This window comes from Atractosteus spatula, chromosome 22 (genome assembly GCF_055471065.1).
Source record: "Atractosteus spatula isolate fAtrSpa1 chromosome 22, fAtrSpa1.hap1, whole genome shotgun sequence".
In the NCBI taxonomy this organism is placed as follows: domain Eukaryota; kingdom Metazoa; phylum Chordata; class Actinopteri; order Semionotiformes; family Lepisosteidae; genus Atractosteus; species Atractosteus spatula.
The window spans coordinates 17125457-17195957 of NC_142727.1; the positions used below are offsets into that span (position 1 = coordinate 17125457).

At 41.6% G+C, this 70501-nt stretch overlaps 6 protein-coding genes across 6 annotated transcripts in view; 3 read left to right on the plus strand and 3 right to left on the minus strand.

Annotated features, from left to right (window-relative positions):
• The first annotated feature begins 23756 nt into the window (after nt 1-23756).
• Nucleotides 23757-33926, plus strand: LOC148816899 (uncharacterized). The gene is made up of 4 exons (XM_088939354.1): nt 23757-23937; nt 30480-30536; nt 31548-31871; nt 32266-33926. The coding sequence occupies exons 2-4, from the start codon at nt 30500-30502 to the stop codon at nt 32376-32378; spliced, it is 474 nt and encodes a 157-aa protein (XP_088795480.1). The 5' UTR covers nt 23757-23937; nt 30480-30499; the 3' UTR covers nt 32379-33926.
• Nucleotides 33927-34435: 509 nt separating this feature from the next.
• Nucleotides 34436-37183, plus strand: LOC148816900 (uncharacterized). The gene is made up of 2 exons (XM_088939352.1): nt 34436-34538; nt 35227-37183. Exon 2 carries the CDS (start codon nt 35234-35236, stop codon nt 35855-35857), a length of 624 nt encoding a protein of 207 aa, XP_088795478.1. The 5' UTR covers nt 34436-34538; nt 35227-35233; the 3' UTR covers nt 35858-37183.
• Nucleotides 37184-37189: 6 nt separating this feature from the next.
• LOC148816901 (uncharacterized) lies at nt 37190-49944 on the minus strand. The gene is made up of 3 exons (XM_088939356.1): nt 49622-49944; nt 48562-49024; nt 37190-37805 (listed from the first exon to the last, which is right to left on the minus strand). Exons 2-3 carry the CDS (start codon nt 48997-48999, stop codon nt 37338-37340), a joined length of 906 nt encoding a protein of 301 aa, XP_088795482.1. The 5' UTR covers nt 49000-49024; nt 49622-49944; the 3' UTR covers nt 37190-37337.
• On the minus strand, nt 45078-47414 carry LOC148816902 (uncharacterized). Its single transcript, XM_088939353.1, has 2 exons — nt 47354-47414; nt 45078-45678 (listed from the first exon to the last, which is right to left on the minus strand). The coding sequence occupies exon 2, from the start codon at nt 45667-45669 to the stop codon at nt 45175-45177; it is 495 nt and encodes a 164-aa protein (XP_088795479.1). The 5' UTR covers nt 45670-45678; nt 47354-47414; the 3' UTR covers nt 45078-45174.
• A 3981-nt stretch (nt 49945-53925) lies between the features above and the next one.
• Nucleotides 53926-61371, plus strand: bud13 (BUD13 homolog). The gene is made up of 11 exons (XM_088940102.1): nt 53926-54076; nt 54822-54912; nt 55062-55146; nt 55300-55357; nt 55716-56215; nt 57372-57634; nt 58221-58329; nt 59100-59238; nt 59605-59795; nt 60194-60275; nt 60430-61371. The coding sequence occupies exons 1-11, from the start codon at nt 53943-53945 to the stop codon at nt 60521-60523; spliced, it is 1746 nt and encodes a 581-aa protein (XP_088796228.1). The 5' UTR covers nt 53926-53942; the 3' UTR covers nt 60524-61371.
• Nucleotides 61372-64700: 3329 nt separating this feature from the next.
• Nucleotides 64701-70501, minus strand: part of LOC148816904 (uncharacterized) — an 8162-nt gene continuing 2361 nt past the window's right edge. Inside the window, exons 5-10 of the mRNA XM_088939302.1 lie at nt 69803-69931; nt 68657-68888; nt 67031-67172; nt 66314-66502; nt 65622-65764; nt 64701-64797 (exon numbers count right to left, since the gene is read on the minus strand). Coding sequence (XP_088795428.1) covers nt 64701-64797; nt 65622-65764; nt 66314-66502; nt 67031-67172; nt 68657-68888; nt 69803-69931 — 932 coding nt within the window. The remainder of the gene's footprint in view (nt 64798-65621; nt 65765-66313; nt 66503-67030; nt 67173-68656; nt 68889-69802; nt 69932-70501) is intronic.

Below are 70501 nucleotides of genomic sequence, written 5' to 3' on the forward strand. Positions count from 1 at the left end.
CACGTTAGAAATAATGGCCACTCTTAAGGAGAGTCACAGGCTGCTTCAGAGGGAATATCCTCCCATTTCCAACATGTTCAGAATCATTTTAAACTTGGAAAAACTAGCTGATAAGGTTCCTTGTCTTTTCAGTTATTTTCAGTCCCAGCAGTCATGGGTAATGAAAAAAGAGCATCTGACAATCAGAAACCTACACACTTTTCAAGAAAGACATATTTCCCTCAACATGATAGGGAACTGTACTCATCTGTGCATATACAGTGCCATTATTATACTTGAATCTCTGTATTAGTATAATACACGATAAATAGATTTCTCCAACATAGCTTGAGTAGAATAGATACAGTAGGTAAATGTCAGACAAAAATTACCCTGTAAAAACCCCAGCAGGTTATGTTTAGACTATTAGGATAACTATTTCACTTTGTTAAATAATTTATAGACTGAATGAATAAACAAGGTAAGTTCTTTGTCAAAGTTCTTTGTCATTTTACTAGATATGTGACATTTTTAAAGTAGAGAGTAATCAGAAATCACTTTAAATTATCATAAGCCCCACCATATGAAGCATGGGGGTATAAATATCATAACATAATATTACACAGAATAACGATGTGTTCTCTATTTCATGCTCAGTGTTTTATCACACTCGGTGCAGCTTGCGTTGCAGAGCTCTTCCTTTTCCTCTGGTCTAGTGTTTACGTAATTACCTCCTTAATGCCTGAGAAAAGGATCCCAGGATAAAGACTTCACTGCCTTCTTGGGATTAGTGTTTTTTAAAAATGTAAAGTCTTGCTTAGACACGGCGTCTTGTTTATCTGCTGCACTTGGGGCACGTCTGAGCCGATGACTCTCTCCTAATCCCACTTTCTCATTGACCCCCTGCCGCCCCGGTGACGCGGCCCGGTGCGCACGGGGGCCGCTGTCTGCAGCCAGGCCTTGTTCACCTCTTGTACCGGGGGGATTAGCTGTCTTTGCTGTCAGGCTCTACAGCAGCGTTCCAGCCAAGCGAGTCGGCGCGAATCCTCTCTGGGTTGTTATTGGGGAGATTCTGAGTCAAAACAGCACTTTACGTGTCTGGTTCTTTGGTCCATGGAAGATCGTGACTATTGCTTTAAAGCCTGCTTCTTGTTGGTTTCACTCACCAACGGAAAGAAAGAAATCAGGCCCCCCACTTGTCATTGATCCTACTACAAAACTGCTGACTCTTCACTCCTGATCGTATACTTCATACAGAACAATGGGTCACATCAGGAGCGGACTGTGACTTGGAGTTCCTGAACAGTGCCGCACCGCTGTCAGAGAAGCCACGGACGACAGGGCTGGAATTAATCGAGCGGGCTTCTCTCTTGTGTCCTGGGCACCGGCGGTGAACTGGCATCAGCAACTCCCAGCAGGATGTCTGACCACCCGTGTTCTCCCCATGCGGTACAGGAGTCTTCACTGTGAGTTGGCAGTTCCATTCTGGGCAACTGGAAAAGAAAACATTTCAGATGCTTCCGATCAACGAAAAGCAGACATGTTGGCAGAGAAGACAGATGCAGGACATTCGACTCACGGCTGGAAGGAATTTAATTGTGTAGAAGCCAAAGGTTTGGATGAAGGTTTCCTCTGAGTTTCTCTCACCAACTTTATCGAAGCAGGTGATAGGCAAGGAGGTCACTTAAAGAGTCAATATTACAGAGGTCTTTCAGCAAGACTCACAACCCCCACAAATACACAAGCGCTCATCTGTCATGGATGCACCAGGGACAAAAAGCAAAACAGTGAAAGGCACCCCATTTCATTTTTAAATTAAATTACTTGCTTATAGAAGAGTAAAAGATTGGCAGCTTTATTCTCTATTGCTTGTTTTTGTATCCATTCACTCCTAGTCCTGTGATCATTGTTCATAACTTAAGAATTCCTATCATCCCATACCTAATAAAACTAAGACATATAAGCTAAACCCTTTCTAATTTAATAAAAATTATGGTGTTGTGTTGAGGTGGTGTTGAGAATGCTTCAATTATAAACCTTCCTTACGTACTAAAGAAAGGAAGATTAATTACATTTGTTAGCTAACTTCAACATCCTTGTTTTCTTTCTTGCATTAATCTGATCCTCTGAGTTATAGGGGTTGTAATGAATCCCAGAGAATCCACAAACTGATTATAATCTATGCAACAGCTCTAATTAAACGAAAAAGGACGAAAGCATCTGTTAAACTGTGAAGCAGTTTTAAATGTGCCTGTACGCCTTGCATTCTCCTGTGAACCTGGCATGAGACAAAAGCACTGGGCACTATAACCTGGGCACGCAGAGAGAGTGTTAACAAGATGAACAGGCGTTTCCTCTCTGCATTTAGCCACCCACTGTGTAATTTGCAGTCTTGCTCCATTTAGCTATTGTCTTACCATAAAGAACTACAACAAGGTATAACCATTCAGTCCACCTCCTACCTGCAATTTGTCAAACAAGCAAAACAGGTGTCTAAACTATATCAGTACAAAACTAAAGAGGAATGTTGGAGCTAGAACAATAATAACTCCTCACACTTACATGGCGCTTTTCTGGACTCAAAGCTCTTTATAGGTAATGGGGATCCCCTCCACCCCCGCCAGTGTGTACCCCCACCTGGATGATGCTCCAGTACTCTCCCCACACACCAGCTCTCAGTGGGGAGGAGAACAGAGTGATGAAGCCAGTTCAGAGATGTGGATTATCAGAAGGCCATGACTGATACAGGACTGTCCAGGATGTCCACCCCTACTCTTTTCGAGAAATGCCCTGGGATTTCTATTCACCACAGAGAATCAGGACCTCGGTTTTATGTCTCATCCGAAGGACTGTTTTTACAGTATGGTGTCCCCGTCAATGTACTTGGGGCATTAGGACCCACACAGACCACAGTGTGAGCGCCCCCTGCTGGTCCCACTAACACCTCTTCCAGCAGCAGCCTCAGCTCTCCCAGGAGTCTCCCCTCCAGGTACTGGCCAGGCTCTCACTGCTGGGCTCCGGTGAGCTGCAGGGGGATTGAGCAGCTGGCAGAAGGTTGGTTTGCATTGCTAACACAGGCTGGTGCTGTTCTTAAATTCATCACTATGAAGGGTTTCTTGCAACATCAGGGAACAAATGCTGACAAATGCCTTAGGCCATGTGCTGCAGAAGTTTATAACCTTTAATTAAAAACAGCTTCATACTTCATATTTTACCTCACGTCCACCGCATGAAAATCCAGACTCAAAATGAAATGGCGTGAGAGCGTTTTTTGTGCAATCCTGTTATCCTTCAAGTTTCGTCAATGACCTTGAAATTTAAAAAAGAAAAAAATTTAAGAAACTCTGAATGATTAATAGATCCCTGTTCTTGGAGAAGAAACAAGACTCCAAGGTCAAACTATTTAATTTTCACCTATAGCAAACTCCTGTTTCTTTAAATTTAGTCTTGGCATATGATTAAAGCATGGAAACAACATAAATGACCTTTACTTCCTTTTTGATCAGATTAATGACAGAGCATTGTCGTGGCCTACAAAGACATTAAGGAGCAGTGCTCCTATCCTATACTGTTTATCTCAAGACCAATTGTGCTGTGCCAACCACAAACAAAGTCATGAGAATGGCTTTTCTAGAAACACTCTAAAAATAACACAGTATTATTTAATGCTAGCTGTTTCCTCTCTAGTCATTTCAATGCAGTGTATAGAAATGACATTTTACAGGAGAATCAAAGTCTCTCGACTTTAATCTAATTTCTTAAAAGCTTGCAGGAGACTACAAAGCTGATAAGAAAGAATGATTTTTTCTAAGTCTTTAGTCCGATAAGAAATGTAAGAGCTCCCTCAAGTGCTTAAAAAGGAAAGGATCATGAATAAATTGTTCAGGTGGGCAGCTGTGTCAGCATGCATAGGCTGAAAAGCAACAAGTACAGGTTTATTCCAGCTGAAAAGAGAAGAAACACGTTGCGTTTCCACACCTGAAGGAGGTTCAACAGCTGAAACATTGTGTTTCTTTCCTTCTCTTTTCAGCTGGAATAAACCTGTACTTGTTCCTCATGAATAAATAGTTCTGTTTTTGTCTCCTTTTAAGCATTGTAAAGCCATAAGATCATTCTTAACTGACTGGTGTGGGATTTAAATAATAATGACATACCAGAAGGTTATCTGGCTTCCAGGAAAACTGGCCTTGTGTGAGTGTGTGTGTTTGTGTCTGTGTGGCCCTGTGATGGACCAGCGTCCTGTCCGGGGTGTACCCTGCCTTGTACCTGTTGCTTGCCAGGTTAGACTCCAGCATCTCCTGCAGCCTTGTGTTGGATAAAGCAGATTTGAAAATGAAATGATGGATGGAACTAGTGTTAAAATAAATGGATACTTTACTGTTACTGTAGTTGATTGTTATTTCAGTCTTGCATTTTGAGAAATGTACAATATGACGTGGGAGATTTCCTCACTTATACTGTATTTGGAAAGCTGACTAAGGATAATAGCAACTGAAACTGAAATGATGCACATGGCTAACACTTGCTTTCCTGCTCAGATTGTCAGAATCTACAGTACAAGAGGTAATGGCTGAACTGATCTACTCTTTGTGAATAATGAAGACAGAATAATTGAAAACAGGTGTCCTAGAACCACCTAGGAAATGGGGTAACAAAATAGATTATGTCACATGTAATATGTACAGAGTGTACTTTGATACCGCACAGTGCCCAAAACAAATATTTATAATTTCAGAAAAACAGACAATAAGTAGACAGGTTTGAGAGAAGCCAGATGGCATAAATAAAGAATTAGTAGAAAAAACATTTGATATAAGTGCATTACATTATTTTCTAACATACATAAAAAATTAATGTAGATTTATGTACATTATATTCATTATATTCTGCTTAAAGCACAGAAGGATGTTTCCCCACAGTAAATCAGAGGCTGGGAAGCAGAGGCCCAAATGACGATTTATGAAAGAGTAATGAAATGAAGGCATATTATATCTTTATTTAAAAAAGAATAACAACCACTAGCAAGAACAGGCAAAGAGCATAATATAGAAGCCAAGAGAGAGACAAATATTAGAGTGGAAGCTAATGTTTCTTCAGTATTATAACAATACAATAATAGTAAAAAATGAAGTATAGTGTTTCAGAGATAATAAAAGGAAATATTTAGATGATGAAAGTGGAATTGTTAATATGTTGAATTAATAATTCACCCACAAAGTTGCATATTAAATAGTATTAGTATGGAAGAGACAGGAGTGTTTACAGGTATTGGAAGCACTTAAGAGTGAAACATCTCCAGAGCCTGAGGGTTTTCTACCTATTACGCATATTGAAACTAAAGATGTTATTCAAAGACAAAACCCTTTCAACATTAATCTCTCAATAGTCACTCAGGACAGGATTAATGCCTATCGACTGGAATATTGCTGATGTAATATTGCTGTTGTAGTTCAGAATCATAAAAATGGTGTTAAGATCGACTCAAGTAATTATAGACCTATACGTCTTATTTAGATAAAACGTAAGCTTATGAAAATGACAGTAATTACTGTATTTATTAATAATAATTAATAATAATTAAAATTATCTGTACAGGAGTAGGATTGTAGGGCCTAAGATTGACCAGGATAAGGATTTTGGAAAGTTTTGAATAGTTTGTTCAAACTTGTTAGATGTTTTGAACAAGCAACACCCGTAAAGGATATAAACAGATCTTATGGTATATTTAGCCCAGATTTTTAAATATGGAATTCCCAAACCTTTTCTCAACACTCTGTCTAACACCTGGATACCTTGAAGTCTGACCTGTAAAATGTGGCACCTTCGCACAAAGGTGTTGTTTCATTGACGGGGTTAGACAAAGTGTATATATTTTACATATTTTACAGAAGACATCTGAAATGTCTGGTAATCAGAAAGCTCAGTGGCTGTACGATAATCTATAAAATAGGTATAGGTTACCCCTGCAGTGCTGAATGGTGGGTCTTTGTATGTGTATGAAAATGTCTTTGAAGCAACCTTTAATCCAGTAGTGAATGGCAAACAACTGAATGAGGTTAAACACACTTTGAAAGGCAATATAACAAAATCACACCGAAAAGTAGTCTTGTAGGAGCCCTTTTCTTTTCAGGGGATTAGTGCTTTCTCTTTCAGAGGGTTTGTTTGAAATGCACATTACAGACACCGAAAATGTTACCTTCTTATGCCGGTTTTGTGACTGCAGTGTGTTTAAAGCACCTGTATTCTCACTCTCTTCCCTGCAAGTCCTTTTGGAACACGCAGACAAGCTTATTAAGCAACATGAAAGAATGTGTGCACCCTGCACGGGCAGCATGCTGTGCATCGACACCACTGTATCGTGTGTTGTGTGCACATCCCTGTCAGAAGGAACTCCGACAGAGCTCGCGATGGATGTCTCAGTGCTCAGTGTCTGCTGTACATGGTGAAATACAGCTCACAAATATTGTACCAGCCACAGCAGGAATTCAAGACATTCAGCACTGCAAAGCAAGTGTGTCATAAAATTACTGTACTAATAAATGTGTCAATCTTCCATTAATAAGGGAGCAGTTTCATCTCTTTTCCAGCATATCACAGCTCATTGAAGTATTCTGACACCCATCTGCAATGTATATGTGCACCTTTTTTTAGTTATGTAACAACCTTAAGCTTCATGACATTAAATTGTCAGTATTTTTGGAACATCAATAAATTCAAACACATTTTGATAATGGGGTAGGATTTGCATTTCCACAGCTTACTTGAGGCAATCAGAGACGATTTTAAATTTTTATTTCAAGTCACGCAACATTTCTTCGTTTGTTTAGCTGGATCTGAGGCATCATCTCGCTTGTGGTGATATTTTTTCATTTATTTGGTTTATTGCAAATTGCTATTTTTATACGAGACAAGTTTGTTCTGTAGAAGGTAATAAAAGCAGCTGGACAAGCAAGAAATAAGACAGGCTGAGGCTTTATAACGACTTGTGGATGATTTAATCCCTTTTCTTAAAAAAAAAAGTGTCATTTTAATGTCTGCTGTATCTTCCCATGAAAACATCAGGTTAGTTAGTCAGGCTTCAGTGACAAGACTTGGGGCCGATAGCAGCAAGGGCTCACAATAATACGCAAAGGTGTTTCTCAGAACCGCTGAAGGGCTCTTCCCCACCAATGAGGTAAACATGTTTAGGAGAATTTGCTTGTCTGAGATAAATTTAATAAAGCTCTTGTTTAGTTTGGAAATTTACATAATTTTGCATAATCGTGGCATACATTTTGCATACATTTCCTTTTTTGGAATTTATTATTATTTATTAACCATCACTTGTTTTGTAGTTGTAGCTGTTGGCAGCAGCGAAGGATCCCGTTATCAGTTCTTTAAGATTAGCCACAGAGAGACTGGAAAAAAGCCCCCCTCACTCCACCGTGTGAATGTGCACAGAGATTACCACGTTTATTCGAAGCTTTTGCATTCTTGCACCTTATCATCAGGTTCCTGTTACACTTGAAAAATCCAGCCTTGTTTTTACTTTGGTTTTACAGTGAGTTTTGGTCAATTGGTGAATTTCAACTGTAGCTTTTACAGCTATTTTAAGATCTTTATTACTTTTCTTAGGGGACATAGGGATCGTGTATATTGTCCCTCCCTGAGCAATGTCTGCCTTCATCTGTTCTTTCTGCATCACTTTAGAAAAATGTGAGGCAGAAGGATTTTGCTTTTTTTTTGTGCTGTACTTTTCTGTCACCCCGAAATAAGTAGAGGCAGGGCTCTTGTGCCACAGGGGACAGGTTCCACTGCCATGCATTAACATATTAAATCTGCTCCACCACCTGGAGGCATCTGAAACCACAGATTAAGAAGTATTTACCTCCTGATTTCAAAGCCACAAATCAAGTCTAGCAAAGACTGCAGCAGGGAGTATCAGCTTCTCCATCCCAGCCAAGTGTCATTCAGTCGCTGCACTATGAGGTTCTGCACAAATGCAATGTCTTCAGATAAGGATGATATGTTGGATAATAAAAAGTGCATAGAAATTTGGTAATTTGCCTATAATAATTCTGTACAGCACAGCTATGTGTCTTTATCATGCTCATGTCATGGTTTTACGTCACCTTGGTGCTCCATGTTTTTTCATCATGCCTTTCCATACTTCACTGTATTTACTGTGCTTTATCTTGCTTTTAGTGTATTTTATTGGATTTCAGTGTATAAGGGTGTGTGACAGGCCAGTGTTTAGGAAATCACAGCTGAAGGGAACTAATTGTTCAATAAGGAGCTACAGCTGTGGGCGGTCCTATATATTGTATATGGTCTGTCTGACTTCCCTATAGAGACTGCTGTTCTCTAAGACTGCAGGTTGACTGCATTCACTCTCTTGAGAACCTGTAGAAAAGGTAAACAGCTTTAGTTAAAGCAGCGATGCGTGTTGGTGGAGAGCTTGAACTAGCATGTGTTTACAGTGTGTGATGTAGACTGGCTGCATTTGATGCACTGGTGACTGCAGGCATGCTGTAGGGTGGATGGCATAGGATGAGTGTGAGAGAAAGTGAGGGCAGCTACAGAGGTGTATTTGTGAGTGTGCATGTCTGCCAGAGCTGAGGAAGTGGGTCTGAACCTGACTCTGTGTCAGAAGAGTCGTAGAGGGATGCTTGTCTGTTCCTGGCTCTCTGGCAATGATGTCTGGCATGTCTCCACTGCAGGATCAGAGAAGGTCCTTGGCTGGGGTGAATACACACCAGACTATGAGCTTATGTGAAGTTGTGTGTGAAAAAAGATCATATACAGACAGTTCCATCACAAGCTCACCTAGAGGGATGGAGCCGTTCTGTTGCAGCGGGTTACCTTTTTGTTTTACACAAGGTGTTTTATACCTACCAGTCAGCCAGCGTTTCGTCTGCCGCACCACAGTAAGAGCAAAACGAAGAGGAGGCATGTATTGGTTTGTCTTCCCTGGTTTGTAAAAAGAACAAAAAAGCCAGTTCTCTAGGCACCAGAACTGAGCAACAGCTGACACAAGTTCAGTCATTTGGCCTGCTGCCTTTGTGCACACTCTGCTTGGGAGCGTATGGGCACTTTCACACTTTACGTTTGATCGTGGCTGCAGGTGGCTGCTCACCGAGAGGCCTGGAGTGAAGCAGCTTTGATATTCAATGTGTCTGCCTTTGTGATTCCCACTGCAGAGGTGTGATACAAACAAAGAGTCACTAAGCACGGCCATCAGGAAGAGCAGGCGTAGGTGGGAGCCAGCAGTTCGTTTCTCTTTTGCTCTTAATTTTCCATTGTTGCTGTGTCGAGAGCTTGAACCTTTTCATGTCTCTCACATGCTGGAGTTCGTGAAGCTGCAGCTCAAAGCTACGTTTGCCTTCTGCTTGAAAAAGGAGTGTCTTGGCACTGCAGGGGCCATGTAAAGGAAAGCCCCTTCTGATGTGTCTTTTTACACTGCAGCAGGGTACACAGTACTCATAGCAAAGCTTTCTTTAATATCCCAAGCACATATGGTTAAACACGCATGTTTCCAGTATGTATATACTGTACAATACAGGGTCTTGCACAAGTATTCACCCCCTTCCCATAATGACCCATGTTGCTGAATTGACATTACTTGGGGAAAAAAACATTCTACACCTTTCAGTTTTTTGTTTTTCTTTATTTTGTTTTTATTCACCTCTTTTTTTCTTAATCTCCTTCGCTTATAAAATCGTTTGAGCGCTAAGTAATTGATGATTGTTTATGAAAGTGACAAATAATAAAAATGTACAAAAAGTATGTACTGTAGACATTGTTGGAATAGCCGCCAAATCCGTGATCTATTATAATATTCTGAGGCCTTTTTCCACAGCTCCCTGCACTTTCTGGTTTGATAAGAAGTGGACAATGTACTTGAATATTGCTTTCTTTCAAGAGCAGATTGAAATGCTGAAAAGCAGCTACAGTAACGGGCATGTACTGCGCACTGTTCTGTACCCTTAGTCTCTATTGCCAGGCTCCTCCACACTGTGGTGGACAACCTGAGTTGCAGTTGTTTATGTTTGCCAGAGATCAGCCATTCAGTTCCATTCACACCAGGGGTTACACAAAGGGGTTAAAGGAAGGGACTGGGTTGCTTTAGGGGGGAACACAGGAGTTGCTCACGAGGGAACTTCAGGTTCAACTGTGAAAGTACCTTTTCATGTGAAATGTGAAATAGTGTGCATTCTGGACTGGATTGTGTGGGTTTCTAGAAGAAACTGCCCGGCCAGGATTTGTCAAAGCACAATTTCTCGATCCTTCAAGAAATGACTGGGCAAGATCTTTGATTCAGATTCTATCACGTAGATAACCAAGATGAAATGAACACACTCCTCTCATTTATATCTTTCTTGTTGTTTGTTATATTATGAAAATAGGGCCCTGGTGGTATGCCATCAGCACAGGATGAGATTCATTCCTAATTACTTGCTTTATTTTCTGCCTTTGTTTCTCAGTTTGAGAAATCTTCCTCACAGTAAGGGTTGCTTTGTACTGCGCAGTCATCGATGAGATTTGGGGTTTTAAAGACATGAAAAGAAACTCCTGTTTAAAATTCAAGCAGAATCAGGGTTGGCTGATAGTTGTCTTTTGAGGATCACTCTCAAGCAAGGGGTTCATTTATCTTTGTCAGCGATGTCCTTTCAGTACCCGTGCTGTGGTCCAGATGAAAGAACATCTCTCATAAATCCAGTTTTGACAGGAACAATCAGCCTGCCAACAAAATGTTTTAAAAACAATCAAACAGTTTAAGCTCTTTGATTGTTTCACCAAGGCAATAAACCTCACCTTTCTGACAATCTACAAGCAGATCACATAAATGGAATGTAACTTAAATTACTTTAATAGAAAGCAATTTCAATTAACTTCCTGGCCTAACAGGCAAGTCTGCTATGGCCTTATAAAAACACCAAGCAGAGTGATCATTAATCAGAGCATGTACAGTCATTGGAGTTGCTCTTGGGTTTATGAGAAGAAAAGGCTCCTTATGAAAATGATGTGAAATTTCTCGACTGTCCTAGCTCACCAGGGGATGATTAAAACAATTTATAATGCTATACATAGGCATCTCTGCTGTTCCTGCTGCCTCTGTAAAACTCAACAGCTCTTCTTTAAAGTTTCAATTCTGACACCCAGTGGCCAAAGATAAGACTTGCATTTCAGAGAGAAAACATTAACCTGCCTGAGTTTGTAATGATGCACAGTTGAAATATCTATCCACTGTATATATATATTTATGAGGAATTCAGTCCTATCTTCTTAAAGTGAAAGAAACTATTTGAAAAATGTTATTAATTCATGTAGTACTTAAAAGAAACTGCAACGTTTCGGCCGTGGAGCCGTTTAGGAGATCTTCTAAACTGCTTTTCATCCCTGAGGATCTGAAATCACTTCACACACAGGAGGGGACCAATTCAACCAATTCATCTTCCACCTGGGGATGTGCAGCAGCCACTGTGCACTGACTGCAGATCAAATGCAGTGGATTGTGCTAAACCAAAGAAGAATTACGAATCATGAATATGGAGGCCTTCTGTGCTCAAAGTTGTTTCCACTTCTATATTACATCGTCTAGTAAATTTGTATGAAATCACTAATTAATATGTTGTGTAGAAATAGGATGCAAGATAGTTTTGTTGTTGTTTCTTTGGTGTATTGGTTATTGTACATGGTTGACTGTACATTGCGTCATTGAAAATTGTGGATTTTAGTTATCGAGGATCACTGCAGGAATGACAGGCTTGAAAGATAGAGCAAATGTTTGATTGCAGGGCATACAGCACCTGTACATAGACAAATGCCAACAAGTGTCCGTCTCGTTAAGATGTCACCGGTCATGTCTGTACAGATCATCTTTCCTGCAGAAAGGTTTCCAGTGGCTGAGAAAGCTGAAGCCTTCTTCTGCGCACCCTGTTCTCAGCAGTGTGTTGTTTACAGATTTCAACATTTCAACATTTCCAGGTGTTCACCTCTTACAGTGCAGACAGTGTTCCTGAGAAAACCACCCATTTGTTTTTTAATGACTTTTTCATGTAATGAAAGTTGCAGGTGACAAAAAGATCAAATCAATTTACAGGGTCCAGAATTGCTGAAGCAAACAAACAACATGCCTTTAGGATAACAGAAAAATATTTTACATAATGTGGCAGAAATCACTCACATCACTCAAGCTGTTGTGCTAGTGTAGTTGTTGCTGTAGGAATATTAACTCAAAGTTAGATAGAAAGAGAATCTAGATGTGACCTGAGTGTGAAATTTGGCAGTAGTGCGCTAAAGACTTTCTTCAGAATGGTTTTGAACAAGCTTGTTTGTAGTGTGAAGCAGTTCTTAGGGGTTTATCCTTTCAGCTAAAATGTTGTGGGTTTAACTCCCAGGTACTGTAGGTACTTCTGATATAGTCTGGAAATCTGAAGCAATTGAAAGTGCTTCAGTGAAGTGCATGCTCCTGTAAATTGTTACATATGTGTCCTCCTTTGGACAAGAGAACGAGCCATCTAAATTAATCATTGTTCACTTTTGAAACAAGTAAAGGTTTATTCCATGCTGAAAAGAGAAGAAAAGAAACAACGTTTCAGCTGTGGAGTCTTGCTTGGGTGTGAAGAAGGCTCCACAGCCGAAACGTTGTGTTTCTTTTCTTCTCTTTTCAGCTGGAATAAACCTTTACTTGTTCCCACGCATGCTGACGCAGCTCCCTACTCGAACTACATTGTTCACTTATGTCTAGTGTATTGCATTGTGATTGTGATTGAAGAAGAATGATTAGGCTTTATTACCAGATCTCTTAAATTTCATGTTTATAATCATGTTAAACTGGTGGGTGGGCAAGTGAATATGGAAGTAAGAAAACCCACTCAATGTAATATGCAAGCAGATTTAGTGCTACTAACAGGCAGACGTTCTTCTAATAGTTGTAAGTCAAGGAACAAAGTGAGTTTGTGTGGGGAAGAGATGAAGGAAGCCATCCATGAAATAACAGTACATTTCTTCAGTATGATAGATGACTGAGCTGGGAATCTTTTACACTAGTGGATTGGAAACAAAAAAGAAAACTCCTTCTTACTCCTCAGAGCATGACAAGATTGTGAGATTGTACTGATAAGGATCCCTGGTAAATGTGGGAATCAATAATAATATTGTTTTTGTGGTAACTGAAAAGGTCAAACCACAGTGAAGAAACAGAAATAGCATTTATTGCTTCCTAAACAGAAGGAAATATAGTATTGTTGTACTGGATCCAAAGACTTTGTCAATTTCTCAAATAAAAGTCATAACATTTTGTCAGATTTTCCAAATATATTTATTCTGGAGGTTCTCTGACCTCAGACAACAAATACTCTAAACCCCTGAACTAGCAGACTATCTGATCCAGGATTGCTCAGAGAACTGCAAACACTTCATCACACACAGAGGAGAAGGAAGTGCAGACAAGCCTCCGAGCCCTGCCACAGTCACTGGACCCTCCGCGTCAGAAGAGCCGAGAGCACCTGCACCTGACCAGAGAGATGGCCTCTTCCTTGTGACCTTTTTGCAGGTGTGCCTACTGTATGTATGAGAAACCTCATGGTCCTTTGATAAAAGCTATAGAGCATGATAAAATCTGTGCAATGTATTTTACTTTAGAGTCAACACCAAAAATATTGGTTGCTTTTCCAAATATTGAGCAGAATTTAGTTATTTGTCAAACTGTTACAGCGTCTTTGTTGTTCCTGCACAAGAGTTGTGTAATTGCTCAAAACTATTCACAATTATTTAGTAGATAGGTGCTCAAGTTAGGGGTCTATTAGCCTCTGGAGGTTCTTACCAGAATGCCCTCCCAGAACAACTGAAGGTTCAGTAGTATCAGACCGATTCCAATTTAGGTGCAAAAGTGGTCAAATGGAAACACAGAGTGACAGTGTGACTTTATTCTGCTTGGTTTTGAGATATAGCAGCCTGGGTAGGACAAGTAAACCAAGCGAGGTTCTCTAATGCAGAATACCATGCTCAAAAGCTCAGTTCGCGGCACCAGCACTGGAATTGACTGCCATCCCATACAGGGTGCACTCTTCTCCGTCTGTGAGTGGATGGATGTGCTGCATTCTTTTGATGCAATGAAATGGATGCTGGAAGCAGGCGTTTGGCTTTGTACCACAAGGGGGAGCAGGTACCAAAAGCATGCCAGTAAGATGCAGCTGCCTGCAGCATGACAGCTTGTATTTCTTCCTTAAAGGACTACCGCCACAGAGGATCTGTCACTTCTTCATAAAATTCATTCAGTTTTCAACCAAATTAGAGTGCAACATTATCACTGTGTCTTGACTGAGGAAATTAAAACGTCTTTTAAGACACTCCATTTGCTTGCTATTTAATTTTTGGTCATTTTGGCCTGGAGTCAAAGTGCAATTCATGTATCCCACAGTGCAAAAATAAATTTAACTGCAATTATCCGAAAGATCACAGAATGGCAACCGTTGTAACTAAAAACTGCTCTCTCACCTTTTGTTTCTCTCGGCTGCCTGATAAACGGAGTCATTTTGACCTTCGAGACCAAAACAATCATCTAAGGCTCCCAAAAGCAAAACAACAGCAAGAGCAAGAAAACACAAGCAACCTGATTGAAATAAGGCTAGTGATGATTAAAAACCCCAAAAGAAAAGAACTCGTGAATGCACACATATCCAACATGTACTCTGTGAGCAATAGATTGATACAAAACAGGGAACATATCAGCTAATGAGCTGACCATTTAACATCCAAGAAACTACTATTGCATGTGCAAAATCAGGAGCATCCCACAAAGCCAAGTAACTCCACTTGATAGAGAGATGACGCAAGCCTTGTATGAAATAGCTTTAAAAGAAATGATAGTACTTACATTTAAAAGAAAAGTAAAAACAAAATGAAACTGGTCTCAAAAAAGAAAATAGCCTCCAGAACTTGTAAGAGCGGCACCGTCCTCTCTGTGCTGATCAGCGTTTGGCTCTCAGGCAAGCAGGGAGTCCTGTGCCTCGATGAGCACTTGCAGCCCAGCTCCACTCAGGAAGACACCAGCCCTCCACTGGTCAGGATCTGCAGAGCCCGCGGTGCGTCAGATGATGTCGACCCTGTAGGTGAATGTGTCGCAGGACCACGTGTCTCCTTTCTCGAGAAGGCTGGAGAGCTGTGGCCTCTGAGCCTGAACGTATTGCATTAAGTGACTCCAAATTGGAAGGATACAAAGAAAGGAAAGCCATTGTTAATTACAAGCCCTGGCAACAGCAGATCAAGAAGACCTGCCAGCACATTGTGCAGCAGCCCAGAGGACAGTAGATTGTGAATCACACTGAATTATGTCAGGAAAGCAGAGCGTTCCAGTCACTTTAGCAAAACTGATTGTTGTGAGACCTAAACTTCATTACCAAGATACGGCCTGCATCTCATTACTGGAATATCGCTCTGCGGAGATGCACCTGTTGCGTGATGCGTCCGCTTGCGGAGCCGGTGGCGGCCAGCCGCGTGCTCTCAGGGAACGGCCGGGCTGTGCTGCTCCTTACAGTAGCTGGGATGGGGGGGGGGGGGTCGCGGGCACAGGGTGGGGAAACAGAGAGTGGTCCAGGAGCCTTTATCCAAAACCAGCAAGGGGGCAGAACCGGGAAAACGCTGTAGCAAAGGAGACAAGCCAGGGCCAGAGCCGAGAGAAAGCCAGCAGTGAAAACAAGGCTGGGCTGAGCATGACAGTTAGTGGGGAGCTGGGAATAAATTCTCTAGAAGGGCAATTTCCCTATATATTTTCCTACAAGCCGTTTGTGCCCATCATTTTCTAATGGGCAATCTTCCCAGAAGCCAATTTACCCACGAGTATGTCTTTGGACTGCAGGAGGAAACCCGAGCACCCAGAGGAAAGACACTCGAATACAGAGAACATTTAAAGTCCACGCAGGTCACAAATCAAATCAAAAAGATCTGAACATTATATCAGAAGCCCTGATGACATTTTATTCTTGGACAATTAAAGGCATGTTAACAAAGAGGTGCTACCTGTCATCCTCAGTCTCTGATTGACGCCACTCTGTGTCATCGATACATGGAGGAAAAAGCAGCGTCAGTTTGTGTTTGAAGTAACACAGCCAATTTGAAGAGATCAATTAAAACCCTAATGCTTTGGTCCACTCAGAAATTCAGCCTAATGCAGCAGTATGAAATTGGTATGGATCTATGTGTTTAAAGAACTGGCTGACCAGCAATTTTCATTAAACACTGAAGGTGCCAGAACCCATTTTCCAAGGAATCTTTTATTAGCAGTCTAGTTCCTTAACTTCTGTGCAGTTTCAGTTTTTAGGCTTTTTATTTTAATTGGCTTTCACCAGGAAAATACAATTTCATTCAACGAAGTCAACTAGATGGAAAATGTATTGACTGCAATGAGGAATCATCTCATCTTTCTGTCTGTGACCATTCATAATTCATGAATGGTTTTGTATTACATGTCATCGATTTCTACAGAAGAGATTATCTACTCTTGACTACTGCTTTGTCTGTCACATAAACTTCTACTCGCTAAAATCTTGACATTTCTATTTGTCCCTATTCATGGAGAAATGGGATTGTTCTTTCCTCGTGTAAGCAAATACTAGATGTTCTTTCTTGTGCCGCAGATGAGTCTGGCTCTCTTGTCATCAGCTAGCTGATGTCAGGAGACAATAGCTCTGGAACTGAAGGTTCATCTGTTTTAGCTCAGTTGTTAACTTTAGTTTGTTTTAACAGAAAAATAAAATCTGATATACAACTGTTTTGTCCTCTTAAGCCAGGATGTAGATAGACCAGGTGGCAAAATTATCTTGATTAACCTCAGCTTGAATTCAAAATGAAATTCCTAAACTTTAATTTGGTTGAAAAGTGCCAATATCACAATGTAAAATATAGATCTTTGAAATACTTCTCAGATCTAGTTCCTCCGTTTTCAAATGATCTGCAAGACTGACTTGAAATCAAAGATCAAGACCTCTTTCTTTGGTCTCTCTTTCTTAGAATATGTTCTAATCAGCTTCCCAACATCTTAACCTGTCTTCAGCCCAATTACTATAACAGACTTTCCCATCTAGAGTTGTTTCCCATGTGGTTTACAGTTACTTTACAATATTGTTAACTGTGAGTCTGTAAAGTGCTCTGTGGCAGGCTCTTGTGAAAGATGCTTTAGCAAATGAAAAATAGACTAATACCACATACAACCACCTTGGGTTTCTTCCTTGTAAAACATGAATATGACTTAGGAATCAGGGTACATTCACTACACAAAGCTACTGATCTTAATCACAAGCTCTAAAAGAGAGTGTTAAACGATCTCTATATTAACATATTTCATATTTGTAGGTTTTGCAGATAAAACCTGACAAAATCAAGAAAACAAATTACCAGAATCAGAAAAGTAACCTCAGTGTGAGCTCCTAGTTTTGGTCTCTAAGAAAATATGATGTCTGTAGACCATATTTACTTTATCTTTACCAAAAGTAAATTCTTAATGCCAACATTATATATTTTATCACCAGAGTTTACTTTACTTCTACAGTACTTTAACTTTTTATTGAGAGGCTCCTTTTTTAAAGCATCAGTTTACACCTTCAATATCTCTGATTTAATAGGCAATTTTAATTGTTTATGTATACTTCTTCCTTCTGCAGGATATTGCAGAGCATAATTATACAATAAAGAATGGTCAGTCGGGTTTCCGAGCTTTAACTGCCTATGCCAAAGAATGAATTTTAACCTTAGATTGTCTATAACTCTTTGGCTTATGTTTTATAAGTAATTCACCCTACAGTTTGATTTAAATGCCCAGGAAGGTCAATAAACTCTACTGAAGGAGGTATTTCATCAACACAGCACTTCAGCAATTTCAGTCAGACATGAACTGAAAACGTCTGCATAGCTTCTGTCTTTGAAATAAAAAGAGCTTGATTCTACCATAAATTTGTGTGAAGGAAAAAAAACCTGCTCATTACACTCTCGTTATTGAAGAGGTGTAGGTAAAGCACTAGTATATATCAAAAAGAGCATAGGGACACATGAAGAGAACCTACAGGAATTGAGGGTTTCAGAACTTATATGGGTCAGAATCAGAACACATTCATCAAGTAATGATATACACCACCAAATTCAGATATGAATTACAATGCAGTCTTCATACAGTATAACGACATTATTGTTATATATACATACAGTAAATGAAGAATGGCTGTTCTGGAATGTATATATATATATTATAGGAAAAAGGTATCCAGGATGTCAACAGCTGAAACTGAAATGATACACATGGTTAATGATTGTTTTTACTCTGTCAGAACAGCTACAGTGATAGAGACAGAGCCCGTATTGATCTGGTGTGTATTGATCACACAATTAGAACAGTGTACAGAAAACAGAGCAAAGAACTGCACGGGAATTGTGATCATCATATGGTATCATTTGAAGTATACTTTGAAACTTTACTATTAGAGTCCAAAACAAACCTAATAAATACAAACGAGCATGAGATGTACTTGTATGAAAGAATGGGATGGTTTTGAGAAGCAGTATGATTTAGGATTTATATGAAATCAGTAGACTAGATTAATCAGGGGTGAAATAAATCAAAACTTTAAAAAAAGAAGTGGACAAAAGAGTTTAAAAGAACAAACACCTGGCAGAGGATATTTAATGTTAACATGTGCAGACCGTTACATGCAGGCAGCAGAAACTATACATTTAAGATGGGAGAAAAGCTGATCGTGTAGAGGCTGCCTATGAAAAATACTCTTGTGTTTATGTTGACAAACCATTTGCACTTTCTAGACCAGTGTCTCCCGAGATTGGCCATGTAAGAATGCACAAGGTCTTCTGTTTTTTGTCTTCTCAGTTTTTAATCACTGTTTTATTGCTTGTAGTTTTCTTTTTTGGGTAATATTTGTAAATTTGCTTTCATCTTTTAAAAGGAAAAATGGGATTTGTAATTAGCATTCATACTGTATTATTTTCTGAGTTTCATAGCTACTGTTACCTGATAATTAACCAAATAAGACATCTGCAAAAGTGCAAAACAGTCATAGTGGGTCAGATTCAAAATCATGCCCATCTGTGTCTATTCAATATTACTTGATCAACTAGTAAGAAATGTTTAATCAGAAATAATAACAAACAGGTTTAGAAGAGTTCTTTACGATGAAAATGTGAACTCTTGCGAAGTCTTTATTAAGAGTTATGAGCTCTTGATGTTGAGTAGTTTTAAAACTCAGGATTGAACAAAGACGCAAGTTACATAAACATCTAAACAAGTAATTTGATCAATTAAGTCATGAATTATCACTGGAGATTAAGTGTTCAGAAGAAATGAAAATAAGCAGACAGTGTTCCTCTATAACCAGGGTTGAAAACCACTGTTCTGGACAAAGTGAGAAAGCAATAAACAAGGCAAACAGAACATTAACATATTGGTAATGTTGAAATCAAGGGTGTTATTATTGCCAGCTCCAAATGATTGTTGTTTCCATTTGATTTACCCTGTTCTGTAGGTGGAGTACAAAGGGTATTAACAGAGGAAATGTTTTAATGTTGTCTTTGCTCCTTGGCAGTCACAAGCATTAAACATCCAAAGAGTCAAATGAGCAGGAACTAATTATTAATTTGGTTCTAATAGCCGTCTTAGAACATAAATATTTAAAGAAGTCTGAGCCATTCCTAGTGAGGTCCTTAAGCCCATCTTCATGGGATGGGGTACAGACAAAGCAGGCCTCAAGGCAGGGTAAATACAGCACAGCAAGCCAGCAAACACAGAAAGGCACAGAAAGAGGAAACATCGTCAGTGCAAGCAAAGAGGATTGGTTTCTGAGAGTGTTCGCTTTTCTCAAGTGAACTGTCAGCCAGGCACTGTCCAGGTCGATGGAGCACTGAAAGAGCATCAGTCATAAAGAGGCTTGCTGTCTTGTCAATTTGTGGAAAATCAGATTTCCTGTATCGTCCACAGGCTAAAATATATCTTTCTGTAGGTAGTGATGGATGCATTGTTTTGAATAGGGAAATTGTTGTTCATTTATTTATTAGCATCCATGCTCAGGGAGAGAATCGGTTCTGGAGAAAATACATTTGTTCAAAAGAATACAGGTTCCTTCTTGACCTTTTTAGATGTTTTGAGTCTTGATTTCTGGAAGAATTCTGTATTTTTATGTAAAAGTCAGGAATCTGGTACCCACAGATTTATAACTATCGTATAATTACAGTGAGACACGGTGTGTAGTATATGCATGTACACAGTATTGAAGTAGCTCCTGTGACTGGGCTCACAGAGTCAGGTGTGTGGAGATACGTCCCTGAACACATTGCCAGGCTGCATCCCTGTTTCAGCAAAAGACCTACAGTAACCAGACACACCTGCAGTGAGAAGCAAACAAGAGCTGTGTCCAGCATGTTTGACTGACCCAGTTTTATTTGTTTTTAGTGTAATATGCCTCAAGGAAACATACCACATGTTAATTGGACTAATTAGGTCTTATTTAAACTCACTAATATTTAACAGTAACCCACATTTCCTTATTTTTGTGTTTTATCGTTAACACATAACTGGTATTTCTAAATGTATGTGTGTGGTTTCTTATAATATATCATAATATTTTTTCACTTCCTGATAATTGATTATTAATAAGCAATTAAGCCCAAAACCACTACAACAGTTTTGGTCACTATATTGCAACAATGATATTGCTGCTCTGGCTGACAATGATATAAGCTGTGTGCTTCTATGGCTGTCCTGTAGCCTTGAGGGCTCCACGTACACAACATCCTGGGTCACGCAACTATTCAGGAAATTACAGCTTCGCCTGACCACAGACCGGCGCAGTGTGGGAGGATTCTGGATGTGAATCCGAGCCAGAAATACAGAAAGAAAAAGAAAGAGGAAGGTAAAAGATGAACACTTGACAGTTATCCTACAGTCATTGTCTTGTGAGTCATCGCTAATGATATTGGCACAGCTGCTGGCAAGCTTACATACAGCATTTTATTAAGTTTTTCCCTGTTACAAGCACAATTGTCCATTCTGGATAAATCATGGAAGAAGACCACAGTTAGAAACTAGTCACAGTGAGGTTAGTACAACAGATAACGTCCGTGACTACTTCTAGATCCTCATTTTCCTGAAAATGACCTTAATGGGAGATCTGCTGTTGACATAAAAGCACAGGATTCAAATGCTCAGGATTATGATTTCAGGACAAATGAAGTAACGGGATTCGCATCCGTGTTCTGAAGCAAATGGATGAGACGGCCATTGAGTGCATGTACTAACGGTACACAGCCGTTAGGAGTTCGGAGTTATGGAGGAAAGGAAAGGCTGACATTGTCAGCCATATGGACATTTTCTGACTATGTAACCTAGATGCTGAGCAGTGAAGGATTCACTGATCTGACCATTTATCGATATGTGGCTCTTCCTAAGCATCTAGTGCAAATTGTGAATGTCTATCAGTTTAATGAACTAATCAAAACCCAATCACAGAACAACTTGAGGTTAGCCATTTGGACTAGCTCATGAGGATAAAGTCCAGTCAAGATGTAGGTGTAGCTGTAGAGCTGGACAGCATCTACAACCATGGGCAAAGTGGCCAGGACTGATGGGCAAAGTTATGAGGTTCGTGGATGATTGAACCTCCCAGCAAATATTTATTATTATTTCATAAAATGACAGCTGTGCTCTAACAATTATTTGGGCTTTAATAAACATGTATTCATCTTGTATTTATTTGGTTGTATTTAAAAATTACTCTTTGGTGATTTTTGTACTGACCCACACTGAGGCTGTCAGTCAAAGACCTGGTAGAGCAGCACAACGCACAACATGTTGTTCTACAGGCCCAATAGAAGATAAGATTTAAAAAAGTGCCCAACCATTATAACTGCATTAACTTGATTTAAATAGCAAGCTCCTTGCAACATGACATTGTAGATATCTGACTCTGGCCTGCAGTCACGGACCTGGTCTGGAGAGAATTTTGAACAGACACCTGCTGTTGTACGTGACACCACAGAAATAGCTGAAACATCATCAAGAATAGCCACTGGACCATAAGTACAGTGCTGACACTTAAACCCCCATTCATGGTAATAACATGGCTGGATTCAGACTATAAAAACCGCTATATAATTTAATAAAAGTTTGGATACTGGGCTGCATGGTATCGCTGTGGTTAGCATTGTTCCCTCGCAGTGCTGGGGCACTATCTGCATTTGTGTGTTTGTATGTTCTCCCCTGTGTATGAGTGGGTTCCCTTCAACAGTCGTAAGACATGCTGGTAGATGAATGGACTTCTGGGAAAGTTGGACCCGGTGTGAGTGTGCGTGTCTGTGACCGTGTGCGCCCTGCGATGGACTGGCGTCCCGCCCAGGGTGTATCCTGCCTTGTGCCTGCTGCTAGCCGAGATTAGCTCTCTCGTGACTCTGAGCTAGATGAATCTGTTAGAAAGTGGATGGATGGATTTTACATACTTTTTGGTCATGCCTAATATTTATTAAATTGCAACAGATCTAATAGACAACTCTGTGTTATCTATAGTAACAAACGTATTTAACTAATGGATAAAGAAGAGAAGCATGTGCTCATCATTGCATCAGTACATCACTGAAGGATGTATTGCATCAGCAAGCACTGCCTGAACTCCACCATGTTTTGAAGCATCTGTTTCCCATTCTTATTCATTTTGCAGCATATAGCAGGCAGGGGTGAGGGTAATGGTGTGTGGGATTAAAGCACAGAGCGTTTCACCATGTGTCAGTGCTCAGACCAGAGAAATCTGAGAGGCCTGCTCTACAATACAGCCTTGCATTGCTCACCTCAGACAGAGTTTTTTCATTTGGTCGGGGGTTCCTAAATGCATTGGCCGATTTCAAAATCTAGTTAAATGCCTTATAGTTTTGGTGCAAACCTTTAACTGTAAACAGACACTTTACATGTAAACGATCTAAGCCAGGATTCTGCAGTCATGGCCTTCGAGAGCCACTGGTTCATCTAGGTTCTGTGCCAGATGTGTGAATTAATGTAAATGAACTTCTTAGCCGAACTCCTGTACTGTATGTACACGTTTTCCATGGACCACATTAAATCAAACCACATTAAACCTACACCCCATTGGCAAATTCCAAACCTAAGATGTGAGAGAGAGAAGCACTTGGGAAAGCAGAAAACAGATTAGAATAGTTTGATGGTCACTAATTGTTGACTGTTGAAAGCTATCTATAAAAAAAAATAGGTTCCTGGCTCTTAGGAGCAAGTTTGCAGTGACCATGCCTTAATATAGTAGATGCAGTGTACAGATTGTACAAAAGCAAAGCCATCCTTACAAACATGAAAGCTTCTATGCCTGGTCTAGTGTCCTCGTATGTCTATGATTTGTCTTTAGTTCTCTGTCTTGAGATTTGATGACCTTGTTTCATCAGCCTCACTGTTTAGGCTCTGGTGTCCTCAGCTCCAGTTTTTGGTGCAGAATGGCCAAAAGCCCATGTCTTCGGTGTAATAACTACATTATTTTGGCCTGACAAATGAGTGATGAGCACATCTATTGCAAATATAATTAGGCTGCAGAATTTTTAAATACGTGCGTTTTTAAGGGGGGAGGGTGGATTTGAGATGTGGATTGATGTATTTTCTTAAATCTGCAATTATTTGAAATGGCTGGACCAGGAGGCTGACAAAATGGGGTGGCAAATTATACTTTAGAGTGCTTTCTGCTGAAAGGTGTTCCCACACAGCCCCTGCCCCGTGTCTCTAATTTTAAGGTCCGTGGCTCTGAATCACTGCAGAGGGAGAGCAGTTTCAGACACTGCAGCTATTTTTTTTAATGTGGAGGAGGTGGTGTCTTAGCCAGTGCCTGGAGTTCTACTGCAGCAATAAAACTGCCTGATCAGTTCTGCACTGTGGCAGAAGCACAGGAACACGAAGGAGGACAGCAGAGAGAAATACACACATCAGCTCAGGTAAGAAACCTAAAACTGAAGAGGGTTCAATCTCCAGTAATGATGAGAAGAGAGAAATAATGCTTTAGCAAATTCAAAGTGAAGCTTTTATGCTTTTATTCAAGAATGCATGATTGAAGAAAGAGACTTCTTGATAAATATACAGTAGGTCTTCATGGTTTTTGCTCATTAATAAAGCTTTCAAAGAGGGGCTTAACTGAAAATAGTATGTACACAAATGATGGGGAATTTAATCAAATGAATGCAAACTGCAGGTAACATTTGCTGGAGAGGGTCTCAGCTAAACCCCTAAAACAGTTAAAATTAAAATGAATTAAGAACATTGTGAAGAGAGAGAGAAAACTGAGTGCTTGAAAGGAGAGACGATTGCCTGAAAATGACCAATTTTACTGTGAAGAATCAGGCTACAAAGTCGAACAGGGGATAAATTACAGAGAGCAATAGAGACATGATCAATATAAGCATCTGACTGCTGCAGCAGAGGGTGTGCATGCGGATGAGAGGGGGGCTGCTGGGGGCTGAGGGGGCTCTGCAGGAGCATCAGGCTACAGAACACAACGAAGTGGAGAACACAGACGGGCGTGTGGGCTGAGCCCCTGCTTCTCGGCTGGAATGGCCGTCGGATGTGTTGTGTTTTCTGGATTTCCAGGGCAGTTCTGGCAGTGAAAAGCACGAAGAGCACTTTTTGATACATATCTGCCCTCTGATATCTGCTAGGAGGCTAGCAGAGAGGAAAAGCTGGCAGAATAATGTGCCGAGATGCTGCTCTTGCTCTTATTGTTGAATTCCTGGCTGTGTGCTGATTGCGGAGTCTGAGCACTGCAGCCTGCAGGACTGCAGAACCTGGAGGTGACAAGAATAATGTCCCAGTACGTGGAAATGAGCCTCACTGCAGCTGGCATGTGGGGAAGTCTGTTGCAGATTGTAGTAGACAACATTTACGTCACCAGCCAGAATGCAGTGTGCTCTGCTAGGCGTCCCATAAGGGGGCGAAGTGTGGGATCAACCTGGAAAGAGGTGTACATTGAAAGCAAGATATTTTAGTGAATGCTCAAAGGCCAAGGCAAAGACAGAAAGAAATAAGGAGGTACTATAGGAGAGGTCTCTTCAGTGCAGCAACTTTTTCCAGACCGGCCACAGATTTACTTCTTAAATCAACACAATGTGGTTGTGGTTGAATTCTAGAGGGGAAAAAAAGAACTGCATTTTATTTCAATGAGCAACATAAATAAATGCAGCTGTTGTTTTCTAAAATAAGAATCAGATCTGAACAGTTTGTGGGCGTATGAATGTGAATAAGAACGTGGAACCACTGCACTCGTTTGAGATAATGGACTGTCGCCTCTCAATCTAGGCTAATTTTTCAATAAGAGAGCTTGCATTTGAAATGGAAAACAATCTGTAGTGATGTACTGTATGAGTTGTGGTTGCGCATTATAAATGTGATACGTCCCAGAACACACGACACAGCAAGTGCTTTGTGCTGAGTATGTTCGCAAAACCCCGTCAGTTACCTAATGCTTCAAGTAGAACTGTCTGACTTCTGCTAGACTGAAGCCGACTCCCAGTCACGTTTTTGAAATATCCTGTCATATCCTCTTCAGGATCTCCACTCAGTCAGGCTCTGACCAAAGTTATGAATCTCTATGAATCCCCTTTGGAAATCTGATCCCCTTTGATCAAGGACATCATCCCTCCAGTTCCTCCTGAAGACCTGAAAGATTTCGAATGGGTGGGATCCTTCTAACTTCCAGTAAAGTCAACCATAGGTTGACACTCACACGCTGCTTATAACCCGGTCAATGAGCTTGCAGCACTAAGCCTTTTGTTTCTTTTGTCATGTTACCAGATTTTGAAAGATTTGGTAAAATATAGTTTCCCAGGCAGAATTTCACAGCAGTTCCCCTGAAAGAACTCTATACACTCTGAGTGAGGCTGAAAGCCACAAACATCGCATGCATCATGTCATGCCCATCTTCAAAACAACATGACTAAACTCCGGGCCATCTGGTAGTTGAAGGCAACGTGCGCTGGAGTATATCTTCATTAGCTGTGGCCAGAGACAGTAAATTTGAGATCATTATTGCAGCTTTGACCCTGGCTGGATCCGTTACAAATAGAACACACTCAATCTATTGTGCTTGACAATGCCCTGGGGTCAGGGCTGGTTTTTTTTTTTAAATTGAACTTTTTTTCACTTTTACCATACCATTCATTAAGACACAGTGCTTTGTCTGAGTGACATTTAATGAACGCTGGAGCCATTTTCCATTGCATAAGCTTCCCGAGGCATAAGGAAAGCAGGCAGATTGCCATTCCACTGACTTAAAAAGGCAGTGTTTCCACTTTACTTTTCTCTATGTATTGAAAATGAACAGGTTGTCTAAATGTGATCGCGGCCAAAAGTTTGGTCTGATTCCTAGAAAGGTTGACATAGTTCACCTGCATATTACAACGTGTTGGTCTCTCTGCCTTGAGCTACATTTTTGTTTATCATTTTTGGGATAACAATACTTACCGCTCTTCACTCTATTTGATCTTTTTTCTAAACGTATCTCAGGAAACTTTGAATTATGTAATTATTTACAATTATGTACTTATGATTAGTATGATGTGTTATAAGCATGAACTATGCCATTGAAGTTCCTCTTTAAACTAGGGAAGGTATACAGCAAGGAAGGGTGTGTAAGGTGTACCAGATGCAAAGATAAATATCAGAAGTCATTACTTTAAACTGGGGACAGATTGCAATATTAATCTTTATAAGAATACCGTAATTGGAAGAAAGCATTCCGCAACGTGTCTAGCACCAGTATGCAACTGATTCAAACGAAACCTCATCTGCCCAGTTTGTACTGTATCAAAAGCAAGATAGGTTCCACATGATATCATATCTGAATGAAAAGAGTAACAGTAAGACCCTAAAGAGTGAAATGACTTCTTTAATATTCTGATTTTTCTGCTGACTCCTGCGGTTCAAATATAATGATGCAGCAGTTTATCACCTCTATATCTGCGCTGGTCGCCAACATCAGGCCTTTCAAGGAGACATGAAAAACAGACCCAGCAAATACCTAACAGGATAGTGATATTGAACCCAATGGGTGACGACAATTCTTTAAAGCTTCCAAAAGGGGGGCATCTGTTACATTAACATAGACTAAGACACTTACATAAGAGAAGTCATTTTCAAGGTGATCCTGGGTCCTGGGCTCTGAGCGCTCTTGGGATTGGGTGTCCTTTGTGCAGAGATTGCATGTTCTCCCTTCATTCATGTGGCTATTCTGCAGGTACTCTGGTTTCTTCTCACCTTCCGGAGGCCCGAGTGTGTGTTTTTGTGTACAGTACAGCCCTGTGGTAACCTAGCATCCCATCTAGGACATTGTTCTGCTTTTCATCCCTGTGTCTGTCAGCTTATGATGTGACTCACCTGCATCACTTCAGCGTATGCAGTAGCTACGGATAACAAGTAGACGGGTTATTTTCAAGACCTTTCAACCCACATGTAGGACTCCTAATCCAGTGTCATTTGTTTATATTCCCTGAAGGATCCCATCACGTCAGCGCAGCTGTATCCTGTTGTGGATTGTACTTGCATGATGCATGATGGAATTAAAGTCTGACCTATAGCTAAGATGTCTCTATAAGATAAGAAATGCAAATAGATCAACGGAAATGTAATTGTGTTCATTTCAAAAACCTGCATCAAAATATTTCATCTTTATACTGTGTTTACAAAGGGCGTCAAAAATCATTCTATTTGCACTGCAGTATTTTCCAGGTAATGCATACATTATTGATGAATCTCCTTTTGTATCCAGTTCTGGATCTGTAACAATTTAATTTAGCTGATGAAGAATGCGGAGTTAACAGTAACTGCCGTGTCAAAAAACAAAAAAGCATCCTGTCATCGTGCTGATGAAGGAGCGTGTGCCGGAATCTGGGTAGTAATGCAGACTTGTTTATTGCTTTGGGAATTGTAGTCGGACATCTTGGCTCAGCTAGACACTTAAACAAATCCGAAACCTTTGATTCTTTCCCCTAATGTACAGCAGCACAATCTTTTTTATCCCAAATATACTAGACTTCTCACTGCCTTTTGTGGACAAAGCTGAACATCCCCTGTTGGTTCCAGTCTTCGCTTTTCACTTTTCTCTGTGCTGGGCATCTCCGGGGCAGTGCCCCCTGAGGCGGCCTGTAAAAGCATCTGCCAGCCCTGGGCCTCAGTCGGATGGCCAGCCCAGCCGCTCTGCAGCTGCAGGTCCGCCACGCCTCCGCAGCCCTGCACCTGAGGGCAGACGGTCCACCTGGGCCTTAACCTCAGTGTGCTCAGCCTCCGCAGCCCTGCACCTGAGGGCAGACGGTCCACCTGGGCCCTTACCTCAGTGTGCTCAGCCTCCGCAGCCCTGCACCTGAGGGCAGACGGTCCACCTGGGCCCTTACCTCAGTGTGCTCAGCCTCCGCAGCCCTGCACCTGAGGGCAGACGGTCCACCTGGGCCCTTACCTCAGTGGGCTCAGCCTCTGCAGCCCTGCACCTGAGGGCAGACGGTCCACCTGGGCCCTTACCTCAGTGGGCTCAGCCTCCGCAGCCCTGCACCTGAGGGCAGACGGTCCACCTGGGCCCTTACCTCAGTGGGCTCAGCCTCCGCAGCCCTGCACCTGAGGGCAGACGGTCCACCTGGGCCCTTACCTCAGTGGGCTCAGCCTCTGCAGCCCTGCACCTGAGGGCAGACGGTCCACCTGGGCCCTTACCTCAGTGTGCTCAGCCTCCGCAGCCCTGCACCTGAGGGCAGACGGTCCACCTGGGCCCTTACCTCAGTGTGCTCAGCCTCCCCAGCCCTGCACCTGAGGGCAGACGGTCCACCTGGGCCCTTACCTCAGTGGGCTCAGCCTCCGCAGCCCTGCACCTGAGGGCAGACGGTCCACCTGGGCCCTTACCTCAGTGTGCTCAGCCTCCGCAGCCCTGCACCTGAGGGCAGACGGTCCACCTGGGCCCTTACCTCAGTGTGCTCAGCCTCCGCAGCCCTGCACCTGAGGGCAGACGGTCCACCTGGGCCCTTACCTCAGTGGGCTCAGCCTCTGCAGCCCTTTCCCGCGCAGCTTGAGGGAATACCCCGCTGCAGCCTCAGCGCGGCTGCCCCTCGAAACCCAGACTCTGTTCCACCAGTGTTACTCCAGGACTGGGATGAGGGCTTTGAGGAGAGATGGTCGCTGGTCTTGTGGCTGCTGCCCAGCCCGTATCTCGGGACCCTCCAGTTCCATCACTAGGAGGTTCAGGCACTTCAGCGGGGGACCTGGATGACACCCATGAGCCTCTGCCAGGCCCCTGGCTTCCTGTCCCCAAACACGGGCTCAGCCAGTGCAGAGGGGGGCGTTGGGAGTTTTGCATCCTTCCTTCCCTGAAAGCAGCAGCAGACGATATAAAGAAAACCCACAAACAAACGATACACCTGTACATACATGGCAATATCCACAGATACTGCATGAATGAGAACTAAAACCCATTTGTTTACAAACTGAGGAAGCTTGTATTTGTGTTCAGAAGGGAGGAATTAATTAAACAAAGGGTTGGAAGGGTCCTCTGGGATGGAATGCACTTTAAGTACAACTCAGAGCTGATAGACGTGGGAACCAATGACTTTCTGGCAGAAACTCCCATGTGATACAGCGCAGCCGGCATTTACCACAACGAGCACAGCGGGACACATTTATCTCACGGATGGAGCAGAAGTCTGGAAATGTTTGGGGTTTGTGTTGAATCAAATGCAGACATATTGCAACTCAGATGTTTTTTTCTTATTGCTACAAAATGTCTTCAGACACATAAAACTAAAACAGTAAAACAGTCGTCAGCAAGGAAGCACTGCTCATAAAACAGACACAGCACAAACAAAGAGTGGGGCAGTGTCTATGACTATCTTTTTGTTTTCCATGAGGATAGATTATTCATAGTGTTTTAAGGAGTATTACAAGAACAAATAATGAAATTACAGATTTTAATTTCGTGGATAATAGCAGTTAATGTGCACTGTGATGTATATACAGTTTACAGTAGCTTTTGTCTCAGCTGAGGTGGTTTGAAATAAAGATATGCTTTTATGACTAAAGCTACCGTGAAGTTTGAGTCTGATATGTTTTGGGGTTGTGTAGTGTCCATGTTTCAGGCAACTATTGCCTGGAACTTTTTAATTCTAAGCATTTTAGGCTTGGGAAAACAAGTTTCCAACATACTGACACTACATTTTATTTTGAAAGTGTTAAGAAGCTGTGTTCTGCAATGCTTTAATGAAAGTGTTTTGATGACAAATCAGTTTTTTTTATTTCTTTCATATTAAAAATGTACAACTCAGTCATGAAACACTTCATATAATACAAACCTATATGTTGGTAACTTATGTTTGAAAGGTGCTTGAGTGTACTTCCCTGGACTGTTTGAAATATCTGCAGAAAATAAATTGCATAGGCTCATGCTTGGTGAACGCGTGATAATACAGATGTTTGAATGTCTAACTGTAATGTCTTTTGTTCCGATTTCTTGCAGTTTTACATAAAGACAGCAAGATGAACAGTTTGTTCATATTTGGTGTTTTTCTAGCAGGTAAGATGCATTTAGGATTATTAACTTATGATGCAATAGTAGGCTTAATCTGAAATGTTTGGCTGTTTTACTGAGCTTTGCTCTTTCTTTACGCAAAATTTCAACAAATAATAATAAAGCAACAAAAATTCAGGAAGGGGAAGACAGGAGGACAGATTGCCTTCAGTTGTTACTGGTAACTGGAATCCTATGAACTAAATTCATATTCTGGACTGAGCAGACAAAAGAAAGGTTTCTGTCTCGTACACTTTGTCCGTTGCCATTTTCTTACTTCTTCCAACATCGCCTTTCATAGATGAAGGTATTTTCAAGTGATTGTGCTTGTCATGGTCAAAAATGTATGCATCTTTGCCGCACTGGGGCCCTGGGTTCAATTCCAGACCTGGGGTGCTGTCTGCATGGCGTTTATATGTTCTCCACATGTTTGTGTGGGTTTCCTTTGGGTGCTGTGGTTTCCTCCCACTGTCAAAGGTCATGCTGGTAAGTTCATTGGCTTCTGGGAAAATTGGCCCTGAAGCGAGTGTGTTTGTATCTGTGTCTGACTGGTGTCCCATCCAGGATGTGCCCTACCTTCTGACCCATTGCTTGCTGGGACAGGCTCCAGCTCCTGCATGACCCTGAAGTTGATGAAGCAGATAGAACATGAATAGACGATTTGCACTTGTAAATGCCTTGGCAAAGTCTGCAGTTTGTTTACCTTATTTCGATGACACTTTTATCCAAAGTACCTTCCCAAAAGTTCTAACTACAATACTAATTTCTTTTGCATGGTACCAATTTATCTGGTTGATGTTCCTGATGTATTTTATATAAGGTAGCTTGATCAAAGGATTAGAGCCGAACAGTCTCTAGGGATGTGACTCCAGTCAAGTTCAGAACACTGTTGTTCCACATGGCCACCTGCTTCTGCTCTCCTGGTTAATGTGGAAAAAGCCTTTCAGTCCATGTTAGTTGTTTTTTTCCTCACACTGAATTGGTCAGTTCATTCTAGTTTCTGTTGATCCCCCCCAGTTTCTGCGGCCCCAACACTCAGCGATAACAACATCAAAGTGTGCCGCCAAGAGGATGAGTCTCTGAGGATAGACTGCAACATCCCACCCAAGCCCAACCAGATGAGCACCTACTCCTTCTCCATGACCAAAGCGGGCAAGGAGACGCCCATCACCACCAACGTCACCGGAAGCACAACAGACTTGAAATTCAAGGATAAGATCCGGGTGGTAGCGCTGGAAAACAGCGGCTTCCGACTGACAATAACCAGCTTCCAGCTGACCGAGAACACCACCTTCATCTGCAAAGTCCAGAGCGTAATTGCCACTGCGCAGGTGGAGAAAGGTGAGGCTCGCGAGAGAATCCTTTTCCCTTTCGAGTTCCCTTCAGTTCTCCGCCTCCATCCTGATAATCAGCATATTTGTAAAAAGAATCACTAAGCAAAACCTGGGAAACAAACCTTTGTGTTTTTCCCTACATCTGACGGTGTTTTTTGCAGTCTGTCTGTGCTGCATAAGAGTATCGTGATCAGCTATTATTTAATTGTAAACAAACAGAGGAAGACAGAAACACAAACCTTCTCCCTTTGCTAATGTCAGTTGTTTTGAAGTCAAATATTTCATTCAGTCAGTTAATAATGATATGGTGAAATATGTCCTTTGTGTCTCTTTTGTTGTTCTAAACAAAATGTTTCTTTCTTCTCTTCTCTCTGTCTTATCTTCTTTTTTCCACTTTGTAGGTAAACTGGTGACCTGTTCAGCGATTAATGCATTTCTCCACAGCTGTCCTTGGCTCCTCTACGCTTTGCTTGCTCTTCAAGTGATCCGGAGCTGGGGTCTGCCATCCCTCTGAGCGATAACAATACAACGAGAATCCAAAAAAGCAAAATAAAAAAAAGAAAAGAACACCAATAGGTCAGAGGATTAGAAATTAAATTGTCTTTTATGAAACCAACTAAGGGAACATGCATGATCCACTGTGGTTAGGCACTGCAGCCCTTTTCCAACCTTCTGTCTGTTTTTGTTTTGGTGGGGGGGGTTATATACTCATCTGCCCAGGAATGGCTATGCCGTCTGTCAAGGAAAATAGTTTCAAAAAATCTAGACAAAAATAAAATCTTTTCTTTATACAGGTAATTATTTTGCTCATTTTCTTCCTACACTCTAGTTTCTTTGTGATATTATAAAAATGAACTGATGTTTTGGAAACAGGTTGTGCCATCTCCAGTAAATGTCTTGCTCTCATGGTGAAAATGCCTGCCTTCATTTAGAGTCACAGGCTTGTCACTGACTGTTCTGCACATCACTCGATATATAATGTTACACAGAACAAAATGCCATTCAGTAAGTATAACAACTAATCCTGCTGTACCTTTTGCATTGAAATGAGTTTGCAAAAGAAAGCAATGCCTCATCTCCGTCTCCATTAATCAAGTTATCCCAGACTGTGGGCTGATGTTCATGTCTCAGCTGTAAGGCAATTCCATGTCAGCTGAGATTGTATACAGAACACCCACACAGGAAGTATACAATTAAGCAGGACTAACACTCCAAGCTGGAATTACAGGAACAACTCTGAAAAGTAAAAGGATGCATGAAGGTCTATCATAAGTACATCCACCTTCAGTAGGCAACATGTTATTAGAGCACCTCTAAATGTGTCCATCACACCATATCAGTGGACACAGACATTACGTGACCTTCACATCTTGAAGTATAATTTCTAAATTATAAGAAGTGTAAACATTTAATTGTTTCAGAATTTCCTAGATAGGTAGTACAGTAATCAAATCAAAACAGAAAAATATTCTGACCTGCAGAGAACAGCTGGAGAAAAAATGTCGCTGTAAGTTCTGCACTGAACACAGACATACTGTATAGTACAGTACCTTGTTGGACACTGCCCACTGCTATTTCTTGCTACTGCTCCAGTAAAAGAGGCCTGAAGTCCTAGCAGTTTCAAGACGTATACAGCCATTTCGAGAAAAGCCGCTCTTCATCGCTGTCCTTCCTGTGCTGTTCTGTCGTAAGCCCTTCTACAGACTCTGTGCTTAGCTTGTTTTCCTTGACAGATAACTACAGTATCTGCTTAGGCTGCACTTACTGGCAATGCTTTATTAAGAAGCCTATTGCTCAGGTATATTTCTGTTCATTATCAAACCTTGATATTGTCATATTCAACACCATATCTTTATATGATCTTGTAAATCAAAGTTTAAAAAAAATAAATATGTGAAACAGTACATATGCAAACAAGTAAAACTTTGAAATACTAGTGTAATCACTCCTCTAAATTCTGTTTAACCTGTATAACAGCTACTACCAATACTCCAAGTGTGTCTGCAAAAGCTAAAACTGACTGTCCTGTCCAAACGTCTTTAATAAAGTTCTTATCACAACAGCACTGTTCTTGCTTCCTTCTTCAGTTCAGCGCAGCGCTCGCCACACAAAAATGAGCTCTCAAAAGCGCACAAAGTAGGAGGCACAAGCAGAAAAGTTTTTACTTGGTGATATTACATTATATCCTGAGCCACGATAACGTGGAAAATCGTGGGGTTTAGTCCGTCTTTCTACTACGGTCCAATACGTGCTGTCTAGGTTAATCAGCGTCTCCAAACCGCAAGGTGTGTGGGTCCCCAGACAGACATGCGTCCTCTCCACGCTACCCTGCCTTGCGACCATTGTTGCTAAATAACTAAATAATTTCTGAGACATCATCATCTGTGTGTCTCAAAAAATTGCTTATTTTCCGAAACTGTCCACCGCTTTTGTAGAATGTAGTTCAGGAGTTAGTCCCACGATGTTCAATGTGTTTTCCTTGGATGAAGCAAACGGGAACTAGACACAGCTCCGCCGGCGAAGGTGCGTACAGCGAGTTTGTGGAAAAGGACCTGGCCAAGATCCAAATGCGAAGCAAGAACTTGCAGAAATGAAAGTGAAAGAAGTCTGTAAAAACTACCGCTCCGCCCCAGAACAGCGATTTAAAAACTGAAAACAAGGGCCGCGTAAAAAGGTAAGACTTCCGTGTATTTATCCTTAATATTTAATATATAAAAAAGTCGGTGTACTAAATCTGACACTTCAAGAGAAAATATTGCAGCAAAGTGTTGTTTGTAAGGTAGCCTAACGGTATTCATCTGTGTATGAACAAAACATGGAAGACTATTCAGATTCAATGCTGTACGAGTATGGGCGAACCCGTTCTGAATCTTTTACAAACTGAGCCGTATTGCAAATCGGTAGCAGGTTTACAGTTAAGGATTACTAAGCTGAATTCATCAAGAACTTTTATCCCAATTTATCGCGAATATCTTCAGAGCAACGCGAGAGCCAAGTGCGCTTTCTTGACAGAGGTGTGTCAAGATGACTATTTCTGCCTGTATTGATGTTTTCTGCATGTGGAACAAAAGCAGTTTTAAGAGTCCCTCCCTCCCTTCCTTCCTTCAATGCGTCTTAAAACGCTACCTGCTTCAACTTCACTGAAATAAAAACTCTTATTCTCAGAATTCTTACAGTGTGGAGCAGTACTGGGGTGCTTTGGAAATGCTGCTTGTGGTCTAATTTCATCAGCTTTCATGAGTAAAGCTTCTTGCCTGTGGTCAGAAACATATCGCCCGGGCGCCGTGGCATCTCCATCGCCTGTCGAGACCCCCCGGGCTGGCCACCGCAGACTCACGCCATCTTGTCTGTCCCTCTCCAAGCGCCGGGATGCCCTTGAGCTTCTGTGGCTGGGAGAGCCGGCTTGACGGGCGGCAACTGAAGCCGGGCCAGGCGCCCAGGCGGGGCCACGGCTACACCATGTACCACGGGACGCACAAGAGCAGCGCCCGGGCCATCGTCACCTCCGGCTTCCGGCCGTCCTCGGGAGGCACTCTGGGGCCGGGCGTCTACTGCAGCAGGGACATCAGCAAGGCCATGGGCTACCCTGGCTCCTGCAGCCCCGGCGACAGGGTGGTCCTCCTGCTCCGCGTCCGGGTGGGCAAGGTCAAGAAGATCGACGGCCACGGCGCGCTCCTGCAGACGAGCTGGCACCAGCACGGGTACGACACGGCCTGGCTGCCGCCCTCGCCGGGCCACTGCGAGGAGGACTGCGTGTGGGACCCCGGCAGGCTGGCGGTCGTGGGCGTGGCTCACTGCGCCGACCCGGCGGTCAAAAGCGAGCTGGAGACGCTGATCAGGCAGCAGGGCCAGGGGCAGGGGCAGGGGCAGGGGGCCCAGTGCAAGACGTGCGGGCGGCACACCGAGGCCTCTCACGCTGTGGGCAAGTGCTGGGGCTGTGGAGAAACTATCTGCCCCTTCATGACCAAGCATGTCTGCAGGAGGGGCGGCTGACTGAAGATAAGAGTTCAAAAAAACATAATCACAGACCTTCCCCGGTTTCTGCTGGTTCTGAAGAACTGAGGGATATTTTAAAGCCTTTTTTGTTTTTGTGTCAGTCCTTCACCACTGGCAGCCTTTCTAAGTTTACTGCCGCACTCTTGCAGGTTTCGCAGTGGCTTTGCTGACAGGAGCACAGTGCTCGTGTTTCTGTACAGGCTCTTGCTTCCCCGATGTGCTTTACTGCTCTTTACCGTGCTTTTCTCGTGGTATACCACCAAAAGTAATTGATTTACCACAGTGGTGCACTCCAGCCGTGCCTTTCCCCCCTCCCGCCTGAGCTAAACCTTGCTTACTTTTGCATTGGTGCAGTTGATCTCTTCTGCCTCGACGCTGGATCCTCCTGCTGCCCTTTTCGTAATGTAATGGCCGGCCTGAGAACACATGGCACGCCGTGTGAGAATAAATAATTCAGATGCCGGTAGTGTGGCCCTGCCAAGGCCAGAAATTCCTGAGGCCTGAGCTTCTGTGACACAGACCTGGCTGTTTTTGTATGGGACACAGTGAGCAGGGCTCTACAGGGGGCAGAGAAGGCTCCCCTGAAAAACAGCGACTGCTGGCCCCTAGCTGTGATCTATTTCAGCCCAGTAGGTGGCGCACTCTGCCCCTTGGTTTGTGGATCTAATCTTACCCACGTGCTTCTTTGCGCCACCTAAGCAGCAGATCTCACTTTTATCTTTTATTCTCCTTGAAATCCTGGAAAGGTCATCTTTTAAAGGGCCTTCAGTTAACCGACAGCCACAGTCTGTCCGCAAAGGATGAAAAAAGAACTGGGAAATGGAAATCTATGAGCGGGGAAAATAATTTCCTCAAACTCCCCCCTCTCCCAGACGTGTGTCGGCTTGACCGGGGTGTTTAACGTGATTAGCCAAGGTGCTGGTTTCACAGATTTGTGAAGATAGTGCCTGCCCTCTGAAAGGTGAACATTACGATGCGCTTCTGGTGGTGAAACTCGGTAAACTAAGATAAAGCCCTTGTAATGGAATGGCAGTCCCTGCCAGCTCAGTGAGACAAACGCTGACATCTGATTGTGTGAGTATGATTAATATAATCTCAGAAACAAGGTTACCAAAACCATTATGTGGCAGTTTCCATTGTACCTTGTGTGCTCTCGTTATCATATGCATCTTTTAAAACTTGAAAATTATCCCACCCACCCGGGACTTCCCTTCGCATTTCACCCCTCTGTCGAATTCATCGGGACCTAATCAACTATCGAAAAGGCTGTAAATCTGTGTCCTGGTTTGTGTATTTAATGAATAAACTCATGAATGACACAAAGGATCACCTGTCAATTTAATTTATTATCCAGCTTAAGGAAACAAAGTTTGTCTTATAAGTGATCAAGAAATATACCCAAACACCAATGAGCTAGAAGAGGCAGTTGCATGGCCTCTCTACTTTATTAAAATCGGAACAGAAGCATTTTGAAGGTTTAATATGATTCTTCATCGTCTTGGAAAGAGGGAAGAGGTGGCAGCCTGCTGGGTTTGATGACCTCCATGACCTTGATCCTCCTGGGATCCCAGACGCAGTCCTCCTCCAGTCCGCTCTTCACCATCCCGCAGCGTGGGGGGACCCAGGCCGTGTCGTAGCCGTGCTCGTGCCAGGTCTTCTGCTGGGGGTGCCCCTGCCTGTTGATCATCTTCACCTTCCCGACATCGACCTTCAGCTTCAGGACCCTCCTCTGGTGCTCGGGCACCTCGATGGGGTACCTGCTGGCCTTCTGCAGGTCCCGGCTGACGTACACCCCGGGCCCCAGCATGCCGTCCTCGGATGGACAAAATCCATTCCTCTTGATGGGCTCGACTGCCTCCTTCGTGGTGCCGTGGTACATGATGTAGACGTTTCCGCTGGCGGGCTCTGAGAAGCTGTCCAAGGTGTACAGCTCGATCTTCGGCCCCTTCCTTCTAGCTCGTCCCATCCTGACGGCACTCGCGCCTCTGTATGGGCTGCAAAAGGAAGTGCAGATCTGAGTCATTTCTGTTCCAGCTGAGGTCATGAATCATGCCTTTGACTGCCAGCGTGTTTGCTGGTGAAACTGGGTGTGTATTTCCTAACATGCTGTTTAATCTAGAGGCTGATTCCTACATTAAGCTGACTCCTCTTTTACAGTAGTCATCACTGAATTTAATCACTTAAACAATATTGTTTTCTCAGATGTATTCTGTTACAGCTGTCACGTTTATTTTAACTTCGACTTGCTGTTTTGTGATAAAGACACACGTGTATACAGTACATATCAGCACATCGAAGTTAAAATAAACGTGATGGAGAGAGAGGCACCATACTGGGATAAAAAGCCAGGAGCTCAAAGAAGCAGCATGTCAGGATGGACAAAGCAGAGGGGAGATGCAAATGCAGAATGATGAGGTGAAAGTCTATAAACGAACAGTGAGGTTTTGACAAGAAATTAGTCCATCCATCATTGGTTAATGCTAGGGGAAAGTATGATCTTAATTTAAGGATAATTTTGACTTCTGATGTCTTGATGAAATAAGAGACCTACAGAGCCTGTAAAAGGATGCAGCCACCATCAACACAAGGCATGTTTAGCCGGAACAGAAGCTACTGCATTTATATATATAATGATCCAACAGGTCCTTTCAAGTTCACCCAGAGACCATCACATTGATATAGCAATCTCATTGGTTGATCAAGATGGCGCCCTACCATTTTCATTGACAAAACAGGACGAAGGTTGTCCACCTCATCAGAGAATCAAAGAGCTCAACTGCTTGTGCCTGCTGAGTTAGACTTTAAGCAAAGCAGAAGCAGAAGTCTGTTTATATGGTTCTGCATTGTGACATTATGAAAACCCAGAGTACGTCTATAATCAATTAGAGTCCCATACTTCATAGCAACTGCTCTCTTTTTAAAAGACACCAGAGCCCTGAAACGTGTTCTCTGTGAGATGCATATTGATGTGCGCCTCAGTGTAGCCACTGAGCTTTCTAATCAGCCCTCAGTCGAGAGAAGTGACGTGGTGATACAGCCTGCCCCCTAGGGAAAGGGAGCTGTGGATAGGAGCAGAGTTGTATCAAAGATGCCCAATTAAAGCAAGGAAATTGGGAGATGAATGGCTAGTAGAGGGGACCAGGAGTTGAGGTTCAGCTGTCAGACCTCTCTGACTCCCTCTGACAATGCAGCCAAATCACCATCTCCGTAGAGGCCACCTCTCACAGAGCAGTCAGCCCTGGAACTCCTTTCTTTCCATGTCAGTGAAGGACTTACATTTTCAAAGGGACAGTGTTCTATGTCTGTGGAAGAAAATATTTTCTTTGTGTGGTACACACTCGAAAAAGGGAAACCTCTATGTTGTATTTTGATGGCTTTATAAATATTTGGAAGGAATAATCCCAGTGTTTTGTGTTACATCTGTTGGTGTTTGTAAATCAGTAGATGTTTGTTGTTTTAAGGTGTTACCAGTCCTTTTACTCAGGGACACTGTGCCAGACCAAGACCATGCTTGACTAGCGTGAAAATAGGTTAAAAATTATGTTTGTGTTAGTCCAGCAATGAAAACATTTAGGGTGTGTAATCCTCAATATTTCCTCAGCAAACAAAATCTGTTTCTATTTAGGCGGCTTTTAAAAACAAACTTAATTTTGTACTCAAAACCAGAATGCTCAAACTGGAGACTTCCAAGTGTGAAAAAGGTTACAGTACAGTGCTGTATATGGCAGCAAATACTAAATAGAAATAAAATGTTGTGTTGATTGGATCAGTATCCCGATCTGTGAACTCAGTGTTTGGTGGAAGCACATTTGGGAGCAATCGCAGCTTATACAAGTTTTTTGGGGGTAAGTCTCTACCAAGGTTGCACACCAGTTTGGTGCAATTTCTATGTGTTCATCTTGGCAGATTTGCTCAGGTGCTCTTAAGGAACTTGGGATCACTTAAGGCCAGCAGTTTTCAGGTCTTTCCACAGATTCTCAAGTCAGGTCTTTGACTGGGCCCATTCACAAGTACATTCATTTTCTTATTCCTAACTCTCCAGTGTTGGGTCTTGTGCCTATGATCATTGTCCTGCTGAAAACAATTTTTTTTGTCCCAATTTTAGGTCTGGAGCAGGTCTTCCTCTGAGATTTGCCAGTATTTTGCTCTGTCTACATTCCCAGCAATCTTGACAGGTTTCTCAGCCCCAGCTGATGAGAAGCAGAACTCCAACACAATGCTGCCACCAGCATGCTTGTCAGTAGGGATGGTGTTGACTGACTGATGTACTATGTTGCATTCACAACAGATGTAACACTTTCCATTCTGACCAAAAAATTCCGAATTCTGTCCTGTTTCTCCATAAAACCTTTTGCCACATGTTTGCAGTATTACTTGCAGTAGGCGCTTTGTTGTAAATGGCCACTGGATCTGTTCAGATCAGATCTGATCTCTGTCAGATCAGAGGATGGGTTTTCCATTTGACCATCCAGGCCAGCTCAGTGGAGTGACAGGGATATTGTTGACTCATAGCTGAACTCCAAGTCATAGTTCCACTCCTAACCAGTGGGGGGTCTGATACACTTTCCACTTTTTAATGATCAACTTCACTCTGCTCAGAGAGATATTCGGTGTTTTATTTTTTATTAACTTTCTATAACTTCATCTCTGAGTGGTTTTAAAAACTCCTTGGTCTTTATGGTTAAACTGTTGCTTGTAAATTCACCGTCTGACTGAGAGACTTTAATGAGGCAGTGTATTTTTTTAATGAAATGATATAAACCCCATTTATTTATCACAGAGGGCACTCAGCTAATTGCTAGTAGCTCGTTAAGACCAGAAAAGTGTCAGAGAAAAAAACAGGTAAGGATTTGAATGCTTACGTAATCATACTTTTTTTGTTTTTCTTTCCTATTAAAAATCAATTTATGTCTTTCCTTTTAAAGTTTGTGTACATGACAAGGCTACTTTCAGATGACTGCAAGCTTTAAAAGAAAGGATGTGAAAACTGTGAGAAGGAGCTGTGTGTGTTATACAGACATCCGTGTTATTTCTGGTGTATAATTTAAATGAAAATGTTTCTATATGAATGATGCTAGTTATTGAAGGCATTATAAAAAAGGATGTAAGCTAGGGAAAAAGTTAAAGCAGTCATCAGTTTTGAAGTCTGTACTGTATATAATCTTTTTTTATAATTCTCATTAAGAAAAAAGTTCTGTTAAAGCTAGATTTTTCTCATACTAAGGATTTTTTTAAATGGAAATGTCTGAATGGTTGTTTGGCGTCGTTATTTTACAGAAACAGTGCCCAGTCTTGCTGGCAGCCCAATCGATGTGTTTCTGAACGTCGGATACGTCCTGCTTCCTGTTTGTTTCTTAATTCGGTTATTATTAGCTCACCCTGCGAACCAACAGATGAACAGTGCATTTTTTAAAAGTTATTTTGCTGCTGTTAGCAGTACAGTAATTGCGGGAGAGAAGATCGCCCTGCAGAATAAAACAGGCTCGTCAGGATCCTAGACAGAAAGGGACGTGCCCTGATACAGGTTCAACTTACTCTTGGTATCTTAATCGCTCAGAGTCTTCTTTAGGAAACATAACTTATTACCTTTTTAGTACTCTTTTCTCCTAATGTGAATTTAAAAATGTATTCAAAAATGATATTGTTTGATTGTGGCTGCAGCTTCAATTACTAAATCCCCCCACCTGAAGCAGCAAGATTGTAGATTATTAGTTCTTAATTAATTCTGATATATGTAGATACATTGGTACTTACATATCAGAGCGGATAAAAGCCGGTTTGAGAACAGCCTCTTCTTTGCCGAGAGATGGTTGTTTGTTTCCTTTCAGTTCTGTAACTCAGTTAATGGTGGGCGGATCCTGTAGATTGCCCTGAAGGCTCTTTATTTAAGATTAGAGACTTCACATCGGTAGAGAGGGGCACTTCTTTGCCACGGGACTCAGTGAAGGCAGTCAGAAACGAAACAGCAGCATGTATATGGCTGTTCTTTCACACATACTGTATCAGAGTTTCTCTGCACATATGAAAAGGCTCTTTCTGAGTGTAATGAAATCATTAACAGCAATGTATTTTAAGAGCAAGGTATGTTGGCCCCTAAGCTGACTGCCGCCAACGATTCTGGCGTCTGGAACCGTGCTCAGCAGTGAATGATTTTCGTACCTTTTTCTGACTTGTTGTTGCATTGGAGCATTGCTTTTAAAGGACTGTTTTCAGGTTTTTTTTCTCCTCCTCAGTTGCAAACCTTGTTTCAAATAACGGGTGTGCCTCAAAAAAATCCCACTGCCACCTCATTAGAAAAAGTAGAACCATTTGTTGAATAGATTCCCGTTCTAAAAATTAAAAAAAATAATATTGAAAAAAGTGTACTGTAGGATTGTCAGTACATACTGTACAGTGCCTAGAAAAAGTATTCACCCCCTTCCAATGATGCCACAGTTTGTTGAATTAAAAGTGATGGACAGTACAGTTAATATTTTTACACAAAATATGAAACTCCAACTAAGTGCATTTATGGCTGAAATCTCACTGTATTTCATATATAATTACTAAATTATAAATGTATGAAATGAAAACAAACATGAAAATGATATGTTCAAATTTGAGGTTTTTTTCAGTTTTTTTGTTAATATTACAAGTGGATTGGGGAAAATGAGATTTTTTTTTCTTGCTGTAAGTTAAAGGTTTTTATAAAAACATAGTACCAATGTCTTTTTGTTGTGCTAGTTAAATTTCATTAGAGCCTTTTAAGACATTAATTCATGAAGCAGTCTATCATTAAACTTCCAATCCACAATTTGGTTTTCAAGGGGTATTTTGGTAATGTATCCAAATATTTCACATATACAGTATCATTGACTTGATTCCAGTGCTTAAGAAAAACCAGTTGTGGTAGGCTTCTGCATTTGTGACCTTTCCTGATTTGTAAAGAAAACCCCCTTCCCCCTGTAGTAACTCTGTTGGCCTTGGCGAATTTGGTTCTCCAACATTTTTCTGTTTTTTAAGTACTCTGATTAGAAGCTGGCAGAGAAGAACTACATATGTTGCCTTTGTCGCCTCTCATCCAATTTAAATACAAATTTAAATCCAGTTTCTATGGATCAACACTTTCCTGTGAGTTATTGTTGAACTGGCAGGGAGGAATTATTTAATACTGATAAAAGTTAGTGTTATTTAAATTTCCGCTCCACGCAGAAATGTGCCACAGTGTTGTTTTGAAAAATTGTGGTGTCAAGAGAAGAGCTGGTGACTCATCTAACGGAAAACCACTGCACTGGCATGCTCAATTGTGTTCATACCAGTTGTTCAGTCAGATCTTTAGAATGGAAATTCCCTATATGCTGACATGAGCGGAAGCAGACCAGACTATTAGGGAGAAATTTTATGAATGTGTGTCCAGCGACTGTGCCAGCTGTGAAGAGGTTCCAGTTAACAGCTAAAGAGCTAAAGAGACTTGAGAAACAGTCCCATCCTTCAGCAGTTAATCTGACAGTTGTTTCTAGGGCGCACATCAATCGTATCTGTGTCAAAATACCACACTTGCGTAGTCAATAACAGTATTTTCAATAGTTCAGAGCAGAGGGTATTTGGTGAAGCTCGCCTCGGTGAGGTATGGCAGGCCCCCTCAATATTGCCCGGACTGAACTAGGGAGCTCCTGCAAGGGTAGAGAGGCGAGGCTTGTCCCCAGTGCTAGATATACTCGAGATATGCTGTGTACGCACATATATTTAATGTGGAGGTGGGGGAGATAAGGATCTAACCTTCCTCCTAAACTTCGGTTCCAAACTCCTTTGTTTTCTATTCTGATGTTCAGTTATTTCTATTCAGCAGCTCTGTTTAACTGAAGAGCGAAAGAGATACAGTCAACATCATCAAGTCCCATGATGCCTGTGGTGCAAATGTACCACAAAGAGTGAGAACCAGAAAGGAGCAGCGGGGATTCTGTGTTTCGGCACAGATAACTTTTCTTAACTTGAACCATCCCAGTATCCCAGCTGCAGTCTTTTTCCAAACCGTGTTTGACTGTCCCTCAATTCAGGCTGTCATAACAGTGGTTGTGTCAGGTCTGTCCTCCACATTCACCTTCAGCACAGTAGCTGCTGGCCTTCAGAAGGTCCCACCTGACCTGACTGTATTTGAAGAGGCATCATTTTCTTGCCTTACTGGTAAAAGTAATCATGTTTTGTGAACAAAAGACATGCTGTCTAACTTTTATAATTAAAACAAATGGTCTGATAATACTAAAAATATCTTGACAGAGATATAAAGCTGAAAACACTATTCCCTTCCCTAAACACATCACACCATATTCGAGTTTGCAAGGAAAGGATTTATTCATTTGAAAATTTAAAATTCGCTCCAGACGTAAATGTAAATGAGTGAATATTTTTAAGACTTGCTTAGTGTGAGGTTTTTACAGAGGATTTCTGCAGCTTGGATATGGGTAGACTGCTTGCTTTCGGGCTGAGAAGTGAGCGATGTTCTGCACTCGAGAGTGAAGATGGCCCTAAAACAGAAAGCTCCTTTCTGGGGCTCAGTGCTTGTGTTCTTGAACAGAAGGGACAAGATCGTTAAAAGACAGTAACTCTTGGAGACTGCAGGCCTTTAAAATGCACAAATGACTGGAGAGATGTTCCTTGCAAGAGATATAGGCATGTTTGATTGGTCTGTGGTCTGTGGTTTAGCTTTATACATGAAAAGTTCAATATGCTGAAATCAAATTGCACAGCCTTTTCCTTGCAAAAAGGCACTGTATCAGGACATCGTATTTCAACTGTGTGTTTCTGGAATATGAATACTTTTGTGTTGGTATTTTTAAACTCTGGTTTTATCAATTGTATTATAAAACCTACTGTGTTTATACTTATAACTTACCGTTCAAAGAACCATAATAATATTTTGTCATATCTCCTTGGGTGTAAGGTCATTAAAAGTCAAACAGCCCTGATAATATAATGGAGAGCTCTTTAATGTTTTTGATTGACATCCCTAACGGGGAAGAAGATGTGTCCATATGTCCATTTTACAATGCAGGGTGTTGATTTAAAAGAGAAAAACGAAAATAAAAAATGTAATATAAAAACAGTAACTTCTACTGACTACCTTGTGAAGCTCAACATTTTTATTAAAAGTCTTAGGTTTTCAGCTGGTTTTTACATACTAAAATAAAAATTTAAAAAGAATTGTTTATGAATATATGTAAGCAATACACACAAAGCATTTTTTTTTCCATTTATCTTTATTTTTCCTTGAGTTTAACAGGGAAAATGACCAAAATTTCACACACATTTTGCAATGTGTTCAGAAGATTTCCCTGTCAATAAAAAAAATTACGGGCTGCGTGACCTGGCGGATTACAGGCTGGATAAGGTACACAGGGATGAATCTGGGAGATCACTGTGATCCTCCTGGGATCCCAGACGCAGTCCTCCTCCAGTCCGCTCTTCACCATCCCGCAGTGTGGGGGGACCCAGGCGGTGTCGTAGCCGTGCTCGTGCCAGCTCTTCTGCAGGGGGTGCCCCTGCCTGTCGATCCTCTTCACCTTCCCAACATTGACCTTCAGCTTCAGGACCACGCGCTGCTGCTCGGGCACCTCGATGGGGTACCTGCTGGCCTTCTGCAGGTCCCGGCTGACGTACACCCCGCACCCCAGCATGCCATCCTCGGACTGTGTGAAACCGTACCTCACGATTTCCCTGGCAGCTGCTGGCGTGGTGCCATGGTACATGGTGTAGGTTTTGCCATCCTCAGGCTCGGTGTAGCTCTGCAGGCAGGGCGCAGAAGTAGGGTGGAAGTCGTCTTCTGCCCACATGTCTCAGGGCTGACAGCAGTGGAGATGATAAAGACCAGAGACATTACACACCAGTTTGACTTTAACAGAGTTTTTTTTTTCAAAGAGTGTACTTCTTAAAACCAGTAAACAAAACCACTTCATTCCCACTGCCTACTGCCTACCTTAAGGTGGTTAGCAAAGGCAGCTACATGAATGAATAAAATGGAACTGGAAGCAAAATTCGTAATAAATTGACATTTTTAATTCCCAATGTAATAGATCTCTGATAAATGTTAAGACCTCCTCGTTTTCACCTGATTTGTCTTTAAATGCCTATAAACAAATAATCGCAGTATTTAAATTTGTTCTTAAACTCCTAAAAATATTAACTTTCAAATTGTTTAAAAATAATATTATGGGAATATTTCTTATAAATACATTTAACTATTATTTTTTTAAATTCAAAAATGCATCTGACCTCTTCACGATCATACCTTCAAAACTTTGAGGCTGTACTAAGTGGAGGCTTTTTAGTAGACCAAATATTAAGTTTCATTTCCCAGGAAAGAGTGTTAGAATGAAAACGGATTTCATTGCTTGTTAAAAGAGTAACTTCTCTGTGGTTTTTTTTTAGTATGTCAATGTCAGTGTGCCTTAACGTCTTTGCTTTGCTTTCAGGCTTTAAAATGATATCATACAGATTGTGTAAGTTAAAACAAATAGGTAAGAATGTAATTTAACTAATTAAGAAAGCATAAAAAACACGCTCTCCTTGTTTAAGGAACAGTGTTTATGGCATTTTCCCTCTCCTGTCAGACAGAATATCAGTAACATTCAATTGTAATTTAAACATGTCACTTGCTTTTATTATCTTATCGAAAAGCTGTCTGAATATATCTCAATGGGCATACTGCATTTATATAAATCACTTGTCTCCATCAAAACCACTTTAATGATAAAGAAAAGAAGGCTTTATAAGCTGTCTGAAGAATTTGAAAAAAGCTACATCTCCTTGAGAAAAACATAGCCACCTTTTTGTCTAATAACTTTATCAAGAACTTTGGACTTTTTCAACAATGATTTACTTTCATTTTCACTCAATACTGTTAGGAGCTGTTGTGTCTTACTAGAATTTAAATGTATGTGTTTATTAAATGTTTATTATGTGTTTATTAAATTTATGTGTCTAGAATTTACTCTACCAATAAATTAATAACCTAATTTAATTTTGTACAAAAAGGCAGGAATGGTTAATTTAACCTCTATCTTGGTAAAAAGTACAATACATTTTGGTTGTGAGAAAATGGCCATCTCTAACTGAGGCACATGATCTGAAAATCATAAACTAGCCTTCATAATATTTTTTTTTCCACGAACGCCATATTCTGTGCCGGCATTTTGGAATGAAAGGGTTGATTAATTTCCTTCCTTTGAAAATCCAGCTTACTCTAATAAAGTCTTAAAAAATGCATAGCACACCAATGTAAAACAAGCTAATATCTGCAAATATAAGCTTTTCCCTCAATCAAAGTTTATTGAACTCTAAACTACTAATTGATAGTGCTACTAAGGATGTGTGTTCATTACTCTTTGATGAGATAACACTGCCAAAAACTGTTTTAACATACAGTGTCGAGCATCAGAAATGAATGATATTGTTGGATATGGAAGGTGTTAATACTCGGGCTGGTGACTGTAAAACAATTTAATATAAAAACCCTACCTGCTCCAAGTTTACAGCAACTTCTGGCAGCTGGGAGAGTCCAACCTATTTGTAGATTAAACTTGAAGTTTCTTTTTCCATTATATAAGCACATATCTCATTTGAATATTTTTGCATGATGTTCTTCCTGTACTAAGTTCCTGTAGTTTTCTTTCCAAATACAGCAACACAATTGTAAGAGAATAATGTGTTTTGGCTAGTGTCCACATTGAAATTACAAAATGTTAAATGTGTGTCCCAAAAAAGAACAAGTATTTTAAAATGCAAACTTGTGAATGTATTACAGTGGAAAGACACTGACATGAATTAAACTGATAATACACTAATAATAATATAATACATTAATAACTGATATTCAGCCATATCCATTTAAAGCTTGTCATACATTTGAGAGACTTTTACTATTTAAAAAAACTGTCAGATAAACAATGTTTAAAGTACTTGTGTTCATTGTAAACTGGGACTAATAACCACAGTTCTTAAAACAAATACTTGGTTTGAGTCAAGAAATTAAACTTAAATTGTTTTACTTTTTTAACTGATGCTGCCTATAAAGCATAAAAGTTTAGAAAAAAATAATTTAATCTTATTTTTCTTAGTTTAGAGGCTTCTGAACATAAGTTGCTTATTCTTTGTATGAGCTGGGCACTGAGCTGTGACCAGTCAACGTCTGTTTTTGATTTATTAAGGTTAACGGGAATAACTGGAATATACATTTTTGAAAATTATTAAATGAATTTCTGTCTCAAATATTAATGGAAATAATTGAAAGATTAACATTACTTACTGTACTATGGAACTGGGGTTGCCACTAAACAGCCTTTCTCTAAAATTAGAGAACCTCTAGTTAGATTGCTGTTTCTAATAGAGGTGGTTTCAAAGGAACCTGGAATGGAGATTGTGAAGATACATTAGGACCCTTTAGGACAAAATACAAATTAACTATATTTTTCCCGTATTGTTTACGGGAAAAGATGAATTTTTTGAAAAAAATTACTTGTTATGAAATTTTAAAAAAATTGTTTATGAATATATGTAAGCAATACACACAAAGCATTTTTTTCCATTTATCTTTATTTTTCCTTGAGTTTAACAGGGAAAATGACCAAAATTTCACACACATTTTGCAATGTGTTCAGAAGATTTCCCTGTCAATAAAAAAAATTACGGGCTGCGGGACCTGGCGGATTACAGGCTGGATAAGGTACACAGGGATGAATCTGGGAGATCACTGTGATCCTCCTGGGATCCCAGACGCAGTCCTCCTCCAGTCCGCTCTTCACCATCCCGCAGTGTGGGGGGACCCAGGCCGTGTCGTAGCCGTGCTCGTGCCAGCTCTTCTGCAGGGGGTGCCCCTGCCTGTCGATCCTCTTCACCTTCCCAACATTGACCTTCAGCTTCAGGACCACGCGCTGCTGCTCGGGCACCTTGATGGGGTACCTGCTGGCCTTCTGCAGGTCCCGGCTGACGTACACCCCGGGCCCCAGCATGCCATCCTCGGACTGTGTGAAACCAGACCTCTTGATTTTCCCAGCAGCTGCTGGCGTGGTGCCATGGTACATGGTGTAGGTTTTGCCATCCTCAGGCTCGGTGTAGCTCTGCAGGCAAGGTGCAGAAGTAGGGTGGAAGTCGTCTTCTGCCCACATGTCTCAGGGCTGACAGCAATGAAGGCTGGAAAAGAAGATGTTCATGACCAGACACATTAGATGCATGTTTTCCTCGAACAAAGTTTTATTTAAGAATTATCTTCTGAAATGAATGAGCAGTGCACCCTCTCCACACCCACAAAACTGCTAAAGAAAATGTTAACAAACAGAAGGGGCTACTGTTAATAAAATAGAAGAAGCCATTAAAAATCCTAAATTGAAATAAATTGCTGCAAATGCAAAATTCCAGAAAAACATTCTTAATCATATTCATTACCTATTTACACCTGACTTGCCAATAAACAGTTTAGTCCATTTTTAACATATGATCACATTAAAACTTGTTCAGAAAGTCTTGATATATAATATTCGTGGGTCAAGGCTCCACAGCCAAAACATGTTTCTGTTCTTGTCTTTTCAGATGGAATAAACCTGTACTTTTTCCTCTGCAGCCCACATATGCAGACGCAGCTCCCTACTTGAACTACTTCAGTATATATATATATAAACGCATGAATATTAGATATCAATAGATGTTAATTAATATCTAATAGATGTTATTTTATATTTATATATATACTTTAAACTATCATCATTTGAAATTCAGTGAAAAATTACTTACCTCTAGATGAAAAGACCATCAAATGTTTGAGGCAGAAGTCAGTGGAGTCATCTTAAATAGTCCAACAGTTAAGTTTCATTTTCCAAGAAAGGGTGCTTAAATTAAATACCTCTCCACAAAAAATATTCCAAATATTTGCCCATGAAGAATGTTAAAGTTACCTTAAATTTCTATATTTTGCTTTCAGATATTTACAATTAGAAACATAAAGATGTTATTTAGCTACTTAAGAAAACATTAAAGAACACCTCTCTTGTTGTTTAAGGAGCAGTATTTAAGGCATTGTCACTCTGCTGTAATGCAGAGAATTACACTGTTTTTTGTTCATTAGAAAAAAATGTCTCAAAGTTTCTGTTGGACATATGGTATTAATATATAAAACTCCTGTCCTCAAAACCAATCGAGGGATAAAGAAAAGCAGGTTTTTTAAAGTGTATGTGAGTATGAAAAATGCCACATTTCATTGAGAAAAAAGAACACACTCATCTTTTATCTCCAATAACCTTCTCAAGAACTTTGTGCTTTTTGATAATGGCTTTTACATGTTTTCCTTCCTCTGCTTAGATTTAACTTTTATTTCCAAATATAATAACACAATGTGAGAGAGAATAATATGATGTTGTTTAGGTATCCAATTAAACCTTAACATACATTTGAAAGATTTTAAGTACAGTATTTTAAAAACCTTTGTCAGGTTAATAATGTTTAATGTAGATGGATTTACTTTAAATGGTGATAAGATATATACTGTACTTATAAATTAAAATAACCACCCCCACAAAAAAAACTTTGTGTCAGTCAAGAAATGAAACTGAAACCATTTTACTTTATAAACGGATACTGCTAACTGTGCCCAAAGATTTGGACTAAATTAAGTTAAAACAAGATTATAAACATTGGCTTTCAAAATAACAAAAACAAATAAAAAAATACAATTACAGTTTATTCGATCTCATCCATGACATCCATGATTTCCAAATGTCTGGGTATTTCGTTATTAATAGAGAAAACAAATTCTGTTCTTCATTAAAGCAGTATCTATTTTATCCTTATTGAATAATTAAAACATTTTTATCATCAATTTATTATATTGTTATATAGAGCCTTTCCATATATAGCCTTTTCAAGAAACTTTACATACATTGTACAGTAAAAACAAGTATAGTATACAGAATATATAATAAAACCAGATATCATGTTAAAAATGAAGAGAAAGAAATAGATGAAGAAGTAAAGGCTGCCGAAAATGATAAGCTTTAAGGAAAAAGTGTAAAAAGTGCTACACTACATAGTACACAACACCTAATGGCACAGTTACAGTATAAAGTAGCATATCAAGTAGTTCAGGTGGGGAGCTGCGTCAGCATGCGTAGTCTGCAAAGGAACAAGTAACAGGTTTATCCCATGCTGGTGTTTTCTCTCTTCTCTTTTCAGCATGGAATAAACCTATTACTTGTTCCATATCATATAAATTACATTCAACCTGATATAAGTGAAGAATCGTTTTTTATCAAATAAAACCTTATTGAACAAGATGAGTCAGCTGAGAGCAAATTTTCATTTACAATGCCAAGCTGGAGAGTCTTCCTTAATACTGCAATCGGAGTGCAGCTTCCTCCCCAGGAGTACAATAGTAGCGTGCCTCCAATCCAGAGTGATTCATCCTGTTGTACAGATTATATCACCAAGGCCCACACTGTTGGAATCCCCATTAGAAAACCACACCCTTAGCTGTACTCTTGGTCACAGCAAAGAAATGAAACTGAAACTTTTCCACCAAAGCGAAATGAGTTTCTGAACGTGCAAAAACAATGTACAGTAAATGGAGTTAATTTATTCTTTGTCTAATATCATCAAAATCATCCTGGATCACAAGGACCTCTAAATAGTACAGTACTGTATACCGTCTGTGCTGTTCACTTGAGCTGACGATTCAAGACATTGCTTAGATTTATACACTTCCAATAGACACAGAAGACAGATACACAGACCAACAGTCTGACATACAGTAAAGTTAAACAGCTAAACAGAAAGATATTTTCATCTGGACACCAGATTTCCCTGATCATTTAGCATTGATTTTAGCAACCTGTACAACTTTGTACCTTGAACAGTGGAGTTAGCTGATCGCTATAAAAATATATTTATAGTTTTGCGTTTCTGATTAGGAATGATATTGTAGGTTATTAACGGTGTAAAGATAATCTCCAGGTTGAACTTGAACTTGAACTTTATTGCCATATGTAACCGGTGCTGGTACAATGGAATTCTTACTTACAGAAAGTCTCTCGATTGTAAAACAAGTGTAAAAAACAAAACAAAGTGCAGACAGTGCATCAAGACAATGTACAAACAAACAATAGACAATGTGCTAGTAAACATGTAGACAGTTTGAATGTAAACAATACAGACGTGTAAACAATGACTGGAGATGTGCAATAAATAAGAAATCATAATGAGGTAGATGGTGATGGTGTAGGTGTGGTCCGAGGGGCAGGGCTAAATATGTTCGCCAGTCGCCCTGCTTGTGGATAGAAGCTATTGAAGAATCTGGAGGTGAGTGTCCGTATGCTCTTGTATCTCTTGCCTGAGGGCAGTGGGGTGAAGAGCTCATGCCCGGGGTGGTGACTGTCCTCTGTGATGGCCAGAATTCTACCATGGCAGCAGTCCTCATAGAGCTGTTTAATCTCGGTGAGACCACAGCCGATGATCTTCTGGGCCATATTGACCATTCTCTGCAGTGCCTTTCTCTCTCTTGAGAAGAGGTGTTGCCATACCACACGGTGATCCTGTTGGTGAGGATGCTCTCGATGGTGCAGCGGTAGAAGTTCACCAACACATGTATTGGCATCCCCCATCGCTTGAGGCAGCTCAAGAAATAAAGGCGCTGCTGAGCCTTCTTCATGATAGAGTCAGTGTTCACAGTCCAGGTTAGATCTTTAGAGATGTGAATTCCCAAAAACCTAAAGCTGGTGACTGTTTCCACTTCCGTTCCATCAATACTGAGTGGGCTGTGAGTATGTGGCCTGTGTCTCCGAAAGTCCACTATTAGCTCTTTCGTTTTCTTTACGTTCAAGTCCAGGTTATTGCTATGACACCACCTAAGCAGCTGTACGACTTCATCCCTGTAAGTGGACTTGTAAGTGTCCTGTAAGTGGTTTTGTTCTATGTTTTAGACTTACATGCGAGTTCAAATAGAAAGATATTTTTATCTGTACACCAGATTTCCCTGATTGTTTAGCATTGATTTTAGCAACCTGTTCAACTCTGGGAGGAAACGCAACATTAAGTATTTAGTCATTACTAATTAGAATACAGTATAAGATTATAAGAACAGTTACTGTTAAAACAAGAGGAGGCCATGTCCTGTGATTAGCCCATTTGGTAGTTATTAGTTTATTGATCTGGAAGAATCTCATCCAGCCATTTCTTGAAGGAAACCAGAGTATCGGCTTCATGTTCTCCTGTTCTCTGTTCTTGGAGTTTTCACTTGTGTCCCTGTGGCTTGTGTTTCACTGTTTGTTTTGGAGAAGTCCCCTGAGAAGACTCTGTCAGCAGCTTGGAGAATTTTGAATACTTGTGTGAGCTCCCCTCATATTCCTCTCTCCTCGAGAAGAATAGACATGCATCCCAGAGTGGGCAAACTCGCTGAAATGCGACAGAACAGCAGGTTTTATAGCTTTTATAGCTGTGTCTTAAATTGTCCATTCCCAAACACTTTAGGACATTTAATACTTCAGATAAATATTATTTTTTATTTCACAAGGCAGCAGTGTCATTGCTTTAGAACGGGTAAGAAATGAACATTCTGAAACAAGTGACATCAATATTACATTTAAAAAAATAAATATAGCTCAATAACTGGTGGCAAGAAATAGCGTATCACTGCCTAATTTTATGAATACCTGGAATGTTATTAATCATATTCCTTTTTTGGTTTTTAGTCTTAAATATTTGATTAGGCAACGTTTCTATGAGAGAAATAAGTATAGCAATGAAAGAAACCAACAGCTTTCAATTTATGTTTCAGTTCTGTGGGTGAGACATTATTGTAATAACCTAGTACTGTGTCCGAGTATTGGATAAAAACACTAAAAGTGAGTTTAATTTAACACTGCAGACTTTTTCAGAATGCATTTTCTAAGATACTACTACAAATAAACTAATAATAATACCTATGTTTTGTTGTGGCTGCTTTGTAGTATTTATCCTTTACTTTGTCTCTTATTCGTAGTTCCACTTTTCGATGTTTATTTTTTCGCGTTTACTGTTTTGACCCCATCCGGCTCTCCGTCAGCCCGGATTGTTTTCACGAGCAGTAATGGCCGCCTCCAGTGCGCTTGCTTCTGTCTCCAAAGCTGAGTATCTCAAACGCTATTTATCCGGAGATGGAGATGGCAAAACGCCAAAAGCCAAGAAGGCCAAGAAAAAGAGACCGCAGTCTACAGCAAAGGGGTATGTTTCAGGAACCAGTGACTCAATCAGGCACATTAGAAATGGAGAAAGTGGCGGAAAGTTGTAGGCCGAGATACTGGAGTGGAGTGTATGAGCGCAATCGACAGCGTTGTCTTGATTTTACCTGTACGAACCGCATAAACGCTACAGTACTGTATGTGTGGGGTTATATTCTCAATAACCCAGGTTGTGGAAGTCTTGAGAAATGTATTTTTGAAGCTGTGCTTTGGGGTCTTATCGTTCTGTTGCGGGAAACTCGAAAGAGGATTATTAGTCGCAAGGTAATTTGGGTCTAACATGTCCAGTGGTTTCAGCTGTAAAGGATCTCTGCTAATCTCTGTGTCGGACATGTTTTCCTGCTCCTCTGGTATTGTAGGACCAGTCTTCTCAGTATTTTCTCTAAAAACTCCAGGAGTCCGGCAGAGAAGATCCTGTCGGACACCTTTCATTGGGGGAAAAAAAATCCTTCCTGAATGAGAACTGGGAGGATTTCTAGGAATCTTTTAAGAGACACGTGTATGTCAATAGCAGAGCTTTTGACGATTTATTGCAATACTGTTCAAGGGAGAGCTGACAGATCACGCCTGTTTATCCACAACAGACCCAACAGCTAAGACTCATTTTTTTAAAGCGTTATTATCTGGGGCATGCTCTAGGTTGGTGATTACAAAAAAGAGCGTTCCGGCTGTTTTTTTCACATTGTCTGACGGTCGTTTTGCCCTGCTGTTGTTGCTGCTGCTTGCAGGATGAGAATAGTGGATGACGATGTGGACTGGAAGCAGCTGATTAAGTCAGAAGAGAAGGACGACTACGAGGAGGAAGAAGAGGCTCCAGTGGTAGGAATGTCCTTTATAGTTTACATTCATTTACAAATGCATTGGCTTAAACTATGTTTAGGTGCCATTTCTGCTGTCTTGAACCTTGTGGAGAATCTTTGAACAAAAGCTGTTCCTTCTGCGTGTTCTGTGTTGTCTTCCTCTTGTAGGTGGCAGAAGTGATAGATGAGCGTCCGGAGGAGGTGAAGAGACTGGAGGAGTTCAGGAACACCAAGCGGTGGAAAACTTTGGGAGGTAAGAGTAACCGATGCTTACCTGCTCCTTTGGGGGGGCATTCTGATGATTTGACATCTATAAAGTTGTACTGTAATTGTCTGGGTGCATACATAATATTTAATTTGAGTTTCTAAGCAGTTTTATCAAATATTATTATGTTTGGTCTTCTAGGTACAAATGAAGATTTTCAAGATTCAGATAAGTTCCAGGGTTTCCATTCATCAGCAAGGTACTGAACTGATGTTTAATGTATTTTATTTTTCTTATGATTGTCTCAGCTTTGTATGTGGTACAGTTCAATGCATGTCTGTTAAAGCAGCTCAAATGCTATGAGATCATTTTGACTCACGAGAGGCACTTCCTCTGTTACATTATTAATGAAGAATGCCCCCCAAGAAGCAACACTGTTGGGAGCATTTGTTTGTCCAGGCTTTCAGTATTGGAGTATAAGAGACAATAATGAGCTTTCATTGAGTTTCTTTGGTGCTTAAAATGTGGATATTTCTAAAACATTACAGGACATAAAACAGAATACATTAAAACAAGTGTGTAACATTTGAGTTCATCTGTGTAATTGTCCATTTCAGTTCAGGAGCTGCCTCTCAAAAGAGAATAGAAGAGACATCAAGAAAAGGTCGTCATGATTCTCCAGATTTTTCCTCTGTGAAAAGGAGCCGTCATGACTCTCCCAACCTTTCACCCCAGCGGAAAGGTCGCCATGACTCTCCCGACCTTTCACCCCAGCAGAAGAGACGTCACGACTCTCCCGACCTTTCACCCCAGCGGAAAGCTCGCCACGACTCTCCCGACCTTTCACCCCAGCGGAAAGCTCGCCACGACTCTCCCGACCTTTCACCCCAGCGGAAAGCTCGCCACGACTCTCCCGACCTTTCACCCCAGCGGAAAGCTCGCCACGACTCTCCCGACCTTTTACCCCAGCGAAAGAGACGTCACCACTCTCCCGACCTTTCCCCATCGAGACAGAAAACTGTTCCCAGGAGAGCACGTCATGATTCCTCATCTCCTTCTCCCCCTGTTAGAAGCCACAGGGGCTCTCCAGCAAGAATTCATAAGAAAAAAGACAAAGGTAAAGAGCAATTTTGCTTATGTACAGTGTAATATTTTTAAAAATAAGCCATTTTATATCTGATTATTTTGTACCAGTTCCCATTCATGACCCTGTAGGGATGCATGAAATCACACCATCTGGCTTGGTTCTGTTTTGAATAAGTTTATTACAAAAGTCTCTGGAGTGTCAGGCTGTGTATAAGAAGTAATCTATAGCACATACATCACACAGTCCTTTATATACATCAGCAGCAGGTGACAGACCTGTTGTGTCACCATGTAAAGAGTGGAATATTGTATCAGGAAGAAGGTTTCTGTCTGGACGCTAGTACAGCCTGCCCACCTGCTCACAATGTCAGATAGCTCTCAGAGTTTTGACTGCAAGCCGGTATTCACTCACAGGTCAGGAATTTGAAGGTAATTCATGGCTTTCAAAGCTTTGTCACATCAGGTACGAGCAGCATGAGTTTGATTTCTCTTGTGAACGTAAACCTTTTGACAGTGTTTGCGTTGTCATTGTGTCACTCAGGGGAAACTTCAAGTTTTGTTTCGTGTTTCAGTGCACTGTGCATACTTTTCAAGAACAGAATTGAAAAGCACTCATTTGTCTGTTGCACTATATATAAGACTGAGTAATACTGTTATTTAAGATAAGTATTCATGTTCTTCTAAGTAAATTACTGTTAAAAGTTGGATAGTTATAGTTGTATTTCATATTTATTTTCTTATAAACGTCTGTTTTTTGATTATCTATAAATGTTTAAATGGGGCCAACTCCCTATCTAGTCCAAGTAATAATATGGGTGAATATATTTTAATTGGCTTTGCTTTTACAAGGCATACTGTATTATAAGTATTATGGTATATTATTATGGTAAATTACAAAGGTATATTATCATATGCCATTGAGGGAAATGTGCAGTTTTTCTATTTTCTATTTTATTTAATATAAAAGGTTTTATCTTTTATTTTATTGAAATTGCTTATAGATGTTTTTTCATTCAATAAAATCCAAGCTAGTAGCTGTGGTGATGCCATCAGTGTATTATGAAAATTAACAATGTCAAAGCCTTGTTCATGATTTATTCTGCACCTACAAAGGGTCCAAATCAGCCTGTTGTGCCCTAAATGTTTTTCAAGGTTTAACGGATCTGAATTCTTTGCGTCGCCCTCAGACTCCTCTCCACTCAGAAGCAAATCTAAACCGGCCCCTTCGACTCGAAGGGCGAAAGACTCCGACTCGGACCCCGACCTCTCTCCTCCCAGACGCGCTGCCCGCCGCTCCCCGGACTCCGACCTTTCACCTCCTCGGAGACGAGGGCGGGGCTCTGACTCCGACCTTTCGCCCCCGAGAAGACGCCCGCAGGGTGGCCGGGGCTCCGACTCCGACCTCTCTCCACCCAGGAGGACATCACGCCGCTCCCCCAGCTCCCAGAGGGTGAGGGTTCGGGATGGAACAATTGGACCAGATGAACACAAACGCAGACCTAACGGGAAAATAACCTTCATTGTCTCTGCTGTTCAGTTGTGATTTGAGACTTAGATCTCACATCTAAAAAAGAAATGTCATTGGCAGATGAAAATAAGAAGAAAGCATAACTGATACTATAAACCTCTTATAAGTGTTCTGCATCTTTAACCACCTTAATGCTTCATTATTGATGGAAAAATAGAAAGGATCAAAAAAGACAGAAAGTACAATTGGCCTGTAGATGTAAGATTCAGTGATAAGTTCACTGCCTCATTGTAAAAAAGACACCTATTAGTGCAAACATCAAAAAGGAAGCTTTTCAGTTTAAGTAATTCTTAAATTACCACTCAAGTTACAAGTTTACAAGTGAAATTACAAGTTTTATTCAACACTGGTGTGGCGATTTAAAATAGCGCTGAATGTTTTCCGAAGACATTGCCTCCAAATTCTCTTTTGACTTTGAGGAAGCCGCTGCCGTCTTGTGCACCTGTGCGAGAGGCAGTATTTTTCTCAGAGGGGAACGTGTGTCAGTCAGCCCCGTGTGTCTCTCCAGGCTGGGCAGATGCTGTCGGGCGGGGCAGCAGGGCTGGTGTCTCTGGACTTGCTGAGGAAGGAACGGGAAGAGAACCGCCAAAGGGACAGAGCTAACCAGCCTCTGGAAGGTGTGTGTGTGTCCTTATTCTGAGATTCTGCATGGCGTTGTCTGTATACAAGAGGTTGCCTCCCCATGTTTTACAGACTGCATTTCCTGTAAGTGTTTGCCTACATAGGTGTACCATCATTGTTAATTCCACAACTTACTGTGATGACTTATACAAGATATGGCAACAGCTGTAGAATATCAAGCACTTGGATTGGTGACTTTTGTATAAAAGCCTGAATTTATCTGTTTTGCAAAGGGATAGCTTGTTTTTGTTCCTGGGCATTTGTAATGTCTAGGCTGTAAATGATATTTTATTAAACAAAAAGGGCTTGGAGCTGCTGAAATGAGAAAAACTGAAATGTCCTGCAAACAGCATGGCATAACATTGACAAAATGTGCATAAAGAGAAAGTGGATAGTTTACAGAATAAGGTGACCACGATATCTAGCAGACTGCAATGTCCTGAAGGAGCTGATGAAAACACTAAATATTTAAATAGACCAAACTTGACTTAGCTAATAAGTTAAGAGAACATAAAGATGGTTGTGAGAGACGATGATAAGAATGTTTCGTATTGTGGAAATCTCTTAAAGTGAATGATAGAAAAGTCTTAGTCTTCACAGCTGTGGGAAATGTCAGATCTTCACCCAGTGGTGTCTTGAGCTGATAGGATCATTCTTCATGTGGAAGCGCTCATGGCCAGTTTCACCCCAGTGTTCTGGATTTTGAGCCGGCAGCTTTCCCCGTCTCCTGACTGGCCCGTCTCCCTGTCCCCCGGGTGTCTTGCAGAGGAGTCACGGAATGCCGAGACGGTGTTCAGGGACAAGTCCGGGAAGAGGCGCGACATCGCTCAGGAGCGAGAGGAGCAGCGGCAGAAGGCCGGGGAGAAGGAAGAGAAGGACAGGAAGTACGCCCAGTGGGGCAAAGGGTGAGTGTGCCCTGGTCACTGAGCCTCTTAGATTTGCCATAACCCTGAACGTTCCAGATTTCAGAACTGCGATGGGCCAGCCCCTGGAGCAGCTGGGGTTAAGGGCCTTGCTCAGGGCCCAACGGAGGAGGATTCCTCTGGCGGCTGTGGGATTCGAACCAGCAACCTTCCAGCCACAGGCGCAGAGCCACAGAACACCGCTTTGCCCCATGTGTTTGTATTCTTTCTTCTGTCATCCTAGATTTTCCTCTTTGTTTGTCCCGTTGCTGTATGTGGTCTCTGTGCCCTGGCCGCGTCGCGGTGGGTTGGGGTGGGGGGGTTCCCTGCTGGGGCTGACCTCTGACCTCTCGGCTCCGGCGCCCGCAGGCTGGTGCAGGCCGAGCTGCAGAAGCGCAGCGTCGAGGACGCCCTGCGGGAGGCGCAGAAGCCCCTGGCGCGGCACGTCGATGACGCGGACCTGGACCGCCTGCTGAGGGAGCAGGAGAGGGAGGGGGACCCGATGGCCGGGTTCCTGCGCAGGAAGAAGGAGAAGGAGCTGCAGCGCATGGGAGTCAAAGGTCAGGGGGCGCGGGGCGTTGACCCGAGCTCACCGAGGAGCAAGCGCCTGTACGTTCTTGTCATTCCTGTTGTGAAGGTGCACTTCGTGCCCTGTTCAATTCTTAGGACTCGAACAAAATCTGACTGTGTGGCGTCGCCACACTGATTCGGTCTTAGAGCATGAAATCTATAAAAGATCTATAAATCTTTTGCGGTTTATTTTCTCTTATCATTACGTTGCCTAAAGCACCACTTTCCCCAATTCAAATGTCCTTTTATTTTCACTTTGCTGACTTACCCCAGACATAGCCCCTAAAGCAGAATGTAGCTCACAGCATTACAGGGGCCAGCATAAGTCCATGTGTCTTTAATGAAACCTGTGGTTGTTCGTATTGACTTTCTCATTTTTTATCTTCAGAGAAACCTCGATACAAGGGACCCCTGCCACCCCCAAACAGGTTCAACATCATGCCTGGGTATCGCTGGGATGGAGTGGACAGGTACGGGGTGTTCATTTCTCTGCGGATTATATTCTGTGTTGCGCTAAGGAAAGCAGTTATAGAGTAGTATTTTTTATCATATTTTTATTAACTAAACTTTATAGTCCACTTTGGTACTGTCCATCGCAAAATGCATTCTTCTTTTATGCTGCAGATCGAATGGTTTTGAACAGAAGCGGTTTAGCAGGATAGCAGATAAGAAAGCTGTACAAGAGATGGCCTACAAATGGAGTGTGGAAGACATGTGAGGTGTCACCCTTGCTTCTGCCCAGTGACATCCAGCGACAAGACCCAGCAGGCTGCCCCTGCTGTCCCAGACCTCCGGCCAGTTTGGACGGTACCGGGACCGAAAGACAGCGTGCTGATAAGGCTCGTTTCTAAGAGGGGTCACTCAGAGCTCACAGACTTGAGCAGGCTTACAGTCTCCTGCAAGGGCAAGCAGAGGTGCTTTCGGGCCTGCTGAAAGCTCATACTGCCCCTATCAGGAACGCGGTGACTTTACAGAAAGCCCTTTCATGCAGAACCATTCCCGATTTGCTCTGGAATACTGTGCTAAAGGCAGTGAGCCAGCATAAGAAACAAATTCTTCCAGACCTTGTTTTTACACTGACTGTTTTCCTCTCATTGCGCACCTGTGTGGCATGGAGAGTAGGAGTGCTGACCCGTGAGAAACGCGTTTTAAAACATTTGCCCCTTTTGTGTATAAAACTGTAAATAAAAATGTGAAAAAAGAAACTTCTTCATTGTCACAACACGGAACTGCCCACATTTGGCGGATTTAGATTTCTTCCCCCCCAAGGTGACTTTGTGAACAGCTCTTGAAAGAAGGAGCATGATGCTTTGTGTATATGAATTCTCAAAACTATAACAAGTCCTGTCTCTTTTCCATTCACATGTGAAAGTATTTTGACAAACCAACCCTTCACCTGGGGTGCCTTATGAATTGCCACCTGTAAAACATACTTAAAAAATGTTGCATGACCTCAACGGTTAGAGAATGATTTTGATGATCTCCCGAAAGATGAGCATTTATTTTTGTATTTGGTGCAAGGACCTCCCTTCTTTATCGTAAATAAAAACATCTGGGTGAGCTTAATGTGCTGTCAGGTAGTGGTTTGTGGAAACTAAGCCTTCTGGCAGAAAACGAGTAAAAAATTCCTACAAATTAAATTAAATTCAAAATACTTTATTTATCATCAGGGGTGCAATAAAAAAATATTATAGTGAAGTATACACTCCTCAAATGCCATCCTAATTGTAATACCTATACTGCTGGAACACATCTGCATCCTGTACTGGCATTTGGGAGAGCCGAACAGCCTGCTTACTGTATTAATTAGGTTGGCAAGTGGCCGAGAGGGAAACATTGGTACACATGTACAGATTGGCAGAAATATTTCCAGCGCCTTGCAAAACCATTCCGGCCCTTTAAAAGTGTTGCTGGATGAAATGATTGAAAGTGTTTCTCACCGTCTTGTTCGGCTGCTGATTGTTGAGGAATCCGATTGTTTTCTGAGTGGGTGGTGTGGTGCAGCTTCCATTTCTTGGCTATTGAGCCAGCAGTGCTCCCTGGGATATCCAAACACTTGGATATTTGTGTACCCTTTCCCCAATCTATGCACTTTTAATCACTTTATCTCTTAACTTCCTTAGAATGCTCTTTTAGTCTTCATTTTCATGCCTTTCCTTCAGTTTCACTGCCTGACCAACGATCCCTAAACAGGCTGGGGTGTTTGTCCACTAAATGTGCTGGAGTCACTTCAATGCTGCACAGGCAGAGGCAGCATTCTTCTAAATCAGAAGACAATTATATCCTCGTTAGGGCAATTTCTTTCCCCTGTGTGACCTTAGAGCAGCCAGAGCACAGGGCTCTGAATAGTTTGTATTCAGTTTTTTACTTTCTTTTAGATATCTGCTGACAACTAATCTTTCCAGATTTTCTGTCTGAGCCGGTGAGTTTGCAATCAATTCTGATATGTAAGTATCATTTGTAATCCAGCAGCATTTGAAAACTTTTAAAGGGATCTGAATACTTTTGCCAAGGCATTGTAACTAGAGCTCTTTCAGGCTTTTTCTGTGTTGTGTGTTTCTGTCAAATTGCATTTTGTAGATAGCTGTTTTTATGTGGTTGTAATGAGACATTTTCAGTTAACACTGCAAGGGTGTGGGGTGTATTCTTTACAAGTGAAAGTTTAAAGTTGGTCTCCATCTACACAAAACACTTTGTTGTGGATATCTGTAACACATTTCCAGCTCTATGTTCTCATTGACTTTCCTTTGACTTTTACATACCTGGGTGAAATAATCTCCTGGTTTAACCCCCTCTATACCTCTTAGGACTCTATCCACTTACTGTAGGTCAAATCTCCTCTCAGTCTCCTACTGCTTGTTCTAAACCGAAGAGATTGATTTCCCTTAGTCTGACTTTACATTACCCTTTTTGGAGACAAGGAGTCATTCTTGCTGCTATTAATTTAACGTTTTGTGTAAGACTGTGATATTCCTTTTGTGATGTAGTGAGAAAGCATGACCACAGTGATCTAAACCAGATCGTACTAGTGTTGAGACTTGAGCATAACTTCCCTTCTTTTAAATGGCAAAGCGTTCTGCTGTTTCCTCTGTGGGGCTTAAATAGGCTTTGGAATCTAAATATCGCAAGTTATAGGCTTGCGTGTTACAAAATGCCCTTTTGGCTTGTTGGGAGTATTCTTTTAAGTGGCGTGAGACTTTAGCTGTCTAAATCCCAGATGGCTGTCTCTTAAAATGTCATTATGTTTTAGAACATTCTAGTTTAGCTGAATCAGTAACGGAAGGATTGTGTGATTCGTCTGTAGTGTCCTGGTTCAGATTTGTTCGCATTTAAGTGAACTGGTGTTACAGTTGTAGTCCTATCGTCTTTGAAGCTGAAATATCTTAGAAATATACAAATTACATGCCTCTCTACTTTCAGTGATTAGTAAATTCCTCCCCCCTGCTGATTTGTTGTTAAGATGACTGAGAACATATAGAAACCTGTGGTCATGTATGTTACAAGCACACAATCCTATTCCCTTCCTTTTATACAATATGGCATGCTGACAGATTCTATAGTACAATCTTACATGAAATAGTAACTTATCATGCTTTGCATTTTTTTCCCCAACTATTGTCATATTTATTTTTGTCCATTTCCTGGCAATGCTTTCTAATCTTTATCCAGCTATGCCTATGTTGCTCAGTATGCCCATAGTCTTTGACCTTTTTATGTTGTCTGTAAGGCAACCTTCCTTCAAAGCATCTTGTGTTATGTAATAGAGTGACTTTAAAAAGTAAAACAGATTGTTTAAAGGTTTTCACAGCAAGTGTTATAAAGTAAAATAAACAGTGTATCTGTTGTGAAAATGAAAGTAATCCAGAGTCAATCTCCTAGTCTAGCAGAGTTGTTTTTAATTAATATGTACAGAGCTGTTATAAACTTGTTTCTATGTTCCTTTCTTGCTGAGCTTCAATAAAAGGTTATTTTTTCTAGTCAAAACAACTAATTCTGTCAGTAGCAGAATTAACTGTGAATTTGTCTTCTCCCATGTGCAGATGTCATCGATTTCAGTCACACCTGAACAAACAATTGAACTTTGCTTTGGAGAGAGTTGGTTTGTGGAGAACCGTGAAACATCACTTTCCAAGGTTGTCCACACTTTTCCCCCCCAAAAGGTTAAATATTTCATTGTACCGATGTTTAGACAAAAAATATTTTGTAACCCCATCAGCAGATTAGCATTTTTTTTAACACAATCGATTGGCATTACAGAATAAAACTATAGAAAATGTAAAACAAACCACTGCTCATCTGGTCTACTGGTCCCTTTCTAGCCTGAGTGTTCTACATGAAACATACATTTACTGATTTTAGACAGTGTAGTCAAGTAAAATTTGATTGGACTGGGTTTGATGGGACAAGTTTACAAGCTTGTATTTTGATATGTTCTTATTGATAAATACTCTGTGTTTATTTGACATCTCACAGGATTCATCTAGATTGTTTTTTTTTAATGGATTATGATTTTACATTACACTACACTGGACAAAATCATTTAGTTTATTTGCTGAGACAGATGGCATTATGTGACTAGAAAAATCTTACACTGTTTTTAGCAGATGTGCTCGATCACTTAAACGTTGACCACAGCAGACTTCTAATGCTGGTTCAAAAAAGAGGCTGAGAAAGAATGTAAGTGGGAGATACATACACACAAAGGAAATAAAGTATTTTTAATCGTACACCCTATTTTAATTTGCATTTCCATTTGCTAAAATGGTTGCATTTGTGAAAATATAAATTGCTGTTCATTACAAAGATGATCCCTTTGCTAATATCTATATATATATTCCACCTGTTTCCTCTTTTCCTCATTTTTCCTGTCGCCTTAAAAATTGCAATTGCTGTTTTCAGGTTGGGACAGCAGGGGGCGCCATAAGCTTCTGGCTCTGCTGCTGCTGGTGAGCGAGGTACAACTGCAGCCGACAGGGTGGGATACTGAGAGGCCTGAGGAGAGAGAGCAGTAAAGCAGGTCAGTATTTTACTGTCTGTAAAGCGCATATTGACAGTGTGTTTCTAGGCATTGTGGATCAGTAAACACTCATGTTTTTACAGTTAAGTTTTACTAGTTCACGTGGGGTGCAGAGGAACAGGTAAAGGTTTATTCCAGCTGAAAAGAGAAGAGAGAAAACACAACATTGTATGTGTGTGGCACCCGAAGAAAGCTCCACAGCCAAAACATTGTGTTTTCTTTCTTCTCTTTTCAGCTGGAATAAACCTTTACTTGTTAAGTTTTACTATCAGCTTCTAAAGGCAACCTTTATTTGCTGGGTAGGGATTCTTCTTCTTACAGCACACGGGATACCAGCCCTGCTCCTTGAGAGCCCCAGTCCGACACGTTTCAAAGGTCCCCCAATATTCACAAGACTTGGAAGAGATGCACTGTGATGAATTAAACGGGTTGACTTGTCAAAGTAATTCAGAGACCATCTGTGACAGCCATCCGAGTGCCTTCCAATCCTCAAGAAACACAGTACTTAGAAGTGCCTGCTTATTTCATCTGAAAGAGGTGACCTGTGAGACTGTCTAGGACCAGGGCTGGAGACCCCTGTTTTAGGAGAATGAATTTAAAGAGGGACAAAATGAACACAAGTAGTGGTTTGCAGTCTTTGGAGAGGTGACAATGTTTACAGTATTCACTGATGCAAAGCAAAATGGGTTCTAGGGAAGCAGACCCTAAGGTGGTTTGAGCCCCATGATGTGCCTTTGTCTTTCACAGACAAGGCAACTTTTTGTAACCTGTGCATTTTCTCATAAAGCAGACAGCTTACTGGTAGGTGTCACGGTGAACGGTGGTGAAGTCATGCTCTCCCTCTGCCTGTATGGGCTTGTGCTCTGGCTTAAAGCTGGTCACCATCTCTGCCTTCTTTCTGAAAAAGGTCCTGGAGTTTGTAGTCTCTCCCTCGAACTTGCCCTGAAACCAGACACGTTTCAGTCTTTAGTTGTCTTGTACATGCCAGGGGAGGATGTCCATGTGTAATATTCAAATTACACAAAGGCACAAAGTTACCTTGAATAAGAGTCAATTCAATTCAATTCATTTTTATATAGCGCCTTTCACAACAAGGTTGCCCCAAGGCGCTTAACAATACAATTGACGATACAATAAGATAGCTAGTTTACTGGATCGGAACAGTGCTGAGCAGCCTGAGACGGATACATACGGTGAAGTCGTGTTTTCTGAGGGGAGCAGCCCCAGCTGGCGTATCTTAAAAGAGGTCTCCTCGAAAGCTACCTTTTCTTAAAGCTGGCCCCATGCCCCCCCCCCCCCCCACCCGGGGAATTATCCATCTGTCCCATTTCGTACGTTAAAATCCTTCAAGCTTGCCCAAGCCCCATACCTTCCCCCAGCCTGTCTAACCAGCAGCCTTGTTCCCCTGTGGCAGGTAGGAGGAGACCCAGGTCAGACCGGGACACTCGGGGACGATCTGACCGAGCACAGATGCTGTGGAGGGTCTCTCACCGTGGGCATGATGTAGACCCCATCATGAGGGTCCCCCCAGCGTGCACGCCGCTGGGCCCCCCAATTCTGGAAGAACTCCTTGCTGGCCGTGGTGTCTTCGAACTGGCCTGGCTGGACCTTCAGAACCGGGTCTCTGCGCGGGAGAGGCTCGAGCTGGAGGCTGTCCAGGGGAACGGGTCGGTACGCCAGCTGCAGGCCAGGGCGGGTGAGAAAGAAACACCAAGCCGAGCTCGGAATAACACAGAGCATCTTCATCCAGCTGCACCGTACGTACTGCATGTTAGACACGGACTCAAGCAGCGCTGTCTCCACCCAGCAGCAGGTGAAGAGTTTAAACGGCGCTGTAATGTTACTGACGTTTTCGTTGGCGTGCTATCGCAGCATTTGTCTCTGAATGTATCAGGTTTAAATCAAGGAATTAATTAATCAGCTGCAGGTAAAGAGCCTGGTTTCTCTCTTTCTACATGTAGATTTTTTAATGAGCAGACAGCATTGAACTTAAATCCCAACATCTTTTTATGTGCTGTATATCGTTTATCTGGCAGGGCACTGGATTTCATATCCTCTGTCCTGTGACAGAGAATAGCTGTGGTGAAACAATGGAATGATGATGTATGAATCATACTTGTGTTGAAGCAGAAGGCTTTCATTAACAGCTCTTGCATGCATTACACATCGTCTGTTGAGAGTGGTCAACGACATTGTATCTTTCCTCACCTTGGTCTCAGTGTCTGCTTGAAAAACGGCCTCTCTGTTTCTAACAGACAGCTCCTCCTGGAGCTGGGCAGGGCTGGGCCTCCTGTGCTCGGACACATCCCACCCAGGGTATGTCTCCCTGTGAACTGTCCTGAAGTCGTTCCTGCAAAAGCAGCACCATCATTGAGCAGCGTCTGCCACAACACCCACTTTTACTGTTTCTGTAACGTGAGCACCGGCTGTTCTGCAGCTTCTGTCCAAGATTTCCGTCAAGATGGGTGAGTGGCCTTGCGCACATGTGATTTTATCACTTTGCACTGTATGAAATAAACCACATGGTTGACAGGGGCCCATCGTAGGAAAAGCTTGGATTTGGACATATTGGATGATCTGGAAGTTGGGAACTCCAGAAACTGAAACGGGGAAATACTGGTGTATTTACTTTGAGTCACAAGTCTGACATAAAGTATAGGGATAAAACACACCTCAAACATGAGTGCAGTTGCTTACGAAAGGCGTGTTTCTGTTTGGAGAAAAAATGTGACTTGCTTTGCAGAACGTGTTCCCTGCAATGCAGGCAGCTTGTCTCCGAATGTATCAGTTGTGATCTGGCTTGTTGCCTGGCCTCTTTACAAGGTGGACTCAAGTACTCTGTGTGTAAGCTGTGCAAGCAGAGTTACTGTTTCGTGCTCAGACACACGGGGTCACGGCTGAAGCTGGCAGCGGTCCCAAACACAAGCTAATCCTGGGTTTTCATGTTCATCAGAACCGTGGCTTATGGTGGGAATTTAAAAACAAGCAGCAAAAGCAGAGGAGACACGTTTCAGTTGGAGAAGACCGACAAAAGGAAAACTCCCCATGTGCTGTATTTAATTCATTTTCAGAAAAAGACTACTTGAAAAGTGCTGGACATTATTACAAGTTACCTTTTTAACGTTTTGGATCTACTTTTTACAATATTTTCCCCCATCAGGCTATGAGTTTCCTCAATACGTAGGTCAATAGCTAGAGCTTGAGTGTTGTTGTAGTTCACATAGCTTGAAATATGAGAATTGGAATGAAAACATGAGAGTGTAATAGACATTTAGAGACAAAGAGAGAACAATCAAGAAAGGACATTGTATCAGCTGGATGTGTATGTATGTAAATGCACCTGTTACCCAGTTACGGTTATTTTGAATGCTGATTACTGAAGTTGTTCCCTGAATAGTGTTTGCTCAAGGCTGCCTAAACTTGTCTGTGACCCAGATTTATTAGGTGTTTTCTTTGAGTTTTGAATCCGAAATCTCGCTATCAGCAACCAGAGTCGGAGGGCTTCAGAGCACAGTCACTTAGCAGTACTCCTGAGGGGCACATATTCTGTATTTATAAATCATCCGGCTAAATTTCACAATGTAAGAATATATACAAAACCATTTTGAACATCTTAAATTAGCAGTGTTATTTAAACATGTACTGGAATTGTTTATAGAAGCATGCAGCATGATTAGTTTCTATTTCTGCCAGCATGTTGTTACACTTTCTGCTGGAGGAAAGGGGATATCAGGAAAAGTTCCCCGATAATTTCTTGCGACAAAGGAAACGCTAGCTTCTTCACAGCCTCCCCTCAGTGAGAGCACTGAGCTCCCCCCCGAGCCCGAGCCTAACCTCAGAGCCTGGTTGATCTTGAGATTGTCAGGTGGGGGCCTAGCCAGCTGGCTCCTTGGGTGGGAGAGCTGGCGGGTGGGAAAATCCGACCGATACTTGGTGACTGTCTCCATGGGAGCACCGCTGGGCGCCTGCTCCCTCTTGGGCCCCCTGCGCCTCCGTGTCGCTGGAGCGCCCTCCAGGGGATGTGGCTGGAACACCTCGCGATGAGTGGTCATCAAGTCCCTCTCTCCTGAAGGAGAGAAGATCACGTGCCACTCCAGCAGCACAGAAAACCGTGTCTTCGGTCTCAAGCAGCCTGAGCCTGTCAGAACGCAGAAGCTAAGCAAAGCTGGGTTTGGTCAGTCCAGGAACAGGAGATCTCTTAAGGAAAACCAGTGGTGATGCTGGAGGACCAGTAGGAGGTGCTTTTCCAGCTACTACCTAACCTGTGCTCCAGTGTGGTGACCTGGGACACTGTGCTGTAAGGGCAGCCATTCTTTCATATGAGAGGTTAAACTGAGGTGCTGAATACTTGGCCATTAAAAGACCCATGATACTGTTCAACAGAAGTACCGTCTGGGCAGACTACCTAATCTGGGGAGATTAAAATCTGAGTTTGCACAACCCAGTAAACTCTAAGTTTCCCCTTTATTTCAGCAGGTGTAGCAGTTACGCAGATCTCTGGGAGATTTGCTTTGTTCCGATCCCTTGTCACCTGGCGAGAGCTGAACTTTCCTTGACAGATGAAGTAGGTCCCGTCCTAAATGCCTTGAGATTCCGTGGGATGAATTATCAGTAAAAGCCATTTTTATTATTAAATTTATGTAATAACTATTACAAATCTTATTAATTTATTATTAAATTCTATGCAAGAAACCCGAGGAGTTTGAAATACTGGAATTGCTACCGTTGAAGGCAAATAAGGTAGAAAAATTAGAAAACAGACTGTTTCTGATTAATTGATATGGCTGTCGTGAAGTCTGAAGCCACTTTGAAGTGGCTTGGAGACAGATGAGGTAGGCAAATCAGGGTCCAGGTCTGCTTCAGCTCTAGCACAACAGAATGAACCGTCAAAACTGTGTATGACAGAGGAGCATACAACAGGAGCAGCCTGGTAAACTGGAAACTAGAGAAACTGCAATTGTTCTCTGTATAAGTTCTCACCTTCCACCCTGAGGCTGCACTGTAAGGGCTGGCTCCTCTCCGGTTTGCCTCCGGATAAAATTCTCTGGACAAACTCGCTGTGCGTCGTCGTCTGCATCTCCTCTCTCTGGTCTGGGCAGAGCAGGGACCCTGGGCAAGCAGGAGTAACAGACACACTATTCCACAATGTAGCGAACCACCCTGACTCCGGACCACTCAGCGAAGCACAGGGATTCAGCATAGCTAGGTTGTGTTTGCTGTTTCAATGCCGAGATTAGCAACATGAAAATGAGTGTTAAGTGAGATGGATAGTTACATTGCTGGTATATTCGTCAAATGTCATTTGCCAGTGGGTGTTGAGTCCATGAATATAAAACTCTAGGCCACGGAGCATACAGGCCATGCTGCCCACTTGGGGTCAATGTCCTTTTAAAGGGATGTTATATCGGTGCTTCCACCTTTTTATCGGCTACCTGTACATCCCCATCCAGTTACATTAACTGAATCTGACTTACTGCAACCATACTTGCTGTGAACAGTAGTTATCTAACAGCACGTTTGAACGAATTCACGGTCACCTGTCATCAGGTAGACCGTTACCATGCTGCCATATCAAGTGGCCTCTCTGTGGGGCTGCTTCTCGGGCTGGGGCCCTGTTGGTGTCTGGAGCTTCTCCAGCAACGCACTTCCTTGTTGTGAAATTGAAAGAGGTGGCGTGGG

Bases quoted from the DNA above. Each gene is read 5' to 3' on its own strand.
- LOC148816899 (XM_088939354.1), top strand. From the start codon at position 30,500: ATGAACAGTTTGTTCATATTTGGTGTTTTTCTAGCAG. The intron at 30,537-31,547 runs GTAAGATGCATT...GATCCCCCCCAG, and splicing joins ATTTGGTGTTTTTCTAGCAG to TTTCTGCGGCCCCAACACTC. The intron at 31,872-32,265 runs GTGAGGCTCGCG...TCCACTTTGTAG, and splicing joins CACTGCGCAGGTGGAGAAAG to GTAAACTGGTGACCTGTTCA.
- LOC148816900 (XM_088939352.1), top strand. From the start codon at position 35,234: ATGCCCTTGAGCTTCTGTGGCTGGGAGAGCCGGCTTGACGGGCGGCAA.
- LOC148816902 (XM_088939353.1), bottom strand. From the start codon at position 45,669: ATGTGGGCAGAAGACGACTTCCACCCTACTTCTGCGCCCTGCCTGCAG.
- LOC148816901 (XM_088939356.1), bottom strand. From the start codon at position 48,999: ATGTGGGCAGAAGACGACTTCCACCCTACTTCTGCACCTTGCCTGCAG. The intron at 37,806-48,561 runs GTACCTTATCCA...GCTAGAAGGAAG, and splicing joins TCTCCCAGATTCATCCCTGT to GGGCCGAAGATCGAGCTGTA.
- bud13 (XM_088940102.1), top strand. From the start codon at position 53,943: ATGGCCGCCTCCAGTGCGCTTGCTTCTGTCTCCAAAGCTGAGTATCTC. The intron at 54,913-55,061 runs GTAGGAATGTCC...TTCCTCTTGTAG, and splicing joins AGGAAGAAGAGGCTCCAGTG to GTGGCAGAAGTGATAGATGA. The intron at 60,276-60,429 runs GTACGGGGTGTT...TTTATGCTGCAG, and splicing joins CGCTGGGATGGAGTGGACAG to ATCGAATGGTTTTGAACAGA.